Source organism: Haplochromis burtoni, unplaced genomic scaffold, assembly GCF_018398535.1.
Source record: "Haplochromis burtoni strain Fernald_Lab_line unplaced genomic scaffold, NCSU_Asbu1 Contig_137, whole genome shotgun sequence".
In the NCBI taxonomy this organism is placed as follows: Eukaryota; Metazoa; Chordata; class Actinopteri; order Cichliformes; family Cichlidae; genus Haplochromis; species Haplochromis burtoni.
Genome location: NW_024582498.1, coordinates 1302912 through 1375000, shown reverse-complemented (window position 1 = coordinate 1375000; position 72089 = coordinate 1302912). Strand labels below are relative to the sequence as shown.

Here is a 72089-nt window from a genome sequence, read left to right as displayed (position 1 = left end):
TTTATTACCTCTTGATGAGCAGGCCTGTGGTGCCATTAATCAAACGCCGCATGGCAGACATATCCTTTTAAGCATGGGCTCATTCTCAGCTTCATCTTCTATCTCTTAGAAACACCAATCTCCACTTTGCACTGCAAAAATGCAAAATATTTTCTACATTAAATTACTTCACAAGTGAATATATTACTATGAGAGGCTGCAAAGCTAAGCATGGTAATCAATGCCTTGGCACATCAACAAGCAATTTTTCTTTTTATTTTCCTTACTTCTCTTGAAAGCCATTTAACTGCACAACTGAAAGTCCCACAATTCTGCTCAGCATAATAGAAGACGTTATTATTTGAAAAGACATCCTTCTATACTTCAGTATGCTAAAGATGAATGCTTTCTTTTTCTAAAGGGAAGGAAGGCATAAAAGCAGAATGGAATTTCTCTGAATGTGTTGTCATTGCCTCACCGGAACCCAGCCAGAAAGGTCAACCTGTCTAAGATGCACATTTTCCCAGTGAAGTATGGCCATCTTACATCCCATGCAAAACACCTTTTTTTAACATGCAAGCACCACCCTTCATTGATCAAATGATCATTCTTATAAATCTGATTGACATTTATGACCAAAAGCAGTATTTCTTTCCCCTTTTTTTTCTCCCATTGTCCCCATGTTGTATACATAACATGGACTCTGAACAGCAACATCTCTGTTGCCACAGCTCTCTTTAATATCTTGTCGACCTCAATATAGTGGTATCTCACTCCCATCTCATTAAGGAACCTCATTCTTCTCTTATATAACTATGAAATATTTCATCTTTCTTTCTCTGTTGTAAGATTCTTAGCTGTGGGACATGAAACGTGTCATTAATATATTTTGTGTGTGGAAAAACTATTTCAGTGACATGGATGATCAGGGACAGTTGGACAACAGAGAGTGTTGGATAATTCTGTTTCCAGTCATTAATGACACAACAGTTTAGTTGTTTTGTTTTTTTAATATGCAGACTAGTTGCTGTATAATGCTATCATGTTGGGGTTGGGGGTAATAATTTTCTATTTGGTCCCTCGCTCAACGCTTTTATGGTGCCGTTATGAAGCCAGTGGCAGACTGGAGATATATGATAAATTTTCCAAATCAGTGTCCTCAAATCTGATGCAGAAAAGGGTGATTATTTTTTAGCCCCAAGGAGGAACAATCAACAGTAGAGTAGTGAAGCTGGTTGCTACTGACAGTCTCCTCCAAAATTAATCCGGCAGGAGAACTTTGGTAAAGACAGCAAGCTATCTTAAGCGTCTGAGCTATATGTGGCGTGTGTGGGTGTAGAAAAGCTTCTTTTTTTATCATTGGCATCAAATAATTAATTAAGTGTTGCATTTGATTTGCATCTGTTTGATACATTGCATTAAATCATGTAGGTGTAGTTAGTGGAAGTGGTTAGATACCGCACAGCCCCATCACCTATCACTTCTCTGCAAAATCACCTGATTTAAGAGGAAAGACCTGAGTCACAAGCAATGCAAAAGAGCAAAGCATTATAAAAGAAGAAAACCTGATGTGAGGTACTCGTGACAGGGAAGCTGCTGCAACAGATGCTGGCTGTCCATATAATTTCATAAAACATGTGGGACATGTAACACTGCTGAGTTGCCAGGAGCCATCACTTTTTCCATTGTTGTTGTTTGTGGGATTTCACCACTGTCTTAAAATGCTTTTATTCTCTTGTTTTCCACAAAGCCAAACTAAACTGCACTTAAGCAGTCCGTGAGGGTAGAGGCACACTGTCAAAATGAATAGTCATGGAACAGTCACTCAGACATTGACTCATGACCTGCGTGCCATTCCTGACTTTTCTCATTTAGTCTAACTCAGTAGGATACTAAGCTGTTTAAATGCCTCTCAATCAGGGTGTTGTAGTTCATATAAATGACTAGACTAACACATCCTTCAAGTCACCGCAACACTGAACAATGAACATCAACCAACTGGGTGAAAATTGAATGTTGTGTTCTTATGTTTTATGCAATTCTGGCACCATGGCTTAGGTTTACAAATCAAACTACAAAACATCTGGAACAATGCACTTAGGATATATAAGACCAAAATGATGTTTGGCCATTAAGCACAGGGTCACATGTGGCAGAAATCAAAAACATGGCAAATTAACACAAACACCTCAAACCAACTGTCAGCCCGTGGAAGAGTGATGAGTTGGGCTTATTTCGAAGCCACAGAAGCTGGGCACATTGAAGTAAGTCAAACTGCATACTAAATTATTCTAGTCAAATGTGAGGCCATGTGTCGACAGCTAAAGTTTTGCCCAAAATGAGTCACGCAACAGGGTAAGCACACCAGAAATTCAACCAGAGTGGGTGAAAAAGAAAAGAATAGGGTCCAAGACCTTAATGCATAATTAAAATGCCTGCAAATATCAATGAAATAGAGTGTCTCTAAATTTCTCTACAATAATGTGAGCAACCCGATATCACGGCAAAACGTGTAATAGAACGCCGTTCTGCTGTGTCCATTTCACACCTTGACACTTCGAAACGTGAAATGGACAGAAGGTGCAGTAAGCTGCAGTAACAGCAGAGGGAGATATTTTATTTCAAGCCAACATTAAAAATATCACGGGAAAACATTTAAACACACATTATTAACGCATTTGCATGTATATACATATTAGCTTAATCATTTCTGGCTATTAAGGACCCTGGAATGTACTTCATACGTTTCTTTGCTAAGTACTGACTTTGTGGCTTTAAATAAATATATTTTCTCTCCTTGCTGGTAAGGCAACTTCTGCATGCAGTAATGCAATTTCTGCATGTGTGTCCATGTCACATTTCAGAGAGGCAAAGCATAAAATGGACCGGCGCATATTACACATTTTGCCATGATATCCAGTAGTTTACAATTGCAGTCTACGCTGGCAATAACACAACAGTTATGTGTTAATGCGATCATATGACATTTTTTGGTAGTTTTGTAATGCAGCACTTTATACTAAATTAAGTAATCACGTTAAATTTATAATTACATCATTACTTGTGTTACAAAGGTTCTTCTATCTGTGCAATGGACAGATAAATAACTCTTTCAGTGCTACAGTCAGCTGGGCCAGTCTTTAAATTTTAAGGAGTGGAGATATGGGCATTACTTTTATTTTCATGGAACAAAAAGGAGCATTGAACATGCTGTTAAAGCGCACACTGTGCCCAGAAACAGAAACAACTATCCAATGCGGCTAACAGGACAGCATTTCTTTGCAAGTATCTGCAAAGTCAGCATGCTAGTACTAATCCAGTAGGGAATGTTAAAAGGTGAGTGTCAGCGGACATGACCCCAGAACCCAGAGGCTGATCAACAGGTAAGAAAAGCAGTCAGTCTTAGTCAGTCTACACCTGCCTCTACAGTAGAATTGCAGTGATGGTTTCAGTTTTGCTATTGGCTATGTCCTCATTAGGATATAGGTTTCAGTCAATGTGTGTGACTGTGTGGGAACAGTTACTGTGTCAATTTTTGTCTAAGGTCATGTAATATAATGCAAACAACTAATTAAGTAACACATGGCTCTGCTTTTCAAAAGAAATGTCTAATACATTACTTTTTTTAAGAAATCACCCCAGCAGTGTTTGCAATATCCTTGTGTGTCAATTACTTTCACCTGCTTTGTCCTGATCAGGTGTTCGTATCAGGGGATTTAGCATTCGCCATAGCATTCACCACCTAGTTATTTCAGTTGCTTGTTTTTCCACTTCTCAAGAAATATTTTAGTAATATGCACCTTTTCTCCTCTTTGGACACAATTTTTTAGACCAACTAATTCTGACTCAATGTTAAGGAAAATAAATGTTTTTCATGAGTCTTCCTGTAATTTTAAAAATATTTCCTGTGCACATATTTTGTGCACAGAAAAAATGGTTCTATGTATATAATAATAAAAGAGAGCCACTAAGAGTAGATGTCATTCAAGTAAGGAAAGTACTTGTGGATAGATGCGCTACAAAAGAAGCAATATTTATGAAAAAGAAAATGGCGATTTTTTTGGTTTAGGGCAATTTTTGGGGGGTGGTTGGGTGGGTTTGTTTGTTTCTTTCTTTCTTTCTTTGTTTGCATTGTAGTGTTTTCTTCCTTAACACCTCTGTGTGTGTTTGGAAGATGCAACTTTAAAAGCAGCCAGCGAGCACTGTGGAGTTTAAGAGTTGTGAAAGTGTGGCATGATGGATGCTTGTGCCCAGCGTTGTGGAAAAAGTGATTCCACTTCACACCTAATGGACTGGCAGCCCATCCCCTACACTGCTAGTGATTCCAAAGTAAAAGCCCAGTCATTTTGTAAAGCTGACAACAGTCCTTCCATCTAATTAAAACTTTATGATCTAGCTCCACCAGTACAATAAGACAAATACCCCTATATACTGCATACTGTGTGAATAAAATGCTGAAATCTGAATAAATCTGAAGAGTTGCAAGAAAAACAGCACTAAAAGAATTATTGAATGTTCCCATAGCTACTCATTTTTGTGATCATGCATCACAATGTTCAACTCTTGATATATTTAAAATGCTTAAAAATACTTCTGACCTTTTCTGGTGTTCGCTCTGTGTCGCATCAGCAACACCGCCTCATTCTATAGCTCGTCTCAGCGCAGTGTGCTTCACACAAGTCCACAAAACCACATGGACACAGAGAGAGAAACAAATAGAGCCATAGACAATGAGGCCAAACATCATGCTGCTTCTCACCTTTCTTAAAACTACCCTACCCTGGGTATTTAGGCATCACAAACACAGAATAGTGCAGTGGGCAAACAGGGAGGCTGCCCTGGTCTGACCTCACTAGTAATGGGATGACTTTGATATTCCCTGGGCACACGACACAAGGTACTCAGATTAAAAGCCTTTTATTCACCGTGACCTTTCGCTCAACATCTTTCCTCAGAGAAATCGTCCCTCCTTCTACGGCCATCACAGTGACAGGCCATCCCCACCAAAACAAAAGGCCAAGTGGTAGGGTGACACAAAGTCAATATGGGAGACTTGTTGATGTTTGAACACGTCACAGAATATCCTCTGGGTTTTCTTGTTTCTTTATAAAACTAACAGGGTGAAGAATGCAAACTTAGATGATTGATGTTGATTAATCACCACTTTTCAGAGCCTTGTGCGTTTCCACCAAAAAATATAGATTAATTACATTAATTAATGTCTGCATTGTAAATGTTTTATTTATCACTTTCTTCTACTAAAAATTTAAATTAGTCATTTAATTCTTGGTTGGATGGATATCATGCAACATTATTGTTTTATAATCCAGTGTGCTATTATTGAAACATATACCGAATTAGTTTCCTGCTTTGCTCCAATCATCATTATTATCACCTTCTTCGTGTGGGTGTGACAGCTCACCTTCAATATGTCATGACTGTGCATGAACATGGATTTGATGGTTTCTTCAATCACACATTTTTATGTATTTTTGTGTAACTACAACTCTCATGAAATCTCACAGCTTACCTATGACCAGTGTTGGGACTAACGCGTTATTAAGTAACGCGTTAAAGTAACGCGTTACAGTAACTACGTTATTATTGTGGTAACGAGCACGGTAACTAGTTATTATGCCAAAATCAGGAACGCGTTAGTCGTTACTGGGATTTAGATAGGGTCGTTACTCGTTACTTCGTGTGGTGCTATCGCGGAGCTTCCACAGATTCAGTAACATTAGCAAGTGGTGGAGGCCAGCAGGTGGATGAAGGAAAAGGGACGCAGAAGGAAAAGAGACCCGAGGCGGCCGCCGGTCCAAGTGTGAACTGAACTTCAGGTAAGAAGTTATGACCTGCAGTCTCTCTGGGTCAGATATGAACCAAGTTTAGGTGGAGTTTATTTTCGTTATTCTGACTTTTTCCGTACTGCGTGCTAGCTAGCATGACGGAGTTTCTATACAGCTGGGTGGTGCTATGAAGTTAATGATGTTGAACTTTATTTTGTTCATAAGTTATTAGAGTTGCCAACCGTCCCGTCTGGTATTCAGAGAAAATATTACGCGTTTCTTATTGAGGTGAAAAGGAACAGTTTGTCCCGTAATTCAGCTACAATGAAAAAGGCACAAAGCTGGAGTTATTCTGCCTCTTCTTCTTTCATCCTCTCCCCTCCCTCTCCCGTTTCTACTTCAATCATGAAAACTGATCAATGATCAGCTGATCGGCTCTCTTGTTTGTTTATCGCTCACTTTGCGCCAGAAAGAGGAAACCAGCGGATGTCGCGCTAAACAACAGCAGCACGTTTAAGCTTGATCAGCTGTTGTTAGAATTTATTTAATATTAATTTCTAGTATCAGCTGATGTTTGCTGGAGCCACAGCTGTAAAGCTGCTGGTCATGATATGGTTTGGTTATCTGGTGAGAGGGAAACATGAAGATGAAACCAGGAGATGTCCTTACTGGATCATCAGAGCTGAACAGGTGATGGAGAAACAGGTTTACCTTTTAGGTGACATGAATGAGTTGAAGGGAAGTTATGAACTGTTTCTGAGAGACAAATAACCCCAGGATCCTTTTTTAGGTAGCTGACAGCTGGTAACTGTGCAGGGGCGGGTCTAGCAAAGTGTTGCCAGGGGGGCAGGTAGGGCATTAACAGGGAAGGGGGGCACAAAGAAATACTTTTCTTTCTTATTCTCATTTAAAATGTCTAGCTTTTAAAAAATAATTATCTGAATCTTACAACAAACGATTGATAGATTGATGCATATATACCATCAGAACAGTGTACATCACTGTCACAACAGTGTTTATTTTCATTCAAAGGCTTTATGATTTTTCCTATAATGGTGGGCCGGTCTCTAGTCAAAATGCCCGGGCCAATTTTCTGTCCCAGTCCAGCCCTGTATGCAGCTCATCTGCAGTCTGGTGTTACCTACATCTTCCTATTCAGAAGGCAGAATTTCCGAGTTCTGAGTACAATCGAAAGCACCACGACTGCAGTTTTTGTGTTGGATGTAAAAGGCGCACATGACTCTGTGACGTAGGCTAGAATCATGGCAGCAGTCAATGACGGTCCAGGCGTGGGATTTCTCTCGTGGAAATATGCACATTATCTTTTCCTTTCTATTGGTAGGTGGCACAGTGCACTTGTGGCAAGTAAGCAAGCTAGAAGACTGGCAAAGTTATGGAAGCAACACATTAACAAGAGAATTCTGAGTAAAACCAAAGTTACTTTCCCTAGTAACTAGTTACTTTGAAAGTAACGAGTAACTTGAAGTAACTGAGTTACTTTTGAGAGAAGTAACTAGTAATGTAACTAAGTTACTATTTTAAAGTAACTTACCCAACACTGCCTATGACAAACATGTTAGAGAGGTATAGTAGCTTAATGCTGCCACAAAATAACAGTGGACACTTTCACGTTGATCGTTGTTATTAGTGTGCGGAGCTGTGACTAAATAAAGTGCGCCGTCTAGCTTTTTAGAATGAAGAAAGATGTCACTTCGGCAGTGTGGCTCAATAATGCCTTTTTAATCGTTTATTTTAGCCCTGTGGCACAGAGAAGTAAGCTGAATCAGAACACAGAGTACTTCCAGGATTAATTCAGTGTTCAAAAACATATGCCCGCTTTGTTTTAAAATTAATACGAAATGCTTCCATTCAGTTGGTTTAAATTTTAGTGGAGCTTCACAGATTTGGAGCTGTGCTGATTATATCTTGTAGTCTTATGCACAAAAAAAAAAAAAAGAAAAAAGTGCTTGACTGAGTTCATTACACAACCATATAGCGGACAGAGTGGGATGTAGCATATTCATGCATATGATGGCTTTTAGGTTTGCCCTTGTGCATAAATAATTGTCAGGAGATACAGAGGGATGGTAAAAAAAAAAAAAAGAAGTATAATACAAAGTATATTATATAAAATATAGACACATTTACTAAGAATTATCACTTGATATCAAGAACTGGTGAACAATATTATAGCTGGCATGGTCATCCAATTCTGAAGTTAAAATCTTACATAGAGTCATACAGACCATCCTAGATAAACTCTCCAGATAAGGAAAGACAATATGGGTAGTCCGCTCTTGGGGCTACAATAGAGCCAAAACACTGATTACCATCAGTAGATGAAGGTCATGATAGTCCTAAAGGTTTTTTCCAGCTTTAACAGATAGTGAGACGTCATCAAACAGAAGGATTGATCTAAAAAAAAAGAAAGAAAAGAAAACACTGACAACAGGAGTCAATAGCATACGCTGAATGCTGTATTTCTGTATTGCATTCATGGCTACATTACAGCAAAAAAAAAAAAACCAACATTGGTACCATAACAAGGTCAGCCAGTATCTTTCAATTAAAAAACAAAGAGAAGAAAAGAAAAAATGTATCAATGATATCACTGCAAGATTACTTGAAAATGTTGACTTTAGTAAGCACATGGCCATTTCACAGATTTTTATCCTCCTGGCTTTTGTTCATTGCATGGAGCCTTCACTGTGAGAGGTCATTTTCATTTTATAAAGTAATCTCCATAACACTGGCATTACAATTTGTTCCAAGCAACATATGGTGAAGGGCCTCTGCAGGACTTAAATGCTAAATATCAGTCTGTAAAAAGAAGGACGGAAATGCACTCGAGCAGTTACACATAAAACCATGTTCTCTTTCACTCCTGTGTAGCACACACATAAACACACACACTTCATCTCTCCTTGGTGTGCAGATATAATCATAATAATTCGATTTGAAACCACATTAACATGTATGTTGTTCCCCAAAATTCATTACGGCTGTGATTTTGGCTCAGGGCACTGTTAGTCATTGTCCAATTGGTCCGTGCCACCCGCTACTAACTTTATCTCTCAGTCCAGCTTTCCATCCACTGTAGCCAAGTTCTCTCTCCCCCCCACCCACAAAAACTGTCTTTTTTTTTTTTTTTTTTTGCACAAGGCCCCCTCATTCATTCTAATTAAGCCAACTGAAACTAAATAGCAGAAGCTTTGTTTACAAGGGGATAGCTGCACTCAGCATTCTGTGCACGGAGGCACTTGTCTTTACAGCCAGCCAGAGGTTTATCTAGAGCTACACTTACTGCTTACACTAATTTACATTTGTGTTTTCCTTTCCACTTATTTCCATATCTGCCACGGTGGGGCTAGGTTGCCTTCACAGAGGAAATTTATCAGTCACATTTAAGCTATAACTAACACAGGCTGCTTCAGCACTACAAAAACATGAGCTTACACTCAGTTTCTTTTAAGAAATTGAATGGTGATGCAATAACATCATCACCATCAAGGAAAACAGCAATGCTGGATGAGGTCAAATAATAATTTTGGTCTTAAAAAAAATAAGCAAAACAACATTGTGGGTGAAAGAAAAAGAAAAGCATCTGACAACTTCAAAGAAAACATCCTGAAAATATCCTTGAGGACCTTAAATAGCTGATGAAGGGTAAAATACCCAACACCATGGAAATGCACACCACTTTGATCAAGTAGAAGGATGCTTATGGATTGTGAAAACATAGAATATTTCAGTGTTCAAAATCTTATTTTATCTAATTGTATCTCCGAATTTAATGTGAGAAACCTTAAGAGTTCAATTTTGCCAAAGCTCAATTGCACCTGTCAGTCAAATCTATCTATATACATATATGTCTATCTTTCTATCTATGTATCTATTGATCTATCTATCTTTAGGGCTACATAACCAATTAGGCAAGTGCCTGGTACAGAAACACCAGCATATGAGCTACAAGGATATTAACACACATGCTTTATGATCACAAATTTGCAGACATGTAAGAAACATCAGGGAGCTTCATGTAAGAAGCATGGAAGATGTTTTGCCATACATCCCACTGAACATCTTTAATTAGCATTAATAAGCAACGTTTTGTAAAGCAGAGTCTAACCAATCGTCTCGTTACTGACAGCTACCTATCCAGTTTCACACCTGCATTATAGATCATTTATAATCACCCACTAACTAACATTAATCTCTAACATTGATCTGTTTGGACTGAACATCCAAATTCCACACAGAAAGATCTTTACCACTGCATGCTCGATCAGAACCACTCGTGTCGAGCCATCTGCATGACTCACTAGACTACACTATGTAATCTGTTCTTGTACCGCTATATATTTAGATGCTTATTTTTTTATATTTTGCCTTTATGACTTTACCGTTTTATGTGCAAACACTCGTCCATCATTCCCGAGTCAAAACAACTCAGGCGTGTTTGGTTATATCGAGATCCACTAGATATATAAAACAAACCTGTAACTGTGAACTCTGTAACGCTTACCTAGTTCAGCCCATTTGAAAGTGGTAAACAAAATGTTCTGTGATAGACCAGCATTAGCAGAAGCGAGCAACCTGATGAAAATTTTAATCTGTTGTGGCAGTCAGCAGAGAGACAAACTAAAAGAGAAACAAAACCCAATACCTGTAGAGGATTTAGGCAAAACCAATTACACATCAGCTGGATCACCAGGCAAGAGCAGAAAATGTTCAGCACCTAAAATGTTACTGCAAGAGCCTTTTTTGTGAATCATGGAAAACAAAGGTAGAGTCGATAGAAAAGACACCATTCTGTTCTTTATTCCTTTTCAAAGAGCTGTTGCAAAAGGAAAGATTGGTTTCTAGTAAAAGTAACATTACATTAGGCTACAGGTTAACTGTGGCTGAATATGAGTAATAATGAAGAAAATACACATATGTTTCAAGACTCAGCGTTCAATCAATAAGTAAACGCAACAGTCCTGGCTTTGCTCTGTCACATGAGGACATCTGTCAGAGCTACTTTTGCAGCAGTTTAAAATGCATTGCTCCAGGCACTACTTCTGGGTATGCAATTTCAAGAAGAATTCAGCTGGCGACAACCAGGCAATTTTAGATGAGGAGACCACTAAGGGTTTGTCGGGGTAAAAGTTTTCTCCAGCAGAGGGAACTGTTGTGGACCATCCTGTTAAAACTGTTGAACCTTGATGATCTCCAGGGGCAGCACTTTGCAGCTGTTCTTAGCACATCTGAGGATACAACTGTGGAACTTTGAGGACACACTGGTATGGAGAGGCTGTGGGTTACTTCTCCTAGCAGGTCTGAAAAATAACAAGTTGGATGAATGGCTGGATTGACATGACCTACCATCTGCAGACTAGGTTTCCCTTCACCTATCAGGAAAATACATTCACACACTAGCGGCACCTGGACTGAGATGTGCTATATGTTAGGAAGTAGAACAGTATGTCTTTTAAAATTTAGAGAAATGTATGAGCTTACAGGGTCTGCATCTATATTGGCTTTTATTTTGCACTATTTCAATCCGAGCACTGTTAGAAGAAAATAATAATGCTCACAACATTCACTTTTCTTATATGTCGACCTGTTTGTGTGTAAATGCAACAAATTACAAATGTAAGTTACGCTGCTTATTGTTAGAAGCACCTCACCTATTAAATACTATGTTTTAAGAGAATGTATGCCTTGAAAAAAATCTTTTTCTTTTTAATTACAGGAGTAATATGATACTAGCCGGGATATTTCTATTAAATGTCACATTTCCAATAACTGTTTGCATGTAGGTGAGCAAGATGAGCAAAGACTGAAGGAAGGGAAAGTGTTGCTGTACACCTCTGAGGTGTTTTATCCAAACATCAGCTCAGAGGTGTCTGCATTTTGAAGGAATACAATTTGCTTCTAGCAGACTGTACTGCCTTTAAGTTAGAGGATTACCCCGGACCAGGCAGTAGATACTCAGTGAGGTGTGGGCAAGTACACGGGCGCCTGTGAGAGAGTGATGTGTGGGTGAGAGATGAGGTGAGAGGCTGAGCCTGTACACAGGCTTGAAAAGTGTAAACAACCTTGTGTGCAGCACAGCGCCTCAGGGTGTGAAAGTCTGACGGAGAGCCGCCTTACTCTGGGCAGCTCCAGTTGCCTCTGTTGTAGCTTCCTGAATTCAACATGGCTATAAGGCTTCATGTCAGCCTTTTACACTGAATTTCTCTTTTGCTTTGTTATTGATTTCATTTAAGTGTTTCTCTGCAAATTTGTTTGGTACTTTGATTCCAGTGAAGGCTCATCGTCTTCTTCTTTTGACAGGCCATGCAATCTGTGCATTCAGAGAAAAATACAAATTGTTGCACCATCTGGTGGTGGCCAGCAGTAATCCATTCATCAGGGTAATTAAATGGAATGGTATGTTTCCCCGCAGCCACTCATTATGTGGTGTTAAAGGAATATTTAACAGTATAATGACATCTATACTGGGATAGTTTATCTTTTTAATTTCATCATAGTCGATGGTCACCTCTACACAATTGGGTTTATTGAGTACTAAGGTGGTGCTCGGGGACATACGACTGAACAAGACCATGAAATTAGAGTCACCGGTAAACTCCTACTGCACCAGTTTCTCCCATTCTTACTTACTTTTTTGAGTAGATTGTGAATGTTACATTTTTCAGCTTATTAAATGCTTTATATATTAATAATGTAAATGTAAATGAAGCCCAAAAACATAATGGAGATCCAAACATACATTTACATTACATTACATTACAATATGGGTTATTATTCATAATGCCGTATTATATATATTGCATATTTATTATTAATGTTGTTTCCTTCTTTCTTCTGTGTATGAGGTTGATTTTGTTTTCTAATTTAATGATATCATTCCTTTGCGTCCGTTTTCCTCGCAGCAAATACACACTGGCACAGCTCCCATGATTACCTTTCTATTTCCAGTCTTTTCCTTTCTCTCCCTGTGCTTTTACCATCTATTAAATGCACTCTAAGCAGTTCTTACAAAACAGATGGCAGCGGATCAGAGGTAATGTTTTCTGTTTGTCTACTGCTTAGCACATTTGTGTCATTAATATATTTTACTTTTTTTTTAAAATATAAATGTAAAGGTTCTATTAATATACAGAGAATGTGGTCTAAACACGATATACTAGTTAATAATCCTAAAAGTAATGTGCTCCCATACTGTGTGCTAATTTTCTATATTTCAGCTTGCACGGTGATCTTAATTAACTTTTTTTTAACAATAGGAAAGGCTAAAAGTTAAGGCTAAAACCAATATATTTAACAACTACTGTCTGCAGTACATTACTTATTATACTCATCTGAGCTGACTGAACAAGAAATTGTTTTTCTAATGGTCTATTGCTGAACACTAATGTGTTACCGACTCTGCTGCCCTTGAGAGCCTAGCAACACGCTATGATGTATATCGTTGGGAAGCAACTCCTTGGCAACAATGGCTTTTCTTTCCTTCTACTTCTTGAAATATATCCTCAGAGCCCACAGCTCCATACAAGACTGACATCTGTCTCTTTATTTACATATAAACACACGGAGTGCATGATGTTGTCAAGAGAAAAGAAAAATCTTTCTCTCTTACACATTCACACCTTAATTCTATAGAAAAGAGCTGACAACTGTTTTTACCCCGAGGCTATTGTTGCGAGCTTTATGCATGGATAACACATTTCACCAGGCACAGTTTTGCAGAAAGAACAGGCACGCACACAGACGGATACATCACGAAATGTATCCTGTGCAAGGCCAAATGGTTTCATGGTCACATTTGGAGATGAATGCTGTCCATAAACATGGATTGTGTGCCTTGGCTGCAGTCCTGAAAATACTGATTGAACTTGTGTATTAAAAGGAAGAGTTGGAGCCTAAAGAATGACTACAGCAGAAAAACATTTTTTTCATTTATATTCCCCAACAAAAAGGGTTATATATGACTCACAAGGTCATTAGAGTGTGTTTTGAATTCAGTCATTCATGAGTCAAACTTTTTTCTGAGTCAGAATAATAAAATCTGAAAAACTGACTACTCGATACTGGTGGTGAAAATGCATTAACCCAGGCATGTCTTACACAACTTTATGAATGTATCTCATTGCACTTTAGAGCTAAACATTGAACTTTTATTTACAGTATGTTACAGCTGCAAATACTTTGTAAGTGACAAACTTAGCTGTACTACTACACTTTTTTTGTTTAGCCATAAAGCTAAATTCTAACAGGGATACTGTTGAACACATACGAAACAAGAAGAGAGTGCAAACCTTAATCTCTGGCCAGTATCTACTTTTAATGGAATACTATTGTATTTTGCATAAATTCATTTTATTTTCTTTGTTTTTAAACATACTTTATGAAGTTTGGAGTGCAGTAAAAACAAGTGCAAAGTCCAGGTTTTTAATATTTGCCCAGTTGAAATCCATTTTGATATACTTGACAAAATTTTGACTACAATTTTGTTTTTAAATATGGATTCATTTGCTGTCCCTTGACAGTACAGGTGAATAAATTTGGCAATACACATTTTGGGGTCAACTTACAAGAAATGCAGATGTAAAATGTAAAAGTGAGATCAGAGGTCAAATATGACATGACATTTGGGTGCAAATTACAATGTAATATTTAATATTCCCATGTACCAGTATCATTTCCTACGTGTTGCCAGTACAAACAGAGGCAGTAGAATTTCAATCATAGTTTTAAAGATAAAACACATGAAAGTTTGACCTTATTTGACCTTGAACAGCTGACATGTTGAAGAAGATGTCAGCGGTTTAAAGTGGTGTGATATTTAGAATCCCTATATAGCTTTCCCTATATGGCCTAAATATAAATAATTCATGTCAATACATGCAATGGCAGCAAACATAGTTTTAATAAATAGCTTCATTATTATCACTTCAGATCAATCTATTGACCTTGAACGAAAGATTACATTTCAAATGTACGATGATATCTTACACAGTACTTTCTATATGTTGACAATACACACTAAACTTGTAGCAATCACAGTTATATGGCTCTTTTTTTTTAAATTTCAACCAATAAATCATTAAGTTCACCTTTAAGGCCTTGGTGGATGCATCATGTTTACAGACACTCACACAAACGCTACCAAAAAGACAACCTCCTTGGTGGATGTATTCATTTCAAGTAATGGAGACGTTTGTAAGTTAAGTGAAAAACTAATATCATACAAGGTTTAACGTTTCTGTAATATGCCAAAACCATATAGAGTATGTCCATATGGGTTGATAAGTAACCGCAAGTGTGTATCTAATGTATCTATTAGTATAAACTCTCTGCACCATACTCATATGGATTTGCTGTCTAATCAAAAACACAGCAGTCAAGAGAAGCTCTCACTTGACCGCAAGCAAGAGAATGCCAAAGTAGTTGTCACAGAAAAAAAAAATCAGTCAAATAAATCTTCATTTTTATGGTGGGCAAATATGGCTTAAAAACACTGTACTCTTTGTTGTTCCTTTGCATTTTTCATTTGTGCTATGAATACATTTGAGACGGTGCGGTAAATCTGGTTCTTTATTCCACATCAATGCTCTACAAAGTGTGCTATATTACTGCTCTCTGATATTGCTTATCCTGGGAGATCTGTCGTGTCCTGGGAGTTTGCTGTTTCCAAGGTCTACCAGCTAGCGTAACATAAAGGCCTAAGAAACACAGCAGAAAACACAGGGAAATTTTTTCAAATGGAGTTTATTAAGATAATTTTGACAAAACATATATTTCTCTGAGACAACACAGAAGTACACGGCATGAGTTGAATACTGTCTCAACAAATGGACTCATTTTAAACAGTAAAAGGCTGCCAACTCCAGAACAAAAATAACACTGCATCTTATACTTGATAAAATAAAAGCAGACGTTTTGACACATTGTTACAATTTCCGACTGTTTGGTAGGAATACAGGTAAGAATCCAATCGCATAAATGTAGCTGTAGTTCCTATTGTAACGACACACCCGCGCACACACACAGACCACGCATACTGTGTATATGCGCACATATTTCATTAACTGTGTAGAGCATCTGTGGAAGTGAGAGCTTTTGTGAGAGGTAACGAAGGGATCTGCAGGGTTAACACTGAATTAACTGACAACCTGTCTGATTCTACTGTCAGTGCTTAGACAGTTACTGGGGCTGGTTTAACGCAGGTGCAGGATAGTTATTATAGAAAAAAAGTCTCATGCTGCAAACGCTTCCACAAATCTAATGAAAAAAAAGTTTGTAATAATAGCTGCGTTTTGACTATTTTTGGTGCGAATGTATCCTGGTAACTGTCAGTGCTGAATATTTAACTGTGATGCTACTGTTTAGTGAGACATCCTGTCTTCAGAATCCAGAATGCACTTCCCCCTCACACCCAGTGAAGATAGTACAATGAATACAACACAATGTCAGGATGTCAAGTTTGCAGAGATATCTTGTGTTTTTGGACAGCACGGGACCCTTAGGGTGAGGGCAAAAGTGTAACAGGGCTAAAATCAATAAACCATATGTACTGTGACGTGATGTGACACGCACTGTCTGTGATTACAGAATAAAAACCTATATGAGATTCAAAAACAATTGCTATACAGAATCAATGTGCATTTTATACGTGCCATGATTATGAATTGTCCCAGTAAATTAAATACATAAAAGAACAAGTCAGGTTAAAAAATCATTCAATGTAAGATTATCATACAAAACTTACAAAAAAAAGGATAAAAATGACATATAGACATTACATACAGGTTTACCTCATTATATTGCACAAATACTCAAGTGACAGTTTGTACTGGCCCTCTTTGTCTACAAAAAATATACAAAGAAAATCAGGCATGCACTGGAAAATGTACATGCAGACACACTGAGTAAGAGAGAAAATGTGGTTCTGCTACATTGCTCACATACAAAGAAAAGACATTTTACAATGTTGGTGGTTTGGAACATTTTTAAGATCATAATTAAAGGTGAACAAATTCTTATAGCAAACCAGAAGGAGAAGGAGGATAAGCATTTCTCATTTGAATTTAAATAATTCCTAGGTCTACACACACACACACACAGACATATATATATATATATATATATATATATATACACTGTGTATCCTCTGAGAAACTAGGCACGCTTCATGTTTCAAAGCTTGAAGAACAACCCTTAGCACTATAACATGTAGTAATCTTCTCTTTTCAGCTGCACTGCTGTAGATTTGCTGATGAGCTTGTACTGCTGCATAACATAACCCAACTTCTAAACTAAATAAAATGCTTTGGTAAAAAGAGGAGATCATGCTTGATCTAATGACTGCAAGGTGCACAGGTCCTGTGATTAAAAAACAAGCCCAAATCATAACCCGTCCACCACCATGCTTGACAGTTGTTAGGAGGTATTTCTGCTGATATACTCAGTTTAGTTTTTCCAAAGTCTTGTGGTTTGCTCAGATGTAAGAAAAGCAAACGTTATACCTCTCGCCCAGTTCTTTTTAGTAAAGAGGCTTTCTCGTGACATGCTATTTTAGTTCAGTCTTCTTCTAGTTGTATCTTCATGAATTGTAACATGCTAAGTGAGGCCTGAAGAGTTACCGATGTTTAGTTTTTGTGCGATCTCTCTCACTTTGCTGTGAATTTACTGGAAAACAGTGGCATTTTAAAACAAAGCTGATTGCTGACCAAATCGCCAGAACTACTGCTTTTACAGAGGTGGTCACACTTACTGATGGTCAGTTAATCAAGTGCATTTGACTAGCAGCAATCTGGCTGCTACTTCCGCTCTTAATTCCTGAGTAAACAGTAAGGGTGTACTTTTTATATATACATCATATATATGTGTGTGTGAGAGAGTGTTTGTCATCATAAAGTTTGACATATCACAGTTTTACTACTTGTGTTGATGCAATGTACTGTAAATGCTAAATTACCGGTATTTATTTGCTTACCTACCCTAGAGTTGATGTGCGATGGCAATATTTTAGAGGTAAAAGAGTGGCAATAAAATACTAAACTCATTTACATTTGTACATTAAAATAAAAAAGTGGGTTCACGGATCAACCGTCACTTTACAGTTGTAGACCCCCCCCCCCTTAACATCCTCATCATGCAAATATGCAGCATAAGTCTAACATTAGCCAGGCAGTGGCTGATGCAGCCTATTAAATGTGGAAAGCAGAAGTTAATATTGATAACCACAAACTAATTTCTTGCAAATGACAGCTTCCATATCTTTACACAGGTCATGTGACAAATGAAAAAAAAAAGATTTTAATTTTTATAATAGTATGCATGGAGCTGAATTCAAATTTTAATACATAAACATACATTCAGAATATGGTCGTACAGTACAGTTGCAATTGATACTGCAGAGTCACAATGGGCTGTGTTCAGAGCTGATTTAAGTAGGCCGTTAAAGTTAAAAAGTTAAAGGTCAAAGGATAAGTGGGGGGAGCTGTTTTCAGGGGCAAATTTACATACACGTGGGCACATTCGTGCACAGCCATCTCATTTAAAGCAAACATTTGCCTTAAACTGGATTCTTTTTTTTTTCACATTAAAAAAACAAAACATTTAATGTATTACATTAGCACTTATATTTATTATTTTAAAAAATTATCACCTTTTCATTGAGCCTGTACTTCCCACCTAAAGCAAGGTCATGGCATGGGTAACAATAGCTGTTTTTTTTCTTTAATGCAAAATCTCTGATGCATTCGTGATCCACAGCATCAGTTTAATGACAAAAGTCCTTTCACACCCTGTGCACTCATCTCCAATCAAAAAATAGTGCAGAAAATTACTGCCTACATTTTGAATCAAATGACACTGAATATAAGAAGGTCAGCTGGTCTTCATGTCAAGTATTCAAATGTAAGTACAATATACTGTTAACACTATAAACAGTGCACTTAATTCTACTGGGTGATGATTACACTACCCTGAAAACACCAAAATGTAATTTAAAATGTTGTTGTGAAAAAAGTACAGCAAATTGTCAGGCCGTGGTGATTGATGACTCTCATTAGAACGGATATTGTAGTGTTTTAGAACTAACGCCTAATTACAGCCATACTATTCAGTTCTGAATACAGCCATACGTCTCTACATGTGACACTTTGGACAACTAAAGGTACTGACGTCTTAATGATTCAGTATTAATTGCAACCTGTGAGCCATAAATGATAACTTTGATTGTACTTCTTGAGCAATTAGTAAATATATCTTCCAAAACACATTAGTACAGCAGCTTTGATTCATCTATTAATAGCAGGAAAATGGCACCATAACTTTGTTTCATAGGCTACATATGACCGAAACAGTCATTTTAAGATTCACCTAAAGTGACACAGAATTTATAAAAAAAGAAAGAAAGAAAGAAAATGAAATTCACTACAGATATCTAAGTTTAAACTTAGGTCTAGACTAAATAATAAGAGGTAGCTGTTAATCATTAACCTTAAACTTTATTTAAGAAAAATAGCCACTGAAATAAGCATTTTGTTGACTTGTCTGAGATCCAAACACGTTGATCTTTTCAGTCCGCAAAATGCTGCTGACTAGACTGACCTAGCAAACAGCCCCTCATATTTTTGTAGCTTGATGTGAGCGCACAACAGCTTTTCATCTGTTTAAAGTATGTCTTTTGACTGGTTTTGTCTCCTGTCTGACTATTATTGTGCTGCCATCACACAAGCACATATTCATTGGAAGGAATGCAGTGAATTTCCTGTTAGCTCTTGTGGGGATATGGTTTGTTTTTCCTGTTGCTGCAAGCCAATTTATTTTTTTTCTTTTGCCCTCTTTAACTTCCTGTCTTAGAGCTTGACTTTACAGAGAAGTAGCAGAGGTGAACGTCAGAAGCCATTGATTAAACTTTGGTTACCATCGCTTAGCCCTCCCCACCGCCAATTACAAGCTCCCAGATCACATCCGTTTCAGAGGTGTTATGCCAAAGATATGTGTTGTGCTTTTTAAAGGAGAATCTAAAGAAGTAGGAATGTAACAAATGCTTTTCAGGCACCGATTTAAAAAAAAAAAGAAGAAGCACAAAACCCGTATAGGTAAATTTGAAGGAGGATGGTGGCCCTGCTGGGTGAAAATACCACATTCTCAAGCCATGCTGCTGGTAGGTGTGCTCTGGGTGCTTCCAATGCTAGCATTGGCACTGCTGTTCTCAGAGGGGGATGGGTTGGTAGAAACAGGTTGTCGCTTTGCTCCTGAGCAAGGACATCCTGTGGAAAGGAAAAACAAGTCAATAAGAACCTGCTAAAAATAAAAAAGAATTATTAAAAAATAAGAGTCCTTACCAGGAATATTGACTACAGTTGAATTCATCTCCAGTCCAGTTGGGTACCCTGAATTAAGGAGAATTGGACAATTTCAAATTCAGACATACGTCAATTCAGATCTATTCTGGAGTCCAAACATTCTGTCCTCACTCATCAATTTACCTGTTTTGATTTTGATAAACCACAGCGCTCCAACAAGTAATACCCCAATCAGGAACCCTCCAAAGGCAATACCCAGAACTCCAGACAGGCCGTTAATGCATGGTTGGGCTGAAAAGCAGACATGCAAAAACAATGTATGCAAGCTTAAATTTAAAAAAAAAAAAAGAAAGAAAAAGATTTACTACAACTGCTACAACTACAATTACGTTCAATCGAACACGATTTAAAAAATCTTTGGAAACCCAAAATCCTCCTTTTATATTGTAATGCAGCTTGAATATAATATATAATATAATAATAAAATATAATAATTTCTCCAAAGAACCACTGAAAAGTCCTATTTGTTGTGCTCCAGCAGGACTACACTGGACAATCAATCAAAAGCATGTGATATACAACAATTTATATGGTGGCATAAAATACATGTTCTTCTTACAAGCTATGGTGTGTCCTTTTAATAACATTGCATCTTCACATTGTAAAGGTTTGGTAGTACACAGACAGAATTGTTTCCTCTATACCAAATAAAATCAGCCATGCAATAGGTACATTATATAATGCACACAAGTAGAATATGTAGATTAGATTATCTCTATTACAACACAAACACAGATTCTATCTATTCACTCTAACCAAAACCAAAATCACATAGCCACATAGCAAGTGTTTTCTTTTCAGGAAGACCAATGTACTTGGTATTTTTTATGTAACTGAACTGAACTCTGCACACAGAGATTTTTTGACCACTTTAACTGATTTTCCATCTGAAAATATGTTCTTAATTTGGGTTTGTCCTAAATCTGCACTGTGAATCACGATGACTACAATGTAATCTTCTTGGTTCAATAAAGAATTCACCCCAACTAACCCATGTGTGTCCTTAGAGAGCATCTCTATTATATGTTCTAGTAAGCTGCTGTTCGTACATTTATGTGTGATGCTTAAAAGTTACTATTCCATATCCTCTGTAATAGAAAAAAACTAGTTAAAGTTTATGAACTCCCTGAAATGAGAGGCTAGTTCTGCAATGTACACAGTTATAATTTACATCTCTATGAAACCACCAAATTTCAAACCCATAATCTGACAGACATTCAATACACTGGACATTTTTCCATGACTTGCCAATAGTTCATGCCTCAACATAAAGTACTATATTAACAATAATAATCGTGCCATCTATATCCAAAACAGCCTCTGTGTTTCAAAATTAAGTGCTACTTAACCTTAATGCACGCCAGAGTTGCTCCACATTGGACTTAATGATAATTGCCATAATTCTTTCCATCCACTCCTGAAGCTGGCAGACTATCTATGCATCTACTAAAACACCTTCTGGAAATCAATAGAGCTTACATACAGTGCTGTTTATCACCTCCCAAAACTACAGCCAATGTTTTGGGTGAGTCAGAATTTTTTTTAAAGAAAATTGAATTTGTCCTGTTCCAATGTAGCCATACGAACATACGATTAATAACCAACTTTGCAATTTCTAAAGTTTTCTGAGCATGCCATGAGCTGGCTTCCACTACACAAGAGACTTTTTGGCTAACAAAATATATTAGATAACCTATAACCTTGAACCAGTAGTTATAAAAATAAAATACTTTCCCTCAAAGCAGCTCTGAATGAATATGTACCGGGGCACATCAGACGTCCAGCATACTTGGAAAATGAAAATCTTTCTGTACACTACCACAATGGATTTTTAAACTTAAAAAAAAATCAATTAAATTTAAATGTGATTGAAGAGAAGAATTTCGGCTTTAATTCAAAGGGGTTTAACAAAAGTATTGCATTGACTGTGTGAATCCATCCATTCTCTTATGCTTATCAGGGTTGCACAAGCCTATCCCTGCAACCAGAAGGCAAAAGGCACACAGAAAGACCCCAGCCAGATGGTGAAGTCCAGCTCGGGACATTCTTGTGGTGAGGCAAAAAGTGCTAACCTCGTATTAAAGCCATTCTGTACATTTTTGCTCACTCTCTGGTCTCACCTGGCCTGCTTGTCAGTTAATTGTCCAATGAATTAAAAATGAATGAATTACAATACAGACGGTTTACAATAAGGTGCAAACTACTGGTTGCACTCAAGGTTAGACTTTGCCAGAAAACATCAAAAAGACCCTGCAGAGTTCTGGGGGGGGGGATTCGTTGGACAGACGAAGCTAAGATTAACTTGTACAAAACTGATGGGAAGAGAAATTTATGGAGAAGGCGAGAGAGAGAGCTCATGATCTGAACCGCATCATCTGTCAAAAACTGTGGAGGCCGTGCTATTGCATCTACAGCCGTCAGTGGAACTGGGTCTGCTGATAGCAGTTCTAAATTCTGAATTGTGTCGTGCTGTACTCAGATTCACTCAAGCCCCGCAAAACTGATCAGATGGCACTTCACAGTGCAAATGGATGATGACCTAAAACACAAAGTGAAAGCAAGAGTTTCACCGAGCAAAGAAACGGAACATTCTTCAACCCAGCAGAGCGTGGTCTTTAGTTATTAAATACCAAACTGAAGGCAGACCGACAAACACGGAGCAACTGAAGGTGGCTGCAGTAAAGCCTAATGGATCATCTCAAGGGTGGAAATATCTTGAGTGTTTGATTTAAAATCCACTGTGGTAGTTTATAGAGGCAAAATGACAAAAAATATCATTACCCACAAATCAACCAGACTGTACATATTGTAACAGCCTAGCAATTTTTTTCTCTAGTTTTAGTGGGCTGGCAAAGCTAGAAATTAACAACCTTGAGAAAGACATCTTTTCAAAAAGGCTGCACAGCAGATCACTGACAGTTCTTCCCTTCTCTCAAACATCACAGTAAACTCTAACCCTCATTTGAAGATGGGAAAATAAACAGATGTTCTTAAATGTATTAAAATTTCCAATGACAAACAATGTTAAAAACTTATTGCTTAGATCTAAACTTTGATTTGTTCAGTATCCATCTGACTGGCCTGAATTAACTGTCAAATTGTTTACAGAATTTGCACCAAAATCAATATCTGGGAATGTAGTGAAGCTTTTCAAGGCTGCAAATAAACAACCTTGTCCCAAACCATGTGAGCTGTTAGAAGTCCCCACAAGAGCAGAGGCAGTATGTTTTGTGTTATCTATCAAGAAAACCACTGCGTAAATACCGGCTTTCCCTCCTTCCCCTCTACTGCTGCCTGTAGAGATTTTCCCACAAGTATCCAGAGCAGTAGGAGGAAACTAATCATCACCTTTCCATGAGTTTCTCACCTGCCTTCTGCTGCCTTCTGCCTCTGGGTTGAACATGCTAAGCACTAATGCACAAAACATAAAACCTCATCAGAACATAACCAGAAAGCAGGAGCTTGCTTTGCAAAAATGTAATCCTACTTAACACAGTATGGTCATTTGACTAATATCTGTGTGAAGCTGAATCGTGTCTGCATAAAGTCGTCATAAGGCCAAGACACATTTAACTCTAAATTAATGCAGAAATTCTCAGTGGGTGTGTGTGTGTTTATGTGTGTCATTTCACATATAATGTGAACCAGAGCACTGACACAGTGACATCTTGTGGGCATTTGGGCTGACTGCATTCCAGGCAGTCAACCCAGTTTGTTGATTTCACAGCGAAGGACATTCCTAAATGAGTGAAAAACATCACAGCAACCTAAGTAGGTTTTCCCTGGAGACGTTTTTTTCTATTATCAATTGGTGTGCTAGTTTGTATAAGTGAGACTTTGACAGCGAAGCTGAATAAACAAGAGGAGGAAGCAGAAGCTTCAGTGCAGGTGGAGAGGAGGAGAGAGACAGCATGCCTGCGCTCAGACTCCCTGTAGCCCTCTGTATGAAAACTACCAAACAGGAAAGATTGCTGAATGGAGTTCATAGTCCTGCCCAGTGAAGGCTTGCAGCAGACTGCAGTCTGCTAGTGCTGCTAGTATACAATAACCCTTGTATGTCTGACACTGGCTAATGAAGTGAACAGACGTACCAAACAAGTGTGTTACTTTCAAGTTAGATCTCTCAATTTACCCTGGTCTCCAAAAAAAATACACATTTCTTTAAACATATAAGTCAAAGAAATGCAGAGAGAATCAAGGAAGGACACAGGGAAGCATGGATGAGTAGTTTAGGCAGCTTCCCCTGCAATACTGACACAAAAACCTTTATCTTTCTTCTCTAAAAGGACAGGAAGCATAAAGGCAGCTTAAGGCATGAACAAACAAATTACAAGTTTTACAAAGACACTTCATGTGTCCTTCCATTTAATCACCTTCTGCTTCCTTGTGTCTTCTTGTTTAGAAATTGATTCATCTGAAATTTCCTAGAAATTAATCATAACGTGTGGCGACGGTACTTTCTTTCAAGAAAGACATCTTTTCTTGTTTGAGTCAACTGTGTTGATTGGTCTGACAATAGCACAAAGCTCAGTGCCTATGTTAGGACAGCAGCGCAGTCAAACCCCTTGGAAACACAAAGGACTTCACCCCCCTCCCCCGAGGGTCATTATTTTTGATTGTGGCCACAAGGTCAGTCTGCAGACCTTCCTAAAGGACGAGGGCCTGCCCCACAACCCCTTACGTGCCTCACTGCATATCCACTGTTATGACAACAGCCTGTGCAGCATTTGTTTTGCACTGAAAGCAATAATAGGAATGAAAATTATTGCAGCAAGCAACAACACTCTGACCAAGCACCAGACTAGCAATTAAGTCCTGAAGGCATAAAAGGTAATTTAAAAGTTTTGGTGTTTCTGCTTAGAGTTTGGAGAGTTTATTCTTAGAGAGTTAAATATAAAACATTCATCTGTCAAAAATTAATTTTAAACTCAAGGGGACATTGGGACTTTTTTTTTGCAACTTTATTTTTTATTAATTTAACGAAATAAAAAAAAATAATTCATCCACATGTTGGAGTTTAAACTGAACTCACTTGGGGTTTTTGGGCATGGTTGGGTAAATTCCAAATTCCTGCTGGCTTTTCCTCCATATGCACATTGCTAGGGAAGAAGCAGAAACACAGCTCACCCAAAAGTGTCCATAGGTTTGTCATACAGGCAGATTTTCTGAATTCAGAGCGACTGAGTTAAACACATTAAAACTGTAAAGTGTTGTGTTGATGTGAAACATTAAAAGTGGTTGATAAATCCTTACCTCAGTATAACAAAAGCTGACATCACATTCCATGTCCCATGTGGTGGATGAAAGCTCCTGAAGCTGCTCTATGGAGAAGGCGAATCGAGCTCTGTTAGGACAAGAATTTGAGGGGCAGTCCACTGGAAAGAAGGGCAAGTTTTTCTCTGCAAGGCACGAGCCTTTGGATCGCAAAATACATTTGGTCACCTTCCAAGTCAAGACTAGACTCCCTAAAGTGTTTCCAGAAATCTGCAGAGAACAGAAAATAATTCAAAACAAAGATGATAAGTTCAATGTGCATTAGAGGATGAAGGACAATCTGATATGTTAAACAGTAAGCCTTTTTGTTGCATTGTAAAATATTTATATTTAGATAGAAAAAAATCCTATTTAATTCAGTTTGCGGACTGCAGTTAACTAAAAGCAGTAACTGTGTGATGGGTGTCATCCCTGTAATAATTTAAAAAAGACCACAAAGACAAAAACATTGTCTATCACTTATTTAAGCAGTGAATAAATGCAGTTAAAAAGGTAAAGAGAGTTTTACCTCTGCAAAAATTCTCTTGTCGGTCTGGATTTTGGTGTTAAAGTCTATGGGCATCTGATAGTCTGCAGAGGTGTACAGCATTATCACCATGGGGATTTGAGTGGGGGAATTTGTCGCAACAGGATTGCCTGGTGCCGGAACGCTTGGTGCAACTGAGCGAGAAATTAAATTAAAATAGGTCAACAAATTTTTTTTGCATGAAACAACTGTATCACTGTTGATGTTCTTGGATTCTTTCTGAAAAACAAGAGTAGCTCTGTTACTGAGAACTTAAATGACCATTCAAATTACAGCATAGTAAAAAAAATATATATATATATATACACATATACATATATACATATATATATATATACACCAAATGCAAGAATGTTAATATTTAATTTGTTATTGCTGTCATTATCCTACTGATACAGTACAGTCTCTGGGTTTGGTAACATGTATTTTTTGGGGAGGTTATTGTATTTTGCAATACTCAGTCTACTCTATTTTTGCTAAAGCTTCCAACATAAAACAAGAAGAATGCTTTCATTTTATTGTCTTACCTGTTGGGCTCTCGTTTTTCTTTAGAACCAGTGAAATCCTCGATTCTTTTAATTCCAATTCAGTATAGCTGGCAAAAGTAGGGACTTTAAAATGGTACAAAGCCATCCTTTGCACATCTGATGCAGTATCACTAGTCAGTGTCAACGCAGGGGGTATTTTGTGCGAGGCTGAGGCATGATTCAGCGTTATTTCATTGTTAGACTGAAGAAAATGAGGACAGGTTAAGATAAATCAGTAACAATGTAGAGGTAGACATGATAACTTAAATACCTGAAGTCTTTTTGATCTTAATAAATAATATCTCACACATGGTGCATGCCATAAATACTTCTTGAAGTTTGAGACTTTAATATGTATGCTTACAGCAAACGAAGTGTGTTGTGGATTGATGAAGGTCCACATGGTGCCCTGAGGACCCCTCATGAACACGCGGGTCTGCTTCTTTGCACGCACGTGCAGGGATACATTGCTGCAATAAAAAATGAAATGTCACAAGAAAGATTTTGCCAGTAAATATAGCTAAAAAAAAAAACATTTTATATTAAGGTTTACCGAATGCTGGAATTCTCTGCGATGTTTATAATATGAAGCTCAGTTTCAGGACTTGAGGCCTGCTGCTGTGGGAAGCAAAATTTGATTGGATTTGATTGAATCTTCATGAAATGCTTCTCCAGGAGATCTTCAATTTCAAGTGTACAGATTGGAGAGCCTGGCTTGGTTCCTGTAAAACCATAAAACAATTACTTTCTATCATCGGTCGTCCAATGGTTCAAGAAAGACACTGATGAGCTAATCTCTAACCAAGGACTAACCTGCTTTGGGAGGAACATTAACACCTATCATTTACTGCTGTTAAACATACTCCAGCAGCAGTTTTGAAGATACACACAGGTGGTTCAAAGGTGTAACTTGCTACAGTGCTCCAAAAGTTTTAGAACACTATGGCTGAATTGTGGGTTGAAATACGTTTCCCACAGCTCCTGACACCGCATCATCACACTAATGGGAAAGCGGTGTGTGCCAAGAATACTTAATGTGTGTTTGGAACCAAAACACATGGGAAAAAATGGCTCATTCTATAGGACAGGGTTGCTTTTCCCCACACTTTTATTAAATGCTACAAATTATTGCAATCTGTGACCAAGTCAAATTCAAGCTGGCTGCCATTGCTCCATTTGCACAGAGGATTGGAGCAGTCTTCTTCTAATTACTTAAAATCTTGTCTGTAGCTCTTCTAACTATAATTCAAAAGTAGCTTCATTATCATTGCTTAACACTTGTCTTCTGCAAAAGCAATAGCATGACATGAATTTGAAATCACATTTCAAATTTGACATTGACGAATCCCGAAGGACATGCACACATTTTCTACTCTTGCTACTCGGCGAGCCCCCGTCTCAGCAACATATTGTTGTGTGTCATTGCACAGACTTTTCAAACACCTACAACAAGGCCTACGCAAATGCACCTAACACCCCAATGCAGGCAAGGCCAAATGATACAACAAAATAGAAATGTAAAATGTTCCACTGCTTGAGTAATTATCATGCCCTTGTGAAGCATGACTCAGTTACAACATTAGCTAAAACTAAGCAGGCTGAAAACATCCTTTTGCTTACAATTTAAATACAGCATTTTCAATGAGAGAAAGCACTGCTTGAAAGGGAAGCTGAGTTCCCTCGTACTGTAACACATTACATGTTGGAAATCACAGAGAAGGACATTGAATCATGAAGACAGATTCAAACATAAATCCTTAAAAATACTCAAAATTATAATAGGAATGGAGCACAAGCAGCCGTCGCTATTTCAGCCCCACCACTGTTCACTTCTTTTTAAATCCATCTAAGAGCTCTGTGTTGGCTCAGACTGCCTTAAGGAGGCTTTGCTAGGAAATAATTGTGCTTGCACTGAGCATCCTGCTGCTACTGCTGATGGCAGTAACATCCCATAATATTCCTAATGTCCAGCTTTTAGTCATCCGTGAATGTTCACTTTGAATCTGTGTTGTTTTGTGCTTCCATCTTCAGCATCAATGGTCACTTCTCAATTGCTTCTCTTTCCAAATGTTCTGCCATATGTAATGACATCTTGTCAGCACTAAAAAAATATGTTGATTAGTCCTCAACACTTTAGCCAAGCTCAAGATTTTCTCAAACTACTTAAGATTTTAACATGTTGTGCTTATTGCATACAGCTTTATAGAAAAAACAAAATAAAATGTTTTAAAAAATCTGTCGCAGCTGTTTGTTTTGCTTTTAATTCCTCTGGCTTGTCCACCTACAAATGTGTATGAAAAGCATTGGAAATCAGTGCACAGATGACATTCAGTAATAGAAATCTTGCCTATGAAAATGTTCGACTCAAAACAGCTTTTTGGTGCACACATTGCTTTTTGCAGTTATTTCATCAGAAAGTGTTTTTATGCATACTTCAGATAAAAGAAGGTTAGTGATGAATGCTCTCTATAGAGCACCAGAAACAGCACCGCATCCAGCCTTGATTACTATAATGCAGACTCTCTCCTGAGTTATGTAAGCTGGAGCTGCATGATGTGCTGACTGTAATTACTTTGTTCTCTTCAGCATCCAAACATGCTGTTTTAGACCAAACACAGATGCAGATAGCATATCCTAAATACAAAAAACCCACACAGTTTCAAAGTTCATTCAAAACACAATTTTAGAGACAGATAAGAAACCTTTTTGCTGTTCTTCTGTGATCTGATGTATCTATATAACATATATATATATATATATATATATATATATATATATATATATATATATATATACACACACACACATATATATATAAACAAAATATATACACACACACACACACACATATCTATATGGGAGAGAGAGAGAGATCTTCATCTTTATTTCATAATGTGTGTATGGCACATTTCCATGCCTTGCAAGTAAATGGATGGTTTAGAAGATGATTGTAATAAAAATTAACCCAAAATCACCTTTACACAAATGTCTCTCACCCTGTGTTCCTGTTGATGTGATATGATCCGCATTACTAAGAGTAGTGAATGAAGTCACACCCCCAAACGTCTCTGTTGCCCATTTGATCAGCTCCTCCTCTTCGGAGGGTAAACCTTGTATCAAATGGAAATTTCTCTGAAAACTCTGTTCCTTGGCATTGTGTAGTGTAATTGTGGAGTTTTGGTTTGTCTGGAGAGAAAAGACAAAAAACAAATTCATTACCTTCATTTAATGCAATTTTCAGAAAGCACAGAGCAAAATCAGGTCCTAAAAGGCATGTCCACTACCCGTTGCTATGATTACACAGAACTGTATGAGTCAGCTTTGCATGTATTTTTATTTACCTCTTGTCTGCTTAGAATTGGTTAGATCAAACATATTTGGCCATCAATCTCATTATACTTTTTCTTACCCTCCACACCCAACTTTCCCCCTATTCTCCTAGCAGGGCCCTGTTAAAAAGAAATGTTTATTATGGTTAAGTGTCCACGAGCCCAGTTGCACAACCCTGTTGGAGCCAAGGTCTTTCCTTTGCTTCCTGTGTGGGGCCAGGAAATGGGACCTTTTTTAGCTTTGTGCGTCACCACGGTCGGCTGGAATCTGGCTCCATACAAGGTATAAATATATACATCCATCCCAACGACTAGACACTGCTGTTTCCTCGTCTGGGCCAATGGGAAATAATGGAGTTTATATTATGTTTTGCATGAATAAGAAAGTAGGGGAAGGCTTTAGGAATAGGGATTGCTAAGATTGTTAAGAGTAGGCTTTTATAACCTTGATATGTAAAAATGTGCTCAATAAATAACAATTAAAAAAAGAAACCATGGGCTCCAGGTTTATTTTGGGCTCAATCTTTAATGAATTTCTATCTAGGCTGAGTTGTTCTTCTCTACTTGAGTGCTCCAAGAGCTGAAGAAGAAAAAAAGTACTGCACCTCTTCAGTGCATTCAGTGCCACACAATGAATGGAGAACAGCTAATTTTGAAGAAATAGGTTATAATCAGATTTTTTTGCATCCAAGTCTGTGATTGGCTGGCTTTGTGGCACAAATATAACGGTGCACAGAAAGAGTTGAACGCGCATGGGCAGAAATGTCGAGAGCGCAAGCAGCACATTGCAAGCAAGCGCTAATGCAAAAACTGAGCGACAGGGGCTGCTATTGTGTGTGTGTGTGTGGATAATAGCAAACACTGAAATACATTTTTGCACGCAGCAATGAATTTTGTTCACTCAAATTTAGCTTTTCTTTGCTCGAAATAAATTTCTCCTCAAAATGCAACACTTGCACCTGCAAACTTTTTTTTACGTGCGCTCAAATTGTTTTTACTTGCGCTCAGAATAGTGGCACAAAAATAACGCCATACACATGATTCACATTATACCGTGATATGGATTTTAGCCCTAATTGAAATAACATTTTCTTTTATTTGGCCAGTGATGTCATTGGATTGGTATAAACCTATTTCTTCAAAATTAGCTGTTCTCCATTCATTGTGTGGCACTGAATGCACTGAAGAGGTGCAGTACTTTTTTTCTTCTTCAGCTCTTGGAGCACTCAAGTAGAGAAGAACAACTCAGCCTAGATAGAAATTCATTAAAGATAGAGCCCAAAATAAACCTGGAGCCCATGGTTTCTTTTTTTAATTGTTATTTATTGAGCACATTTTTACATATCAAGGTTATAAAACTTTTTTTTACATGCGCTCAGAATAGTGGCACAAAAATAACGCCATACATGTGCAGTAACGATATATATCGCGATATATTATTTTCTTCTGTATAACGTATTTTACACAATATAAGGCACACTTAAAATCCTTTAATTTTCTCAAAAATCGACAGTGTCCCTTATCTATGAATTCTGGTTGTGCTTATTGACTTCGAACCAATTTTACGTAGCACACAGCGCGCAGTAATCTGTACGACTTAGTACGACTTTGGTAAGCTATGAAGGCGCACTGCTTGATGGATTGTTGGAGCATTACGGCTACTGTAGTCAGGAGCCTCGCGGAGTAATCTGGGTCCAAAACGTCAGCTTCAGGTCCCAAAGTCAAACGAACACTGTGGCATCACTGAGAGTTAAAAACTGTCTAAATTCTTTCATCTTTAATAAAATGATCGGCGTTGCTGCTTTACCAGGTGTAACAATTAAGTTTAACATCCAGGGATCCATGAAAACAGAATTTATTAAATTCAACAAAGTTAAAAGTTAGCAGGAAGTTAGCTCACTAGTTTCTACCTAAACATGGTATAGCATGTTCTGACTGAGAGATTTCTGACAAAATTTTAATGTACAGCTCTGCTATCACTTCCAACATAAATGAAGACAGCAGTGACTTTTGTAGGGTTACTGCAGTTGGACTAGCTGGTATATAATGATGTCCTATGTGATCGCTAGCGACACAGCTATGTTAGCATAACATTAGCACAGTGAAGCTGAATGACGAACTTTTTTCCACTCGATAAAAGTTAAGGTGAGGGTTTCTGGTGGTTAGGGACAAATGCAATTGCATGGAAGGGTGTTGTAAACGGACCAAACTTGAGTCAGGAGAACAACTGAGATAATCCATCCACAATACGAGGTTAGTCATTAATATACTGCAACAACATGGGAATAGAGCAGCTGTGAGAGAATTCAGCATTAATGAATTAATGGTACAGATGTGGAGGAAGCGCAGTTTTTGGCTTTCCCCATATTCCAAAAGTGCTTAATCTCTTTGCTATTACTGTGACACGGCATAATTTGCAGATGATGTTGTTTGCAGCCGCTGCAATGTTTTCGACCAAAACAGGTACAGCTTGATGACACCATCAATATGCGCTATCGCGGTAGAGCGGTATAGTCAAAATCTCTACCTTTGGCCAAATTTATATCATTTCTACTGTATACCGTTTATACTGCCCACCCCTAATTTCAATTTCACATTAACTTTTTGCCTTGCTTTGAATATTTCAGTTAGCTGTATCTGAAGTTTTACAATTGAAGTTTTAAATGAACACTCTAAAATTAACAGCTCTTATGCGTTTTGGGCGGTCATCAGTGTTTCTTTCACTGTTCAGCACATTACTACAACTACCATGCCAATTGGTCCTTCAACTAGAGGTGAACACATTCAACAGATGTTTAGCATAACATAGCATCTGACCAAAATAAGCTTTTGCGTCACAAGGAAAGGGGGGGGGGGGTTGGTGAAAGCCGAGGAAGCCTGAGGGAGTCATCAGTCTTTCTAAATATTTGATTGACGTGCGATCAAAAATAGTGTGAAGGGAAACGACAGAAATAAAAGAAGGCAAGTTAGTCACGACAGACAGGGAAGGCCTCAAAGGCAGGATGGAAAGAAAAAAGGAAATAACAATGGCAATCATTTTAATGACTACAGCGGAATTTAACTCACATTAGTATCAGTAATATCAGTTTGTTATTGCAAATTCTTCCAGTAATGATCAAGGAACCTTCCTTTTGAAATAAATGAGCCTTTCTGTTTGCTGAGGATTACAGGAATTTCTTCTTCTACTACCCATCAGTTACTCCATGCAATAATTGTATAGTGTCATGTCAGAAGCTGGGCATTCCTCCATAAAATGTTATCAGTTTGTATAAGTATTTTAATTATGTTAAGTTTGTTACAAATTGTTTGAAATCTGGTGGAGAGAAAAAAAAAGAAGCTTTTTCAACTAACAAGCTGTCACGTAAGAGCGTTAAAAAATGCTGCAAGACGTTACAGATAAAACGCTGCTGTCGCCACATGTATTCGGGTCAGCTATGGAAGGTCAACAAGAGCTGTGACACTGAGCCAAGCTGTCAAGCTGGTGACGTACTTTCTCAGATGCTGACCAGATGCTGATTCTCTTACAATGCAATCTGCAGTAAAGCGCTATTATCCCCCAGTGATATGGCTCATCCCACAAAAACATCCTGCAGTCACAGGCAATGTTGTCTAGGCTCTCGACAGGACACGATACAGGATGTGCTATCACACTGCTGTCAGCATATCAGTAATTGGTGACATTCCTCCAAACATTTCATTGTTTTTCAAGCGTATCATGGCTTCTTAAATCTGACAAATACAAAACACTAACTTCACGAAAAGGACAGTGAGATTTTGCTTTTTTCTTTCTTCCTTTTTTTTGTTTTTTTGTTTTTAAATCCAATGTTAATTGTTCTCAAGACAAAAACAGTGACACAATCCAGGCGAAAAAATGTTTTAAACTAGATTGGCAAAGTTTGTGGAAAGAAATAAAGACGATTAAATGTTCAGTGTAATTCTACCTCCCGAGGATGTTTCAAATCTAAATTCAGTTTACTCTAAGGTAGGAAAAACACCTCCATCCTTCCTTTAGGAGCACAAAGTGCTACAATCATTGTGTAGTTGTACAGTGCTGCACTGTGACTTTAAAAAACAAATACTTTCTATACCCCTCAACAGCATCAGATGCCTAATGGTTTTAATATTGATTTAATCACAGTTATTACAATTTCTCATGAGGATAAGGGTCCTTATGTACAGATACTGCAACATTTTTCATTTAGCAATGAGGAGCTTCATCAATAACATATTTAGAAATAATAGCCTAGTTAGAGGCAATCTCATTTATTTGCCCATCTCAGTGCTATTTAAATCCTGGTTTATGTTTTTAATTACCACTGTAGCATTTTGCCCTGACATTATCACTTAAGCACACAATGGAATAAAAGTTTCAAGTTCTTCCTGGGTTCAGTCCACAAACATAATCTAAGAACAGTGTATAAAAGTCAGAATCTCCGGTTTCATTGGAACATTAATTTTATGGCCAGTGCCATCAGCATCAGCCTTCCTCGATACTCTCTAAAACTTCTCTTACGATTTTATAGTGTGGAGGGTAAAAGACACAAAATACAAAACTGCTTGCTCTTTTGTAACATTTCACTACAGAGGGGCCACTGGGGAATCAACACTGCAAAATCAACATAGTTTACTGTCTCTCCAAACAGACTCACAGAGCTGCACAGCTGTGTCAGCTTGACTGTGTGTGAAAACAGCTGGCGATAGACAAGCACATCTGGAGACATGTGAAAATCATGCATTACGGATAAAACTAACTACTTGTAGTGGCATCCCCACAACCTGATCTTTTTTTATGATTAGTTAGTGACTCTTTAACAACCTTATGTTACAGCTGAGGCAGTATGTGTAATCAGGGTTAAATAAAAGTGGGCCAAAGGTGGCATTTTATTTCCAGGTTCAGTCCCAAATGTGCATTCAAAAGAAAAGCAAAAAACTGCATGTGCGCACGGTAGTACAGAAAAACAAAGATGCATTACTTACATACAAGTGAACCTCGCTGTTGAGATAGCATAAACCATAAGCTGTTTCTGCAGATGTGAGGATAAGGTGCATTGGCTTTGCATCGGTCAAGTCAATTTGAAATATGACATTTTCCTGAAAAGAAAAAAAACACAAATTATTACAAGAATAAAAATAGAAAATCACACAATGCAGCTGTTATTTTAAAGATCTACTCATATAAGTTCAGACTGAAGTTTTAAACGCAGCGTCTATTTTTACAGTGGAAAGTCTGCTTTACATATGAAAGCTAACAACTTTCCAAATAGTTTGCAGGTTCAGAAAGTGTTGCAGGCAAATGATGTCTGAAGGTGGTATGCATCTCCAGGTGGAAGATTGGGACTGATACGAAAGACAAAGCAATCAAGTGTTATAAATATTCAGTCACAATGTTTAGCCATATGGGAACTACTGCACTGTCTATTAGAAGTTTTCTGGAAAGCCTTCCACGTTGTGTATGTGCCACGTAATACAGAAATAAAATCAAAACATTAAAATGTTTGAAAAGCACTTCAAGCAATGCTTCTGGCTCGCATTGTATAATTTTTGATTGTGTTATCATAAAGCAGAATGAAAAAAGAAAGGAAAACAGAATACATAGCAGCTATGCTACATCATTTTTGGGGGGATGAATTAATGTAGACAATGAAAAATATCCTGTAATGAAATGACAAGAATTAACCTTTAGCACGGGCAAAATTGAAACGTAACATTTTCCTGAAATTCAAACATTATTACACTGGCTTAAGATGAAAAACATCACAAATGCGATTTAAGCATTTTCTAACCTGTGACATGAAGAATGAAAAGTTCTGAAACTTCAGAGAGCAAATAAAAAGACCAACATTATTATGGTCATTTTGCACTGAATCACAATTCAACAGTATGTTGTATGTATTCAAACTTTGAAGGTCTTGGGTAGAGCTGCTCACCAATTTGCAACCTTCCCTATCTGTCATTAAATTAATAGGCCTCAAGTTGACAGAGGAGGGAGATATTTTACTTGCAGCACACAAAAATAGTTCCAACCCCAATTTAATACCGCACAACTTTGATTTAATTTCCATGCTGGAGGAAATCTCAGCAGGGGGGACGTGACTATTCCTTATTTTCGCAACCATGAGATGTCAACACGTGGATCGCTCCAGACACACGTGCAACCACTCATTTGAAGAGAGTCAAAAACAGGCAAGAAGAAAACAGTCTTCAAATGCCTGCTTTTGAGCTGACGCTGATATTTATGAGGTAATGTAGCTTGGTTCTATTATTACATTTCTATGCAATGCAAGGGAGGAGACATAAAAAACATGTAAAGCTATAAAATTAATTATTTACCAGATGTGCAATTAGATGCATTTGTGTAATGTATACTCTGTGTCTTGGTTGTATTTAAACTATCCCTAAAGGTGTAGTCAGAATTACTTATGTACAGTCTTATTATTAATTTATCTACTTCGTTTCATTCACAACCTGCTGCCTTAACAATGGCTAACCTTGGTGGTTGTTATGAGGCATATTACATATAAAACACCATTAACATAATTCAACACATAATGTAATATCCAATTAACTATATTTTAACCACAGTAACATAATGGTGATGTGATTTGCTAATCACCACCCCAGTCACACTATGAATCAGCCTTAATTACTATGCTTCGCATATGCGTTTGGCAAAGCTGGTGCTGCAGAGATTTATGGATGTAAGTGGTGGTGAGTAAACCTTTTGAATGTGGAATAATAAGTCTGGGTTTAAAGACTTTTTATTTTTTCGACAGACTTAATTCCAATGAATCCCAGGTCTTTTTACTTCCGCAAGAGACCCAAGATAATTAGGTTTAGAAAAGTGAAAGAGTCATGGATTTGTAATCAGCTCAATTTTATGACTCAGTGCATTAGAAATGAACAACAGCTTTAAAAAAGAAGAAGAAGAAGAAGGGGGGGAAAACTTGGAAGTATTGCTCCAATGTGAGGCTTTTATGGGAGGTTAACATTCACAACTTTTTCTTGACACCAAATGCTTTATCCTGTTATATTGTGTGTATTTGAAGGCATATTGTTTTCAGACAGAACCTTTAAGTGAGACAATGAGCTTGCTGGGGAAACAGTAAGACGCCCTCATATCAAATTCATTTACTTGATACCTGATGTTGCCAGAGTGTGATCCAAGAGAATTGTGATGAGCTCAGGTTGAAGCTATGGAAATTTTCAGGCGCATACAGAGCAGAGCAAATTAAGTCTAAGGAGACCATGGACAAATTGCCTATAAACCAAACACAGATGAATTTCAAAGACAGCCTTGCACGCTGAGTGCTATGGACAGAAGGATCACTGATATACACACACAGTGAGACACAAGCTTTAACCGGTGTCTAGTACATGCAGGCTTGTGCTTAATGACTTCTGCATCTTATAAATGGTTTCAGTCCCCAGTTTGAAAGGAAAAATGTCTAAAAGGGGTGACTGCAGTCCCAGGTGAAGATACAGTGGAATTTATCTGAATAGATCAGTGGTTAGGACTACTTATAAAAGAAACATGTTCGCTACAGGCAGAGGGTTTGGCATGAAAATAATAACTTACCACAAGAACCTGGAACACAGTGTCTAAAGCTGTTAGATATCCAAGTACTCAAATGCTGCTCTGCCCATCATAATAGCATCACACTCACTTTGAATGTAAAGATAGACCCAGTTCTACAAGTTGGGGAATTTAAAATTCCTGTGATAGCCCACAGGAAACTCAGATATCAGTGAATAAGACAGGGGCTATAAGATCAAATCACAGACAAAAAAAATCCTGCAAAGGGTGTTGAAAAATAATTGGCTAACATATTAGCATACCGTATAATGCTAGTTGTCTGCAACAGTGCAGAAGGTGGGCATAAAATATGAGCTACTGCTGTATATGATTTCCATGTGTCAGTCTCTATAAATGCATAACATGTGCAATACTGTGTGAATGTGGCAAGGTGAGCCACAGGAAATCACATTTTTGATTCCATCTTCTGTGCACGGTATATATTATTAAATTTAAAAAAAAAGAAAAAGAATACAGCTAGATTGCCCTGAAGACAGACTAACCTTGGAGAGGTCTGAGGTTCTTTTGTAACATTTAGTTTGTGCCTCACTTGTTGTGTTGCATGTGCGTAGAGCAAATGAATGAACGACATTTCCTCCTGACTTCATTGTGCTTCATACAGAGATAACTCTCGGCGGTGTTTTCCTTAAATACCCCTTTCTAATGAGCTTTCTGTCTAACTTCCCTGCATCCTTTTGTGACTTTCTTTCTTTCCTTTTGAACTCTGACCCTGATCACTCACCTTTGCTGCTTTTGTTCCTGTGCTTTCAAGATACAATTGTTTTCCTTTTCAGGTTTTTTTTTTTCTTTTCTTCAGAGCATTTTTTGAAGGGCCTTTGCTGATGCAGTTTCCAGTTATTCTTTTGACTCTCTCCTTTGGCTTGAATTGGCTCTCTTGGTCTCGTCTCGGCCTTGTGCCAAGAGCCTGACTATCCAAGCCTCTGTGTGACATCAATGAGTCCTGTACAAGCGGCTCCTCCCAGTGAATTCTCTCTGACTGTGTACCCCCTTGATGCTCCCTCTATAATTCTCTGTGGGGTCAAACTGTGACAGTCAACTGTTCCTGGCAGGTTGTAAATCAGTATGAAAATAAAGGAATGGGGAAGAAGGTGATAAGACAATTTGGAGGACAAAGAAAAGAGGATCCAAGAGCAAACCTCCCTTTTGACTGGACAGTCTGGCATAAGATGAATATGTTCCCCTTTCTTTTTGTTTACAAGAACAGCTTTTTTTTATATAAACAGACAGCCAAAAGCAGATAAGGGGTATGTGTTAAGAGGTCACATGTCCACTTTTTTCTTGCTTTTTGATATGATAAAACGTCCACTCGTGGTCCCATCAAGAGACCAGGATATGCCAATTATGCACAGTGTTGAGTGGATCACACAGATCGCAGACCAAATTCCTTTTGTGAACTCTCACCAGTCTCAAACAGAGTTCACCTTTTTTTTAAATCAGAGAGCTTGCGCCATTCTTTCCACAAACTACACTTAGAACTTTTCGCAATTAACTTTTCTTCCTCTCCCACAGAACATAATGTGCCTAATTTTACTCTTCGGGCCTAATAAAAAGACCGAGAACCATTTCCTTTCTAATATGCTTTAAATCTGTTTTGTCATCAAACTGCATTTTCTTCTGATTTACAGTCCATTAAAGGAGACTAAAGACCTGACGACATTTGCAGCAGTAGCTGTGTCTTTGAGACAAAGACAATGATGTGCTTGCACAATGTTAGCAGCATTACTCGAAGCAAAGAAAGGCACAAAACCATATGTGAGGTAACCAAGCTTCATTCTTAAGGACGCTTGTGTTAATGATTCTTTGTATATCATAACATTTTCCAGTGGAAATCAAATTGAATCAGTTTAGCTTGCTGGTAAACGTTTCTGCTAAAGGATGACAGGATTCTCAATGGCTTTCCTGGGAGAGGTTAAAGGAAAGGACCTTGAGGCTTTTATTAATTCTGGAGCTGATGGATGGGCAGGCAGGGATTGTATTTCACCATCCTGTGACAATGTCTTAGCGAGGCTGCACACATCTGCTTTTCCATTCTCATAATCTCTGCCAGATGACGGCGAAAAACCAATACCGTGAAAAATAAAACGGGATGATCAATAAGTAGCATTTGCTTAACAGAAGTTGTGCAAAAATACTACATAGTCTAAGTGAAAACAAACAGCAGAAGCAAGCAAACAAACAAAGGACACTGATAAAGAAATGACTAATGCGAGCTGACCGACAATGTTGGACAGTGAAAAATGGAGTCTGGCCGTACAATAACAACATATAGATTACAACTTTTCTAGAATTACTTTTCACTGACATTCCCTGAAGCAAAAAGTTTGAAAATCAAAACATCCCAATACCCTATCAGCAATTACTGCATATGTTTGTTTAGCTGGAAAATGAATTCTTTAAACACAGACCAAAATTGAACAATCTGGCTTTTAAAAGGGGTTGAAAAAAGCTGCGTTTCTGTCACATCTGGCATCTGTTAATGGTTAGCTAGTTATCAGGCTGATAAAGTTGGGAAAGGAGTGTGTTTATGTTTTGTAATGTGGGAAGATGTTTAAAAGCTTATTTATTCAGAGTCAGGGAAAGTCTGCGCACAATGTTGACCAAATACGGTAAAATGTGCATTTTTTTTAAAAACATACCAGATACACTATTATCTTTAGCCTTAAGTGTCTCTCATAAAATGCCAGGTTCCACACATTGATCCCCCATAGGACTTTTTTAGCCTACAGTTTTGTTTTCATGCCTGACACACATCAGCAGTAAGATCCCAGATCACATGACAGATTTTCCAACCTACAAAAGCTGTTCCTTATCAAGACTTTACGTAAGACAGGTAGCAGTGCATCTTTGCTAACTCAAGGTGTATAGGATAAAGGTCTAATCATCTCTTAGTTTACTCAGAAATGGATCACTGTATTTCAAACTGTGGAAATAAACGTTTGCCTGTTTGTTTTTCGACTACAAGCGGAATTTGTGGATTATGTTCAACTGCACTAAGACACGCGTACGGCCCGACTACCAGCTAGTGCTTCCGCGGTAATACAAGGTCTTTACATCTCTGCGTTACAACGACATTATGAGTTGTCACAGAAGGAAAGCCGCAGGTTTGACAACTAAACAATAACATCCATCCATTTTAAGGCAAGGCACTGTGAACACATATGCACATTACCCAAATTCTAAAGGAGCTCAGCCATCATTAATTCATACAATTACACCTGTTCTTTTTCTAATTTGAATACTAAAATATATCCTTCATCCTTTCCCATCCAGCTGAAAATGTGCCTTTAAAAGGAATAAGACTCTTTTGAAGCTGCACTTATTTACCTCACCACAGCATAATGTCTGATACAGGAAAGCACACAGTCTGTTTTACATTTTTTTTAAAAAGGAATACTTTAACATATTTCCTTCATAATTAAGTCATTATGTATTTTTCTTTTTATTCACAGGTCATTAATTTACATAAAGAAGAGGAGTGTTTAATGGTCTATGCAGTGCTTTTAACACTGTTATTCATTAATTTGAACACATTAAACTGAATAAAATCATATCTGTCAAACTATATCAAGTGTGTAAATTATATGCTCCATCCTATGCCAGTTTTATTTCTTGCAAAATTAATGACCTCACTCTGTGTGGGACGGTGTCAAACGATGTGTTCGAACACTGAGGTGTTTTTTTGGATGCTTCACTTGGTTAGAAGAACATGCTCAAATGTAGCAGTGATATTTTTAGAAATGAATAAGGAACATTCATCGTTCGCGCTGGCCTCTGAAAGCCCCCGTCACAACATCGAAAAGCCCAAAAATTTATAGACAAGAAGTAAAAACTGCATAATTACTGTGACATAATCAGTAAAGTGCTGAACTCTGAGAATTAATTTTTGTCAAGGTACTGAGAAATAACTGCACTGCCATCATTATAAGCTTTGTAAATCTTGCTGAAGCCTATTGATTAGAAACTAAAGGTCAACTGCTAACAATGAGGGCTTCCTCCCTAAAACTAGCTCTGCCGTTACACAATCTTCCATTTACTTCAAGGCCAAAAATTGCAACAAGCTGTCTGATATTTTGCTAGTTACACCAAGGTTTAGAGATGGTGCAAGAAAGGGAAAGGAGGGTGTTAGCTGGTGCTTTTGATGAGTGTAGTTCTGCATATTGTGGAGATTGGTTGAACTGGTGATTACTCACATACTGTATAAAAGGGGTTTTGATTTTGTGCAAGTTTTAGTTCAAGTATTTATTTTGAATTTTGGACTGTTGATTGCAAAAGTTCTTGTGGTGTTTTGTTTCTATCTACGATTGAATTTAGCTGTTAGCTCTAATACTGCTGAAATCATACGTCATAGAAAATATCATGCAAAAAAACTGATATATTTAAAGTTAAATGTGCATAATCACAGTGCATGCTTCTTTTTACTGGGTATGGTCAGTTTTTAAAACTGACTCAGCTTTAATACTGTCCCACATTGCATAACATCTGATAACTCTATAAATAAGTAAATGAGCATCATTAAACTCAGTGTAATGATAGTTCAGTGGAATGAAACATTTCATTTTAGGAATGCTGTGAACTGTGAGGTGAACATAGGTGCAGAGCTTTCTCCTTTTCAGCATGACAGCACCTGACATACTATTCCATCAGCTAAGAAGTATGATGAATGAGCAGACGATAACGTATCCCTGTCGTACAGGGGAATTTGGGATTAAATGACAACTAAGCCGTGCTTGACAGATGGCAGCAGTTTGATTGTGAAACATTTGAACTTTCTACATTGTGATGTTTACCTAAAGTTTTATTTGAATTTTACCACTACTTTTCAGGTTATTACTTCTTTCCATAAAAATAATTTAGTTCAGACGTGCTCGGTGTACAACACTCTCAGTCAAACTGGATTTTTTTTTAACTTGATGACAATTTTTACAGATTATTATATCTAACTTAGATAGACTCAAATAACTTTGACATGCTTACCGGGTTATTAAAGTTCAGTTTAAAGATGTGGACCTCTGCCTTGTCCTCTCTGACAAAACTGGTCCAACAGCCAATCTCATTCACGATCCACGGACTGCCTTTCTCACCTTTTGAAGTCACCGGGGTGCATGTCTGACTTGTGGCTGAAAGAAATGAAGTAAGAATAGTTAAATATGAACAGCAGCACGTTTTTAAGTTGCAGTAAATAATTTATTGCTTACAACCAGAGATGGGCAGCAACGCGTTACTTGTAACTATTGCAAAAACGGTAATTAGATTACCGTTACTTCCCGTAGGAACGCTGCGTTACTAAAACCATGATTTTTTGCGAGAATGTCTCATGACAGTGACATAAGCAAGTGCGACATTTGTGACAACAGCTGTGTGCAGATCAACAATGGATCATATATCGAGGGGAGAGAGTATGAGCGTGCAGCGTTTAAAGCGTGGAAGTACTGACCTTACTTTGAGTTTGATTCCATAAAAAGTGACAAAAACATTAGTGTCTGTTGTGCATGGGAAGAAAACTTCTTGTTACAGGGGGGAAAAAAACCCTAAACTTCCAAGCAAGCACCGAGTAGCTACGACGTAACAGGAAATTCACAGAGAAACTCGCGGATTCTTCAACTGACCGCGGCACACCTGCACCAGCGTAAACCTCCGCCTACCCCACTCCTGCTTTACAGGTGAAAATAGAGCAAAAGGACCGCTAGTCTTTGATTTTATTTATTTTCTGCTGTGTTTTACTTGCATCTATTTGAAAGAGTGAGTGTAAACACAAAAAAAAATTTGCTTGATGCATGAAGTTAAAAGATTAAAACTAATAAAACAAGTTTTAAAAAGAGACTTTTCCATTTGATTACATTTTGTATGATGGATTATGTAGAAAAAGTAGAATTGGGCTGAAAGATCTATCGCTTTATCACCTCTTCAGGTTGTAAATCGTGTTTTTAAAAAGTAACTAAGTAACTAAGTAATTAATTACTTTTGAAAATAAGTAATCAGTAAAGTAACGGGATTACTTTTTTGGGGAAGTAATCAGTAATTAGTTACTGATTACTTTTTTCAAGTAATTTGACCAACACTGCTCACAACCTTAATATGAAACTCCCTGTATTCTCTAGTCTCATATCTTATTGCAAGAATTTGAATCCATCTGTAACAATCCTGTCATATTTTGACATAACAGGAGAAAAACCAAAAGAAAACCTTCATGTGTGAAAGCCAAAATGTTATTATTTAAAAGAAAGATAAACCCAGCAATGTTACAGATTTCTTGTCAGAACAGGGCTAAATTTGTTATTAATCATTTTGAAAGCTTTCCCCTGGTCGCAGAGAATGGATGTTAAATGTGTGGGTAGGACTACATTGTTTAAAAACAGATCCGCTGGTTCACGTTTATCAGACGTGTCAGGACACGGGGCTGCGGTCATTCATCACCATGCTCACTTTGCTCCCTGCTAGAAGACTGCTGTTTAACCTGAGGATCCAAGTCTTGGGAGGCTGAATTAATCCAGCCAAGGGTGTATGATCACTGGTGAGGGTGGGTATAAATGCCTGGTATTTGACCTGGACTGTGTATGCGTGTCTGTGTGCCAGAGATCTATTGTGCTAGACTAGAATGAATATGTGTGCACGCATGCTTATTCTAACCTGTATAAAGTTGCCAGGGACAAAATATTCTCCAACAAACTTCCTCTTTCCTCAAGAAAAAAGGTCAGAGGCTTTTTCCAGCTCAATTAGAGATCGCTTTCCTTGCCCATCGCTCACCGTTCGCTGACTATAGATGACAGAGTTTAAGTGGGTTATTCTAGAAGTTTTCTGGCACTAGTCACAGCCACATCATGGCTGACACAGTCACTAGTTTGGATTTACTCCTTACAGAGTCTTCCTTAGCCCACCTGCACATGGAATGAGCTTTCATTAAATCAGTCAGAACTGATCTACACTCAAAAATAAGATAAGCATATCCATTGTGTGATGAATATACGCAACATATGCCGAAACATCCACTATTCATGCCTCAATCACCCTCAAAGCAGCTGGCACCGAAGCACATAAGTGAGCGAGCGTGGTATCATGACAGAAGCGACGAATTTACTAAGCAAATGCTGCATAACACTGCGCTCCACTGGCTTTTATGATGCATTTGGTCTGTTTACCTAGCAGGCCACAATTCATCACAGAGGAGATCTGGAGTGAGGCAAGTGAGACAGAGACAGGAGAATAGGGTGGAAGGGGTTAATGGATACATTACGAGGATTGGAAAGCTAACCGGATGTGCCTTATTTAGAAGTGGCACTAATCAGCGGCCTTGTTTGAGGCAATGTCATCACTGCTGGTGGGCGAGAGTGGCCAGAGATTGTGATAAAAATGGGACAGAAATGGATGAATGCAACAAACAACGGCAAGATAGTGGGAGCAAGAGCATGTTACATAATCAGCTCTTTGTCTCCTTTAATGGGCTGGTTTTTTGTGTTTTTTCTTTTTTTTTGGGGGGGGGGGGGGGGTATTCAATTGGTAAATTCACATGTTTTTTTTCTCCTCACATTACCTGTGACCTAAGATATCCCTGATGAAAATAGGCTGCTTTTAATTTAAACTCAGTTACATCATTGTTATCGCATCACTTTTGTGCACTGTGGAAGTGATGCATCTTTTTATGTTCCACGTGGTGTTTTTTTCCCTCTTAGATTGTGGAACAAGTCGTCTCATTATTCCATGAAGTTAGGAACATATTTGGCACAAATTGAGGGACTTGGGAGGCCTGTATCATTTGTAAATCGTCATCTTCACTGTTCCTCAGTCTGCTCAGCATCAAACTAAAAGTTTTCCTGAAAATCCAGATGGGGAGCCATCCATACTTTGCGTTCTCTTTTTTTTCCCCTCTGCCTCTCACCCCAGAGGTCAAGGCTGGCTTCCTGTTATTCTGCTCTTCTGTGTTAATGTTTGTTGCTCAATAACCACAACCCTAAAGTTATTTCTCTCTTGTTCTGCTGTCATAGAGTCAACGGCCCATGACTGTTGCTCAAGAGCTCTGGGTATAAATCACACTGACCACACAAGAATGTGCGTGTATGTTTGCGTGCTTGTGCATGCTTGTGTCACCAGCCTCCTTTTTTTACGAGTCACCATCGGATATGAAGAACATTCATTTTGCCCTCTTGCCCCCGGAAATGCCAATGGCCTCGCTAAGCGGTCTGCTGGTAAATGAGGTATAGAAGAACTATTTCATTCGCTGTCCTCTTTATCTACTTATATCAGTCGCCTCCATTTTCCATTCCATGAGAAGACGTGTTTATGGATGCTGCTGATTTTCTATTTAGATGTTAGGTATCAGGGGTAGATATAAATAGAAAACATAATTGAAGACAGAAAATACCCCCGATTCATGAAATAAGATTTGATCTTAAAGCCTTCTTTAATCTTTATTCCTTTCCTTTTCAGTAGTTGTATATGTCATGTCTGTTATTTTATAGACCTAAACAGGCTACTTAGAAATCCATCTCTTATGAAAACAGACGTGAAGACAGTTTTATTCAACGGGAGACCGATGAAACCCAATCGTAGCAAACCGATCGAAAGCTTATAAAATAAAACCAAGTCTGTAGTCAAAATCAATAATTGTCAATTTGCTGTTTGTAAAACAGACTTTGGACAAGGTTCATATTTGCGGATTAAGCCGATATCTGTGACTGATGAAAACCATACTGCATGACACACTTGTCTGAGGGGGGGGGGTCCATCTGGTCCCTTTGCGTGTCCAGGTTCTATCTGCTCTGGCTTTCTTAACCTTCAGGGCATTCTACCAGAGGATGGGAGACGGACTCAGAAAATGACAGACATCCGTTTTCCACATGTTCAATTGTGCATGGGACCATTAATCCAGCATCAACACTGTGCCCATTTTTGGAAATCTGAGGATCAGCTTGACATCAACTATGTTCTGCTTCATAGCTCTACTTTATTTATTTATTTGTTAGCAATTATGCATACAAATATTGAACTCAATGAGTAGAGTGCAGTCTATCAGATTTGAAGTACTGTGTGAAAGTCCTGACCCACCCCTCATTTTTTTGTATTCCAAGGAGACAGATTTGAGGTCTTCAGCAGTAGTTCTCAAGGGTTTTTTTGTAGGCCTTTCAAACTTTATTTTCTTTTTGGACACTGGCTGCTTCTAACTCACTTTCATCCTTGTACTTTACCATTTCAATAGGAATGATTATTTTGTTTTTTTAAGTATTTTTTTGTTAAGCTACTTAACACCCATCTATGAATTGTTCAAACTTCAAAAAGGGACAATCTTGAGGGATGAACCAGCGTTGTGGTCACACATAACAGACAACTTATCAAAGAACCAACTTTAAATTGTATTTTTAGGCCCTTTGTTAGTATCAGCGTGTTGCAAAAACACTTCTTTAGTTACAAAAATTGACAGAGACAACACAACTTTACACAGGACCTGCATCTGGGCCCTTAGTTGATCCATTTACTGTTCACTGGAGCCTCATCAGAAATGGTGTCAGTGGAAGGCTGACTGTCAAGCAGCCATTCTTGAAGAAGTGAAATGGTCAGAAAAGGCTGATGAATGCCAAATTACACAAGAACTGGACTGAAAATCAGTGGCAACAGTTCTTATAGAGTGATGAATTGATATTTTAAAATTCTGGTTCAAATCATCATCCATATGTATGGAGGAGGTCAGGAAAGAGGTACAACAGTGAGTGTCTCTGAAACACAGTGAAGGTGCTGTCATTGTTTGGTGCTTCATTCTGCCAGTGGTGTTGGGCATCTTGTTAAAACTGACTGAATTACAAACACAGAAAAATGACGCTAGATTGACCATGCAATACCAGCTGGAAACCACACGACTGACAATGTATGCATTTTTCATCATGGCCTGAAAAACACACTAGCAATGCAGCAAAATGATACCTGAATAGAACAGCACACAATGGAACAGTATCAGTCGTGCACTGATCTCCCCAGAGCCCTGACCTCAACATTATTTAAGCAGTGTGGGATCATCTTGACGGAGAACAGAATAAAAGGCAGCCAACATTCAAAGAAGACCTCTGAGTGTCCTTCAAGAAGCCTGCAGAAGTACCCCTGAAGACAGAAGAAATGGCAATAAGGCTTGACTTTATTCAGTTCAGATTTTCTTGAAAAATAAAAGCTGTCTTAGAAAATATAGATTTCCAAGCTTATTAGAATTGTACTAACTATGTTTTTGCCTTATATACTGTATTCCCATTTAAGTCTGCACAAGTTTCAATACATTGCTGCACCTATTTCCCATGTTCCTGTAAAAATATAAAGTAATGTGTGGCTCAAGACCTTTGCACAGCGCTGTAGCTACTAGCTAATCCCTAAGCAGGTAACAATATCAAATGCACATGTTTTGACAAAACCCACCTTCTCATCTCACCACAAACACATACACACCATAAAACACATATACAAATAGTTCCCTATTCCATCCCCAGGCTACCCCTGCAGTGTAAAACACTGCATAGATATCAAGACGAGATAATACAGGGATAAAAATATCTGATTAATGTGAACAACACTGGTACTCAAGTGCTCATTCAATAAATGGCCATACTTTATTATGCTTAGCTCAGCAAGCTACATTTTATTTTGTCACGCTTGTTTTACACTTAGTTTCAGTTAGCAGTGAGGTCAGGTCGGGTTCTTTATGTAAAAATGTTATCATGCTAATGCTAGCATTTTACGAAAGTATCACCTGACTGAGTCAGAAAGTAAGCCTCACAAAACAGAGCACAGATTTGTCTGGTCTAGACCTCAGGATGAGAAATGTGTGACATCTTATTTTTTTATGTATTAATTACATTATGCTAATTTTAATATTTTTAGACTGCAGCTTGACTGACCAGCAACACCCCACTAAACACATTATCCACGTGTGCACCAAAGTGTTCTTCCACATTGTTTCCAGATTTAAATTAAAACACTTTGGAAAAATGTAATTAATACGAGATGCCAACCTGAACCTCTCAAATGAAGTATCACTGTCCAGGAGGGAGCCACATAATTATGAAGAGTGCAGTGTAGCTGAACTGAGGCCAGAGGCTGTGCTTGGAGACTTGGAGGTGATTTATCATTATTAAGATCAAAGGTACCCTACACATTGCTGATATCCTAACTTGATACGTGTTCAAACTCAAATCTGTTCCTTTTACATTTGTGTAAAATTTGTTGTAACACGTTCATGGGAAGCAAATCTTCTCTACAAAAATTTAAAACATATACTGTCTAGTCAACACACAATATGCTACCAGCGTCAAGTAAGTGTTTGTGAATCCACAAAAGAACAAGCTGAGTGTTCCCAAGGTTATCAAGTTATTACAAATGCTAGGAAATAGTATAATACGGGCACCTGTGCACTGGCGCTAGCATTTGATAGGCTGAATGGGGATATGTGGAACTCTGTGCTTTCGGTACTACCAGTACTATAACGTAACACCTCTCTATAATGTATTTGACCTTTTTTTATAAGAATATGTTAGGTAATCATTACTTATGTGCACACAGTGCATTTCAGTATAACTCTCTTGCTCACATCACAGATCCTAGAAATTATTCACTATGGCTCCAGACTGTCTATAACTGCCAGGAGAAGGAGAAGCACATATATGCAAAAAGTAAAGTTCACTTTTCAGTCAGCTTCTCATTTTGAATATATTCTAGGGTGTCAGCATGTCATTGGTCAGCAAAAATAAAAAGGACTAAAGCTGACTCCGGTAATGGGAGCAATAACATTAAAGAAGACTAGAAGCCTGTGAACAGCAAATACAACATCTCTTTTATGGGAAAGCACCCTTGATGTAATGAACCCCAGAGAAATCGTGCTTGGTATATTCAAACAGTTTTGGTTTTGCAGAGACTGATGTTGCACATAGTCAGCACACACAAATAATTATTTAGTTGCATTATTCGCCACAAACATGCGCGATTTGGGTAGTTTTACGTGATGTTTTAAGGCGTTCTTAAAGATCTCAAAAGCCCAGGACTGTTTGTGCGTTTCGTTAACTTGAAGCAACCCCACCGTGCAGAATGCTGACAGCCACCAGCGAGTCCTTGAATTTAAAAAGTTCCATCACACCCTAACTAAATGCTGATTTTGATTCAAAGCACTGAGTACTTGCTGTTCAATAACTTGCTGCCTTTTCATTCACCTCAGGAAAGCAAGCAGGCAGGCTTGATTTCATGCCCGATCTTTCACGCACACCCTCATTGTGAGTCTCTGTGGAAAAATGGAGCTACTTGCCTGGAGTGTATGCAAAACGAAGGCTTGCAAAACTTGCAGTAGGATGGTTTAAAAGCGAGAGAGAAAGAGAAAGAAAGGAAGGAGAGAGGAAAGGGAGAAAAAAAAACAGGAGGGGGAAACCCTGACAGCAAACAACATCAAGACCAGCTGTCTCCCATGGTCCCTTGGGGTCAAGTAAACTGTTTGTGTCCAGGGTCGGGCGACAGAGTCGTGACGGGGAATGTGGAGGGAGGGTCAGCAGTCCTACCCTAGTTAGTCAGAGAGGGAAAGGGGAGCTTCAAGGCTAGCTCAAGTTTCTCTCTTGATTCCACACACACACACACACACACACACACACACACACACACACACACACACACACCTATTGTCCTGGCGCTTCCGCGACTGCAGATTGAGGCCTGACCATCCACAGGAAGGTAAACAAGCTCTTATCAGTGCTCTGCAGGGGCCTGCACTGTCCCCTGGCCTCTCACCCCTGCATACTACACAGTACACACTCCGTGCAACACACAAGCTTCCTGACCATCTCACCTCCCTCTTCTAAGTCTGATATTTTATCCAAAAAAGAAAAAAAAATGCTGATTAGTCTTGTTAGCTGGATAGCAAGTCCTCGAAGTCCTGCTTCCACTATTTGCTGGGGCAGGAATTACGGATGTGATAGCGGGTCTGGAGACAGCCTGTCTTCACACTAGCTCTGTTTACACCTCTGGGAGCCATTCGTCCGTCGTCTCATCATTGTCGTAAACCAGTGGCGATGTTCACCACACACACACACACAACCTTATACCCTGTCTGTTGCTAATATTTAGTCACTACTGCTGATTAGCTCAGTGACACACGTAAAAAGCATAATTTTTATGTCGATGCTCGCATTTTCTCTCGGTAATGTATTATACTGCAGATGGTTAACGGGTAAAGTGTTTCTTTTCTATCCACTTGTTTCGTTAGATTTCTCTCCTCTACACCAAAAGAGCACTGGCAAAACACAATTAATCATCTAAGTGTTAATTGGTGGATAGACAGACTAATTTAGCAAGTTTCATGCTAACTGCGTGCAACCAAAACAGGCTGAAGCGTTGAGAGATTCATTGCACAGTAGCTGCTCCTAATCATTCAAGATTGATGTAGCTTTGCACAACATATGCTTCGTGTAGAACCAATAGAGATTAGCCTGTTTTTCTTGACTGAGTTTTGCCAGTAAATATTAATACTTTCCAACATGAAGACTGCATATTAATGAAGGCTCTGATATTTTCTTAAGATATTCTAAGTGAGGGAGGGTCAAGGGTACGATTCATGATCTATGGATTGAGAGCCACCATAGTGCACTATACGGGACCGGAGAGGCTCTCAAACTGGGAGTGATATTCTGCAAACACAAAATGAATAGTGTCTTTTTATTTCCATGAAGAGATATTTAAATATATGTGGTCACACAAACGACTTCAGTGGGCCTCAAAGGGTTTTGAATCATCTCAAAAAGAGATCTATGAGACAGCTTCAAGTTTTGTGATTTCATTTCACTGTTTAACTAATGGAAGTGTCTGGACTCCGGCACTTGTTATTTGACAAGTGTAACTTTATTCCCTGCAGCAGGGAAAAGATTATTAAGTACCCCAAGTTTGACTGTTGGATTTGTTGTAGTAACACTGTATGAGCAGATTAAAATAATCTGTCAGATGTCTCAAAGCTTTCTCTTCGAGTCACATATTCTGCTTTCTGACATATCACAGAAATACAAGCAAATGAAATATCGAGCGTCCAAATCCAGCGAGGGCTCTCTCATCACATCAAACACACACACGCTAGGAAAAAACACACGCACAGCCAGACATCACAGAGAAATTTCAGCTCTTTAAATACAGATTGACTGGTTTGGCACCTGAATCAACAGGAAAACTACCCACCCAGTGCTTGAATCAAGAGGCCCTGCCATTTTAAAGCACTCGACTGCACATTGTGCACCATTAGAAATCAGTATATCGTGTACTGAGAAAGCCCATATTTCCTGTTTAGGAAAGCACCGTGTACAAGTAAATTGTACGCTAACATCTAAAATACATGTGAGCTAAAGATTCCACAGTTTATGTTTGCTGAAAGTTAATTCAAACCAAAAGGTTTCCGAGCAACAGCTCTATACTCGCGCTGTAACGTGACACAAAATATTTGAAAGCTTTTCAACTGAGCATATTTTTGTCAAGCTGTTCTGTCAAGAAATTTTGAACTCTGACCTGCAAAAGCATTAATTAAAGATACCCATCTAAGATTTTGCTAAGCAAGGACAGACCACATAACCCTACTGTGAGTTGGCACCTCTGACTTGAAGTCATAGGGTGAGTCAGATGACCCGCCAGTAGTTCATCCACTAAATCAAGTAATACTATGCAGGTGCATTTCCTGCTTTTGTGCAGACCAAGGGTGACTGTGGCAGACAGACCACAAGATAAGAATACATAACACCATGCCTTATCTTCACAGACAGCAGGCATGTTGACATGGGTACAAGTGGTCGCCATGCTGACTGGGCATTTATCTCGCCCAAGACTAATGAGGCATTCAGTGCTCATACAGCTCCATAATGAAAAACATTGGGCCAGAGGGCATGAGACCTTGCAGTCACATAATAATGATGTTCAGGACACGGCTAAGTGCCGGTATCTTAAATTTATATGATGATGCTGCACTCAGGTTTCAGTAGTGAAGGAAACTTGCAGAGCCATTAAGAAGAAGATGGTTTCATTTATATAATATAAGGGCGAGATACAGCACAGCTGCAGCATGAACCATGTTTCACATTTTTGGTTTGTTTGTGTTTTGAAACAGTGTGCAGTTTTTTCTTGTCCAGTGATACATTTAGCCCTGATATGAATTTCAAATAACGTCATTCAAATTTTTGACAACTGATTTTTGTTATTAGAGGTCAGCACATGGGTGCAGTGGTTTGGCCATGGATCTAAATAGTTGTCTTTATGTGTTAGCCTTGCAACAGGCTGGCAACCTGTCCAGGATGTACCCTGCCTCTCACTCTATGATAGCTGGTGCAGGCTCCAGGCCCCGCCCTTGCTGCAACCATAAATTGGATCAACAGAAAAAGGCGGATGGATTTTCATTAGGTTTTTGTATAATTTCTGTCAATAAAAATTGAAGACCTTATTGATTTCTTTTTTATCTAATTTCTCAATTTTTCATTTTTATATCTCCTAAGGATCTTTGTGTAAGGTTACCATGGCTACAAGAGTCATTCTCATCTGTGGCGAGGTTAATGCAGGAGGCTGAGATTCCATGTCCATCTCCTCTGCAGTGTTCCAAAAATACTTTTCTCAGTAAACATTATCATTTACAAATTCTGTTTAAGCAGAGCCGCTCTTCTCTGTCCATCCTGCTCATCCTGCTGTAGCATTATTGCCGCAGCTACTTGTTCTCTTTAATAATGAGCTGCTGCTATTCAGAAGATCATTGATTCACTTCTTTACTTTAAAAAAAGCTCTTTCTGGCTTTGCCTGGTAAAGAGAGCCAAATCTTTTGAAAGCACAGACAATACCTCTGTGAAATTAACATTAACACTGCATCACCTGTGTTTCATAAACTGTGTCAGATTAAACCTGGGACAGGAAACATGTTTTGGGCATCATTTGATGAAAAAAAAAATCCATAATAACCTTGGGGGCAACATATTGTAATTCAGGTGGTCTGAGATGGAAGTAAAAAAGCTTTAACCAATCACAGGTGTGTTCAGTCCATATTAGAGGTCTCATCTATAAAAGAGCGCTAAAGATCAATACTACAAGTACATGAGCACGAAAGCCAATAATGGCCGCACACAAAAAAAGTGAGATTTATAAAACACGTGAACACACGCCTGGATCGCATGTTCCTTTTATAAATCCGATCCCACCTGGAAATGTGTCCGTGTTTGTATCCTGCCTTCTAAATACCCATATTCAACCATACACTGGGAAACACTGAGCAGAATTTAAACCGAGACCTCATATAGCTTTTATCTTTTATCGACAGAAACACTAATAAAACAGATTTGGGGGGGGGTCAGTGGATATGTTTGCTAATGAAAAGTTGCACTATTTAATTCCAAAGACTCCAAACCGTAAAGTGTTCTTCGGTTCATCGTGAATACTTTAATTACGTTTTTATTTGTTAAATCGTTTTTATTTGAAGAAAAAAAAACCTCTAAAACATATCTTTATAGTTTTAATCTCGACATACTGAGTTTATCCAGCTTCCTCACACGCAGCCTTTTCGCTTTGATCATGAAAAAAATTACTTGTCAATATTTTTCATCCTGCTTTTTCTTTGATGAAATTAACACTAGTTTTCTCAAAGACAAAGTAGGAATGGGGAGATAACACAAAAAACTGTGGACTCCCTTGTTGAGATCGCACAGATACCATCGCGTGTACGCCACACTGCACGCCAAAGCCGTCCAGTCAAGTGCCGGGACATGGTGTTAGTGAGGCTTCCCCACAATGCTTTCTGTATTCAAACAGAGGAAAAGCGAGGCAGTCAGAAATGGATTGTTATTTGGGAGGGGCATAACACTGAAGGAGATTGAAATCAGTCTCAGGCAGCGACAAGCGGTCGCGTCTCCCTGCCACCCAGTCTGACTGCAGGCAGAGCTGGCTCACTGCAGTAAAACAGGGGAAGTTGACTGTTTTGACTCTCAAAGCCATTTTTAACATGACGTGTTTTTTTCTTTTTTTTCTACTTCAGCATGCTTTCTGAGAAGTCTCAGTCATCTCTTTCAATTTCTTATAATCTTTTTAAGTCCCTGACATCCCCTTTCTGTAAACGAACACATTCCTCTTTTGGTTTCAGAAGTTTTCTTCCCTCGTCTTTCTCTTTGATGTCATTATTTTGTGTAATTAATAGTTTTGCATTTTCACTTATCACTACTTGAAATTCCCCTCCTCTATATCTCTTAATGTTTATCCGTTTTGCATTTTTCTTATCTTTCTTTTTTTTAATCCACTATTTACTTCTCCCCCCAAAATCTTTCTTCTGAACCACTTATCTTCTCTTTGACAGTCACATAAATTTGATCCCCACTCCCTCACTGTCTCCATGAATCAGCCTTTATGAATTCTGTTATCTCTGTTTGTGTTTCTGTCTGTCCGCCTGTCTCTCTCTTTCCCTCTTTAAGATTAATTTTCAGACAGCTTGTCGTCCTTCTCCAGTGGTTCGCTAATCACTTTTGTACTTTTCCTTTAGCCCGTGGCGGGAGGCTCGGGGGTAAGCAAAAGTGCAGCAGGAGGTCTGGCAGTTAACATCACGATGTCTGTCTCCCACTGGGAAAGCTGTTGCAGCAGGGGGCATATTCAACACGATTTTCCTGCCAGGAAATGCCGGACTCACAGTGGATAAAAATCACTAAATACAAAGACTTCAGTCAGACGCAAAGATAACTGTTTATGCGTCCAACTGCCACGGTCGGCTTAAGTGGTAACGCTTATTGTGCTCGGTCTGGAAATAATAATCTGAAAATTGTCTTCAAAGGAGGTGGCATGCAGCTACCTCCCATATAATAAGCGGCTAGCCAGACGCAATCTGCAGCGACGCTTGGATAGCAAAACTACATACATGCTAAAATGTCTAGATCTAAAGGGCCAAACAGGGGCACTCCGCTGATTGTATACACAAAGATCCGTTCATTTGTAACAGCCTGAAAGCTAGTTGCATAATGTCCTCTGTATCCTGGAGGGGCTTTTTTCAAGTCAGGCAAATTAACCCCGATGACATCATGAGGGTTATCGCAGTTTGTGCTTAGAAAGTTAAGATTAATGAGAGAGTTATAAGAGAAAGTGGGGGCGTTTACGAAAGTAGACTTCTTAACAAGACAGGGAGGCACCAGTTGTGGTGCCAGGGAAACAAAGGCGTCTTCGGTCTTCAGTGTTTCAACTCTCCGTCACACTATTTTTGAACAGTGAGCCAGTGCAAATTTAACGTGACACAACATAAGCACTGGCTTACATCAGTAAAAGTCATCCTACTTACAGGCCGAGCAGTAAGCGAGACAAATGTTACCACATCCACACGGAGAAGGTGCCGCGTTACCTTCACATAATGCCTCAAAACAATGCAATTGCAAGAAAACCTGACACAGTAGCTGCACTTCACACTCGAAAGAGTCAAAAACTACACAAAAAAAGAGTCAAAAGGAAAACCTAAAGAGAGTTAGACAACTGAGGGGAAACTGCATGTTTATTAAACGTATCACAGTGTCTATATGAGCTTGACACAAGCAAATGCCACAGTTAAAACGGATTCAGACACATCGCAGCTTCAGAGGCGCTCAGAGATAAACCTGTAGCTTGGACCATGTAAGAACTTCAAAACAAACAGCAACATTTTGAACACAATTGACCTCACAGGGAGACAGTGTAGTGAAACTAAGACCAGCGTGATGTTGTCTGTTTCACTGGAGCCTGACAGAAGCTCGTCCAGAGAATATGGATGAGCTGCAAACAAGAAAGAGAGAGGCCTGACTGATCCCAACACAGAGAGAATTTTAATAATCATGCAGTAACATGAAAGAACGGATGATCGTTTCACTGGAAGACATAGGCAGAGGGTGACTTTACAGATAATCCAGAGCTAAAGAAAACACGGCCTCCGAACCAAATTTATCCGTGTTTGTCAAATTGCAGGGTAAGTACAAAAGTCATGTCTGCGTTTTTAAGAAAGGAAGCCAGCAAGCTAAGGAACTGGAGTCTGGTGGGCTTAACAAGATGACTGCAGTTTTACTGATTTACCCAGGGACTGCTGCGAGGCATCCACCTTATTATCATCTATAGAGTCTCTAAATTTGGCCGGATTAGTTAGATAGTGTCATTTTAATGAAAGACACTGTCTGTACTATTGTAATAGGAAGAATATTTCAGTCCTTTGGTCTCAGACAACCCAACAGTGAATTGATAAGCGTGCAGGAACATTAAGGAAAAAGCCCTAGCCTCCAAGTTTTTTTTACTGCTAACGCTTTAACGCTAATAATCTGTCCAAAGGTAAATGAACACATGACAGAAGACCAAGGGAAGCTCCAAGGAGCAATTAAGTTTCCAATTTCAGGAAATTAGGTGCACACGTTAAGTATATGACTCTTAGAATTAAGGGTACAAACATAATCCTCTGGGTTTTACTGGGTCATTTTGCAAGATTGTGCATCTGTAGTAGCTCAGAGTGCGTAATATACCAATAAGATCTATACATGAAGTATAAGGCTTGCTTTAACTTTGAGCTTAACAACTGTTTGAAATTCAAACCCTGCTTTAAACGTCACACGAGGATTTCATGAGTCTGATTTCAAGGAGCTGACAGGGGGTCAAACATATGGAAAGCTTAAATAAAGCTAAAGCAAGACTGACCTGAAGCAAAACACAATATGCCATTTCTTGCAGTTGGGTAAGGGCTTCATGGGATTTGTGGCAGGCTGCGGGCTATTTTTGATTTACTTTTTTCTGTTTACCTCTTCTTCTCAGTTGCTTCACATCGTGTCTTCTCCAACAGTGACTTGAAGTTTACTTGGATTCGATTAAACACGCAGACATCGAATCACAGTGGATGTTTCCAAATGTGTACGGAATATATACTCATATATCTATTTATGTATCTATCACCTGTCTGGAAATATGATTTTACGGCGCTGGGTACAGCATGTCACACCTGAGGATTGTGCTTGATTTACTTAAGAACGCATTATTAATCCCAGAAGACTATATAAGAGAAAATGGTTAAATAATATGACAGTACTGGGCTACATAATAAAGAAATAAACTTAAAGCAGAAACGATGTACAGAGAATCAGAGCGCTTTGTCGCCTGAAAATAGTGGCACAGCTCCCTCTGGGTCTTCTTCTAAAGCTGCTGCAGCAGATGCAAAGAAAAGGAGGGAAAAAAAGGAAAATTTGCAGAGCCTCATTCAAGAAAGAAAAAAATAATAGCAAATACAGAACTATGTGTCACAGAGGCAATTAGGACTGAGCAAAACAGCTCCTCACAGACTACACCAGCAGACAGCGAGACTGATCCCCTGCGGTGGATGCTACATAAGGTCAACTCTCCATAGGTCTGCCAGTTGGCCAAAAAATACCTCTGTATTTCTGCCACCAGCACCCCTGCTGAGAGGGTGTTTAGCACTTGTGGCAATATTGTGATTTGTCATACAGCAGGTCAGCACTGAAGCCAAATTCAGTGAATAGGCTTGTTTTTCTGGCGCATAACTTTAACAGTGATGTATGCTTGCCTCGGCTACTTTGCTTTATTTAAAGAGCAAGCTGAAAATGTCACTTTATTTTTTCTACTGTATGTTTATGGGGCTGGAGTGTGGAAAAGGTTATTTGGCACTTAAGTGTTTTGTTAGGTTTTCGTTTTTGTTTTTTTGTTTTTTGCATATGTAAGTATATGGCACTGAAAAATGCAAGCACCATTTAACTGACAGTTAATTTTAAAGCTGTATTAAATAACACCAGGGCGTGTTATGCGTTCTTTTATGACATTTCGAGTGAGGAAATGTGTGTTTTACATTTACAGTCAGCTATTAAATTGAGGCTCGTAGCTTTTAACACTTGACAATTCAGAACAACCAGACTGGGATAAAAGGTTTCCCTAAAGCTAATAATAAAAGACTGATAATTTCTTGTTTTTAAAAGTGAAACATTTTCATATTCAGATTAGCATATCTCTTATTTGGAGGGGGGGAAAGATGACTGTAACAAAAAAATGTGCACTTTAATTCATTTTTACCTGCTAATGTTTTAACATGAAATATATAACATTTTTTTTAACCTTATTAAAAAAAACACCTAAACTGTGGCCACCTCAAATGCCATGCTGCTGTGGGGAAGTGTGACGCAAACACCCTGAAGCATCACTGGAGGTAAGAGAGCGAAGCTGGATTAAGGCCTATGGAGATAGGGGGGGTTTCTGATCCTTTTGCTACCTCGCAGGGATTACAGGTTTGAATTCGATATGAGCAGCCACATGCAGCCAAGGCAGGGAATGGCAGAGCGGACAACAGAGGAAGATCACATAAAATCTATGTAGCATCCGCATGCCGTCTTGTTACCTGAATCTGGACAATCTTTAAAGAAAATATTTTTTAGCACTAAAAAAAAAAAATGAAAAACTAGACAAACAAATGCTTTGGCTGACTTGGAACAACACTTGCTCCCTTGTTACCAGTATAATTCTTCATTTGATTTGTAAAATTCAACCATAATTCAAGAGTTTTGTTCTTTTTTGCATGTAATTTTTTCATCTTCAGACTGATTTCCATCTAAAAAGAAAATACATTATTGTCAGAGCACGAGACAGGAGACGATCTTGAACTTTAGGCCAGAAACAGTCCCTGGAGGGTTTTTTTAAAGCTAGTGTCTGCTGACTAGGATGATAATGTTTTCCTTTTTCCCAATTTAATAAAATCAAGCTGCAGAAAGAAAGAAAAAAAGAAAGAACGGAAACTAACTTCAGATCTGAACTGCTAAAATGCTCAATAACAGCAGGCAGACTTACCAAAGGCTGTAGTAGCGATGATGCACAGAAAAAGGGCAAACCGTGTCACGCAATCCTCCATCTCTGCTGCTGAAGTTTAAGGTGTTGGGAGAAAGCTGAATCTCAGTCTCTGGGGTGTGAAGACACTCGGGCGGAGGTTGAAGCGTGCTTGTCTGGTGGCAGAGCAGCAAAAGACTGTGACAGAGGAAGAGCAGAACAATTCCAGTCTTAAAAAGGTGGAAAGGTCAGAAAGTAAGAAGCTGGGGAAATGGTGAGGAGAGGAGGAGACGTGATGGCTGATAAGGCTCTGACTAACTGCCAATTTCCAGCATGTCCCTCTGAGAGTCAGCGTGCGATGTCAAACCAAGTGTCCACATGTGTGTAATGGACAGCTTATGCCACGAGTTTGGTCTCTGCTTTTAAGCAACCACGATTATGGTGATTATTATTTATTATTAACAGGATTATTGTAATGCTATTATTGGTGGAGACAGCTGCTTACATTTCTTCCTCATCGCATCATGTTTCTGCCCGTCTTCCTGGCACACAATGAGGGTCTGAACCTAGAGGTTATCTGGTGGTCACTATGCTTCTGGCCGACGGTTTCAGGAAGCACCACGGCACCGTTTTCTTTAAATAATACCACAATGCCAGCATCAGATAAGAAGGAGACTGCTCCTGTTATATGATTCATATAGAGTAAAAGGAAGAGCCTGTGTAAACTGTTTATGGAGTTCCAAATGGAAAACAAAATGTCTCGTTAATTCGTTATTTCCCGCAACATCTTGCCGTAAGAGAGAAAACGACTTACCCATGGACTAACGTGCTTTTTGAAATCCACAGATGTGCATATTAGTAAAGTAATAAGCGCGGATTTTATCAGGCACTGCGTTAATACAGAAAGTAGTTTGACTTTAACACACGCACGCCTCCCATTTCTGCCTCCCATAATTCCGTGTTTTCGCAATTCTAACATTTGGCATCTTCACAGCGTTATTTGACCAAAACATGCGCATTAAATTGTTTCTAAACGGACATGAAGCCGGATTTCTTTAGAATCTAGACACAGACATTTCCCAACAAACTTTCAGGAAATGAATCACAGATCACAGAGAGTTACAAAGATGAAGTAGAGAAAGTTATAAACAGCAAAACTTACTTTTTATGTAGGTGTCTATCTCGAACAAAGTAGGTTTATAATCCACGGGCGGGGATGTGGTGCTTTGAGCAATGTAACGATGCCTGGACTTTCCAAACTTTTTTGTGCTCTCTGGGCGGTGCGAATTTACTTCAGCAGCCCTCCCAGTCTAATAAGCACTCCCACCGTCATGCTATTGTCATTCCGTGGAGTTTTTGAGTAATAAGACTTTACTATTGAAACCAACTGTGACAACGCACGGGGCGAAATTATTGTATTTAAAACGTATCTAGTGCTGGGCATGCTTAGATAAGAAAGGAAAACATGCCTTATACATGTGTTGATGAATGATGATCATATTGTTGAAATAAAAGAAAAACTCCTATGACACATAGTAGCTGTACTTTCCAAAATGGGCTTGGACTTTCAGGAGAAGGATGAATAACATAGGCCAAGTTTTATAGCAAAGGATATGAACCTTCTGGAATCAGCTCCACAAGCCTTAGCTGTTTTATCTGGCACAAACACCGATCATCTACACTCACCTGCCGGTTAAAGCAAACATCTAGTCTAACAAACACATGGCAACAACCCAGCCCAGTTAAGTGTGCCCAGTGTGGTCAAGTTAACCCGCTGGAGTTCCAAGTGAGTGTCAGACTGGGGAAGAAAGAGGATTTAAGAGATTGTGAATATGGCAATATAGGTCTGAGAACTTCAGATGTACAACCATCTCAGCTTTACAGAAAAATCTCTGATGAAGAGAAAATATCTAGCTGCCTGGACAAAAATCCCTTGCTTTTGCCAGAGGTCAGAGGAGAGAAGCTAGCCTTCGTCGAGCTGATAGGAAGGCAATAACACCTTAAATAAGCACTCACTACAACTAAAGTGTGTAGAAGATTGTCTCTTAGTCAACACAGTACGTGTGCAGCCATTAAATCTGCAGCAACTCTGTGATGTTGTCATGTAAATATAGAGCAAAATCTCAGACTAATCATTCCAAAACTTTGCAGAATCATTAGCACAGAGAATTAAGACAGTTCTTAATGTAAAAGTGGGCCCAGCCCAATATTAGCAAACTGTACCTAATGGAGTGTCTGGTGAGTGTATATTAGAAGCATCCACTCATTCTGGTCACCAGTGCGTTGTTAGACCTTTTCTTAATATATTAGGTTTGTTGTGATGAAAAGCAAGATTGATCAGGCTCAGCGGTGTCATGAAAACCAGTGCAACAAAAGCATTTACCGTAATTACAAAACTGCTGCTGCGAGCAAATTTACTGAGCTGTGACTTAAGCAGAATACTAGTGCCTGCAGTCAGTGGTGAAACAGAGTATTCCCAGAGATACGGCTAGATATCTTTCTGTTCCACACTTGTCCAAATCAGAATCAGAATACTTTATTAATCCCGAAGGAAATGTGATGTGTTTGGAGAAGACCAAATGGCACATATGCCACACAACAGAGCACAGGTGTTACCAAATATATATCAACAACATTTGGTTTCTCATCTTTCAGTGAGACAAGAAGGTTCAGATGTCTGCTCATCTTATGCACATATATACAAAGTCCAAGCTGCCCAGAGCTGACGGCACACTAAATTGTTGCTCATTTTGAGTTATGCACGTTCATTTCTATTTCCAGTCACACGCCTATTCATGTACAGTATTGTCCCCAGACCGACACAGAATTGTGTAATATGGAAGTAAGTTTTTGTATGCCTCGGGGAAGCATAATCGGTGTCATTACAGTGCTATTATGGAAATTACACACCTATTATCAGGTAAAGGTCAGTGCTGTGTTTAATGGTCTATACTTAGGAAACCGATGCATAATTTAAAGATATTAGCAGGTCCATTTTAGTTAAAATTATTTACCAGGTGTCACTGAAGGTGCTTTTCCTATGTACACCATTTTCTACTAATATCCCCACAATGCAGTAAATGCCAATAATTACCATATTGCACAAAGGTCGTGCATTTTATGACTCCCGTTTGTGGTGGTGATGGTGTAAAGTAGCACATGGACACTATAGATTATTTAAAGTGTATTAAGATGGGATTGTTTTGGACTAGGATCCAAGAAGTCAGACACTAAGTTTGACAGCTATATAGTAAGCAAGGTCAGTGTCACCTGCAAGCAGTTACAACAAGACAGTTGTCAAGTTTCAGTATACAGAATACATTTTCACCAATGAGGGGGAAAATGCAATCTGTTGTCAGTTGAGTGCTCTTTATATCTAACAGTTAGGAGCAAATTCACAAGTGAAGTGCTACAGGGGAGGATGGCACAAGGAGACAGAAGTAAAAGACCAAAACATTTTAAAAAGGAGAGAAACCATATTCACAATTTAACAGAAAAATGGTATTTATGTATTAATTTGAAGTTCATCACTGGGCCACACCAGCTTCCCTCTGGTCCCTTCAGCAAAGCAGAGACTTAAGTGATACTTATAATCTCATTTAAATCATGATTTATTCACTAAATTTGTTCCCACACCACATTTTGTCACATTTTACATTAACTAATATGCAGTTTTTTTTCATGGCTGCCTTTTCAATGCCAGCAAAGTGGATATGAGACATCATTAAAGTTATTCTTGCATTCATAACCTGCAAACATGAAGATTGAGCAATGCAGAATTGAGACTAAAAAATACGGCTCAAAAACTCAAGGAAACATTTAAAAAATGTTCATTTATTTAATTGTACATACATAAATTAATTACTTATTTAACATTTCAAAAATATTTTGTTATTTGCAATTATGTGTAGGAACACCTTGTAATTTTTTTTTAAGAAAAAAAAAGTAGTGTGACATTTTTACGAGCTGCTTACTTTAAAAACCAAAACTGGGGAAAAAAAGTTTGATTTTTCTTTGAACTGTGTTTATATTTGGCTACATCAGCCTCACAAAGAAAGAGTGAGAGTTCTAAAGAGTAGACACAACATCCTTTTTGCACTGAACAGACTCGGAGGAGTCATCATCGCATCAAATCAACAATGCAACAAAAGCGTTCACAGTAATCACAAAAGTCCAGTAGCAAACACTTGCACAAGTGTTTTGTGGCTTTCTTTCATTTTCTCTCTCCCTAATGATTTACATGTGCAATATAGGAATGTAAAAGAAATATTTAACTGCCTAAGTCACTCTGAACTTACCTTCGTGTACACAGTTTAGTGGACACGTTTAATGAAGACAGCACATGTCTCTAAGTCTGGTTAGTATTCTGTGTATGGACTCTGTAAAATGACCACATTCCTTCAGGCTGAATGAACAAAGAAGTGCACATGGGATGTGACACGAAACAGAGACGACTGCGTGCTACTTGTGTCCATTGATGCTCAAACAACTGCAGTGCTCTCGTACTGAGGCGTATATCACACTTTGCATTTGCTTCAGGTATTTAAGTCCCTCTGAAGCTAAAGGACAGTAGCCCTCTGCTTCAATGGCATTCCTTTTTTATTGGAGCCAGCCCCCAACTCTCCACCCCCACCCATGCGTCCTTTTTCAATAACAGGAAACAATCGGCCGTCGTCTTTCATCACAAGTTGACGTTGGTTCCCGCACGGTGCCACTGGGTCTCTGTGGTGGTGCCAGCCAGCCCATGCTATGCAGTCCACAGAAAAGTAGAAGGAGAATGAGGACTATGAGCCAGCTTACTTATTTCCTTATCGTACTCCGAGGGGGGATCTGACACATGGCCTTCCACTGGTAATTTCACAGACTGATACCAGATGAACAGAAGTCTGTCCATTTTACAAAGCAATTGAACCTACACCCACAATCCCCTATGCTGTTTAATTGGCAAGACCTTCATTATAGAAAAGTCCCATTTGCAAAATCATATCTCACCTTTAAAAGTAATCCAAGGCTTTTGTTAGAGTGCGTTTATCTTTGAGTTACATGAGAGGCCCTGGTAACAGTCTGTGACAGTCTGAAAGCAGGCAGGTTATCTTCTAAGCAAGTTGACGCCCCCCCCCCTCCTCCTCCTTAACCCCCCCCCCCCCCCCCCCCCCAAAAAAAAACAAAACACTTTAGTCACCCCTTTGACATAAGTTACTGGTAGCTGGAATGACTCCCATGAGATCATGAGATACCCGATGTCTGGAATAAACAAAGCCCAACAAGCCTTTCCTTAGAATTTCTAGCTGACGTTAGATTCTGCTGTGCAAATAAGTGAACGCAGTTATACATCATGTGCACCTTTTTTTCAGATCGTCCTTTCTGCCTTGGCTGAAATCTCACACATGGACTGTTTCATTTGAAACTTGCCTTTTAACCAGGTTTTAAAGCAAATAAATTTGTGCATGCAAGGCCATTCACTTACTGTTTAAAAAACCTTCACAGGGGGGCACTGAAGAAAAAAATCTAATCCTACATAGGCTATGAAGAAATAAGTGCTCAGATCTTCCCTGCTTGTTGTTCGTTGTGCATGTTGGACTTGGAACATTGCATAAAATCTATTAGTGAAAAAAGAGTGTAAAGATGTGCAAATCATTTTTGACTTAGTAGTGAATTAGACTTCCAAGCAATGAAAGGTGAGGGAGGAAAAATGTTGTTGAGTTCAAAAAGGAGTGAAGAACTAAGTAAATGTCATGGTCCTGGGTCGGTGACCCAGCGCTTTCAGTTTGTTATCATTTTCATGATGATTATTGTTTGAGTTCTGTGTGTTATATTTGGTCTGCCTTTGAGTCTGTCTCTGTCTATGGTGTCACCCCATCTGTTTGTGAATCTGTCTGTTTAGTTCAATGTCTTGCCTGGTTCCATGTGTCTGAGTTTCCTGTTTTATTGTGAAGGTTTGTGTCGTATGTGAGTGTGCTCAGTTTACGTTTCCCCTGTCTCGTCAGCTGTGATTTCTCCCAGGTGTGTTCCCCTCCTGTCTCTCATCCCTTGATTACTGCCGTCTGTGTATTTAAGCCCTGTGTTTCTCTGTGTCAGTGTCGCGTCGTACCCTCAACTAGCTGTGTGTTCTGCTTCTATGTTCCTAGTGTTTGGTCTCCTGCTCCAGTTTAGTGTTTCTTTCCAGTGTTTCAGTCCTTGGTTCCTCTGTTCTGACTTTTGGTTTTCTTTTGGTGAGTTTAGTTTGTACGAGGTTTTTCCCAGCAATAAAGCTGCGCCTTAAGTTTCACTTCCGTGTCTGAGTTCTGCATTTTGGGTCCACCACTCCTGCTTGCCTGCCACACAGCGATTCATGACAGAACGACGCGACCAGTATGGATCCAGCAGACTCACTGAGGAAGCGCAGCTCAGCCTTTGACGGGACCCGGCTAGCGCTTGGAGGGCCTCCGTGCTGCCGTTCCTCACTAGCTGCTTACCCTTCGGTCCACTCACCTGCTTCTTCCCCCCGGATGCCCCGGTCTCACAGAAAACGCTCCCGCCGGTCCCGGAAGGATTACTATGAGACCGCGAGCAACCAGCTTACACCAGCTCAAGCTTTCTACAAGATGTTAGGGATCATTATAGTGCCACCCGACTCACCCAGCGTTTCCACTTCACAGCAGGAGCAGCCACAGCCGAGTCATTCCTTGTCACATTCTGCCAGCGCTGCTTCCTCTTCTACTTGGAAGCGGCGAACGTGCCGCCAGCACTCACGGCTCCGGCAGGAGCCTGGGACTCTTCTCGACCAACCGCCTAGGGTGAGTGACAAAGTCCCCCTACATTCGCCTTCTGTGTCGAGGGATAAACGTACCGTTTCCCCCAAGGCCGCTAACGTCAGCTTCATGAACTCTAGAACTTCTGTTCCTCCTGTTCCAGAAAATGACAGTATTCATTTTGAGAGCGATCGTTTCCGCTTTGGTTCAAAAGACTGTGCTTCTGATGCTCCTTCGGACCCAGGAGTTAAGACTGTTTCATCTGGAACTGTTTATTCTGGGGCTATGTCAGCTCAGTTAGCCGCCCGGCCCGAAGCTCAGTTAGCCGCCCGGCCCGAAGCTCTGTTAGCCGCCCGGCCCGAAGCTCTGTTAGCCGCCCGGCCCGAAGCTCTGTTAGCCGCCCGGCCCGAAGCTCAGTTAGCCGCCCGGCCCGAAGCTCAGTTAGCCGCCCGGCCCGAAGCTCAGTCGCCACCTCCACCACATTCAGCCTCGCTTCCCATAGCACAGTCACATCCACAGCCTGACTTACTACAAACCTTATTTCAATCCTTAGCCCAGTCAATAGCTCAGTTGGTAGAGGAATCATCAGCCTTATCGTCAGCTCGGTTTCCAACTTCACAACCATCATTTTCCCGACCTTTTCTTCAGTCGTCCTCAGCTCAGCCACCTATACAGCCATCATCTTCACCTACACCTCCGGTACAGCAAGCTATGTCTATCCAACCCTTACAGAACTGTTCCACAACCTGAATCCTAATCAGAGAGACAAACCAAACAATATTGTTATCAGTCCTCAAAAGCTGGCCAGTTCTGAGACTGAGATTCACTCCAGGGCCTCCCCAGAGGCTGGGTTTCAGCCCCCAGCAGACTCTGGACCCCTGGCGGTTAAGAAGCCAGCTGAGGACCGCACCCGGCCGTTGCTGCCTGAGCAGACTCAATGCTCTGTGCAGCTGCAGTCTGCCATGTGTTTGCCAGAGGCCCGTGTGCCTGGTTCTGTTCTGTCCCTGCCAGAGGCCTGTGTGCCTGCTGGTTCTGTTCTGTCCCTGCCAGGGGCCCGTGTGCCTGCTGGTTCTGTCCTGTCCCTGCCAGGGGCCCGTGTGCCTGCTGGTTCCGATCTGTGCCTGCCAGAGGCCCGTGTGCCTGCTGGTTCCGATCTGTGCCTGCCAGAGGTCCCCGCGCCTGCTGGTTTTGTCCTGTGTGTTCCAGGGGCCCCTGTGCCCACTGGTCCTGAGACTGTTTTCGCTGGAGGGCCCGAGGAGTCCGTCCAGCCTCCTGCTTCGCCAGCTGGGGGGACCGAGGAGCCCGTCCAGCCTCCTGCTTCGCCAGCTGGCGGGCCCGAGGAGCCCGTCCAGCCTCCTGCTTTGCCTGCTGGGGGGCCCGAGGAGCCCGTCCAGCCTCCTGCTTCGTCAGCTGGGGGGCCCGAGGAGCCCGTCCAGCCACCAGCTGCTCCACCAGCAGCCTCATCCACACCCGCAGCAGCAGCCGCATCCACAGTTTCATCCACACTGCCTGCTGCAGCGCCTCCGTCTCCGGCTTCCACGCCGCCGCCAGCTGCAGCCTCTGTGTCTCCACCCACGCCAGCTGCAGCCTCTGTGTCTCCACCCACGCCAGCTGCAGCCTCTGTGTCTCCACCCACGCCAGCTGCAGCCTCTGTGTCTCCACCCACGCCAGCTGCAGCCTCTGTGTCTCCACCCACGCCAGCTGCAGCCTCTGTGTCTCCACCCACGCCGTCTCCGGGTCCAGCTTCAGGTCCACCCACGCCGTCGCCGGGTCCAGCTTCAGGTCCACCCACGCCGTCGCCGGGTCCAGCTTCAGGTCCACCCACGCCGTCGCCGGGTCCAGCTTCAGGTCCACCCACGCCGTCGCCGGGTCCAGCCACTGCTACATCCTCGCCTGGTCCAGCCTCCGTGTCTTCATCCTCGCCTGGTCCAGCCTCCGTGTCTTCATCCTCGCCTGGTCCAGCCTCCGTGTCTTCATCCTCGCCTGGTCCAGCCTCCGCGTCTTCATCCTCGCCTGGTCCAGCCTCCGCGTCTTCATCCTCGCCTGGTCCAGCCCCCGCGTCTTCATCCTCGCCTGGTCCAGCCTCCGCGTCTTCATCCTCGCCTGGTCCAGCTCCCGCGTCTTCATCCTCGTCTGGTCCAGCTCCCGCATCACTTGCAGTGGCCTCCTCTTCAGCTTCAGCTGCTTTGCCTGGTCCAGCTTCAGCTGCTTTGCCTGGTCCAGCTTCAGCTTCCGCTTTGCCTGGTCCAGCTTCAGCTTCCGCTTTGCCTGGTCCAGCTTCAGCTTCCGCTTTGCCTGGTCCAGCTTCAGCTTCCGCTTTGCCTGGTCCAGCTTCAGCTTCCGCTTTGCCTGGTCCAGCTTCAGCTTCCGCCTTGCCTGGTCCAGCTTCAGCTTCCGCCTCGCCTGGGGCTGCAGGGGCCACGCAGCCTTCAGGTCCACTACTACCACCTCCACATCTTCGGTCATCTGCCAGGCCGCTTGTTGGGCATCTCCGCCACCGTGGACGCCCTCCTGAACGCTGCCACTGCCTTCCGCGTGGCCGGCCTCCGGACTTGTTTCCACGCCGCCGTTGCCGTCCGCACGGTCGGCCCCCAGAACTGTTTCCACGCCACTGCCTACTGCGTGGCCGGCATTCGGACCTGCCCCGCTGCCATTCGCATGGTCGGCCTCCTGAACTTGACCATCTGGGCCTTTTTGGACTCTGTCCCTCCGTCCTGGGCCCCCTCCGCCCGCCCTGGTCGGGTCCTTTTCTGTTTTGTTTTGGTCGGTTTTTGTGTTTCTGCTGGGCTGTCTGGAGCCAGCCCTTGAGGGGGGGGTACTGTCATGGTCCTGGGTCGGTGACCCAGCGCTTTCAGTTTGTTATCATTTTCATGATGATTATTGTTTGAGTTCTGTGTGTTATATTTGGTCTGCCTTTGAGTCTGTCTCTGTCTATGGTGTCACCCCATCTGTTTGTGAATCTGTCTGTTTAGTTCAATGTCTTGCCTGGTTCCATGTGTCTGAGTTTCCTGTTTTATTGTGAAGGTTTGTGTCGTATGTGAGTGTGCTCAGTTTACGTTTCCCCTGTCTCGTCAGCTGTGATTTCTCCCAGGTGTGTTCCCCTCCTGTCTCTCATCCCTTGATTACTGCCGTCTGTGTATTTAAGCCCTGTGTTTCTCTGTGTCAGTGTCGCGTCGTACCCTCAACTAGCTGTGTGTTCTGCTTCTATGTTCCTAGTGTTTGGTCTCCTGCTCCAGTTTAGTGTTTCTTTCCAGTGTTTCAGTCCTTGGTTCCTCTGTTCTGACTTTTGGTTTTCTTTTGGTGAGTTTAGTTTGTACGAGGTTTTTCCCAGCAATAAAGCTGCGCCTTAAGTTTCACTTCCGTGTCTGAGTTCTGCATTTTGGGTCCACCACTCCTGCTTGCCTGCCACACAGCGATTCATGACAGTAAAACTACAAAGAAGGTATTTGGTGTATCCTCTGGACGGAAGAAAGAAGGCAATGACACATGGTGGTGGAAAGAGGGAGTACAGGCAAGTATTTGAAGGAAGAGGCTGGCAAAGAAAAAGGGGAAGAAGTAGTAAAGGAGTACTTAAAGTCTAGTTGTATATTAAAGAGAGAGGTGGCAAAGCCTTATAGAACTTGCATCAATTGGCTAGGCAGAGAGTGTGTGCTGGAAAGGATGTGCAGCAAGTTAGGGCAATTAAGGACAGAGACGCAAATGTACTAATGTGTGAAGAGAGCGTGATGAGAAGGTGGATGGAGTCATTTAAGGAGCTAAAGAATGAAAAGGGAGAGAAGAGGACAGAAGGAGGACAGTGAAACTTTAGATGAAAATGGTAAATGTTAAATGGCCTGTATTTGTATAGCGCTTTACTTAGTCCCTAAGGACCCCAAAGTGCTTTACACTACATTCAGTCATCCACCCATTCACACACACATTCACACACTAGTGATGGAAAGCTACATTGTAGCCACAGCTGCCCTGGGGTGCACTGACAGAGGCGAGGTGACCCCTAAAAGGAAGCCAAAACAAGACTAAATCAATTAAACATCTACTGATCAAACTTGCAAATGTATCATCTGTAATATGTTACTTTGAATTTTATATTAACAACACTCCCTATGCCGCTTTGATAAAGCTGCGATATGGGCAACAAAACACTGGAAAACCTGTCTTTCACTCATAATTACAGAAAGAGTTTACCACTCAGTGACAGGCTATGTGAGCAAATACTTGAACAATTTAAAAATGATGCTTTTCAACATATAAATGCAAAGAATTTGGGGGTTATTTTCTATTCATACTGCATAGTGGGTGATGTATCTTCATACTGTAAATAACACATATCATTAAATAATCCAGAGAATCTAAAGCAGCCTTTAACTGCAAGGGGCAACACCAGAAAAAGAAAATGCACATCACAACACTAAAAACCACTGACAGTGAACATTCATCATCAGTTCAGCAAATGCAGCTCATGCAATAAAAAAAAATATACAAAAATGCCACAACTTTCATTGAGCCCGAGCTCATTAAAGATAGTCTCAGTCAAAGTGAAGAACTGTCTCTTGGTCCAACCAATCCAAGTAATGTACACCAAGCCTGTGGTTTGAGGAGGCAAGAGAATTTCCAGCTTGTTAAGAGCTGAACCTACACCCACATTAAATATATATATGTGTGTGTGTGTGTGTGTGTTTTTAAATAAATATGAAGTCATGTCAGCTTGGATGTCACCCGGATTAACAGGGTCCAGATGTTGAGGAATCAGGATGCCCTGATGAGAAGTGGGCTACTGGAACAAGAAGGCATCAGTGGGCAAGAGATGAAATTTTTATATATGAATGTTTTTGAAGAATCATGTGCAGAGAATGCCAAACTATAATCTGCACACTCATCAGAATTCTTCCATAGCAAAAGAGTCTAGGTGCAAATGTGGCCTGTCTGCAATGCAGGCCTGCCACAATAGCAAATGAAAAATGTAATGAATGGTCTCTTCTTTTATACATTAATTTTTTACACAACATCACACGGTGTTGTGTAAAAAAAAAAAAAGTCTGGAGCCAATCTTTATTTTGTTATATTCTTGCTTTCAAAGAACTAGATGTATAATTCTTGAAGTGTAACAACAAGATGATTCCCCAAATCCTATTAACTTAAGATTTGGCATATCTGCTGTGCAGTAGTCCTTAAAAAATCTTAAGGACACTGATGATCGACATCCAAAAGTCATGCCCTTAAAGGCCTGGGCCTTTAGCTGATCCATCTACTGTTTACCAAAGCCTCAAATCATCATCCATAAATTAAAGGTCAGGAGAGAGATACGGTGAGTGTCAACAACCCTCTGCAGAATGCGGTGGAGGCTTTATCGTGGGTTTCTGGTTGCATTCCAGCCAGTAGTTTAGTTGATCTTGTTAAAATTGATGGAAATATGAACGCATAAAAGTGCCATCAGAGTTTGAGCCCCTATGTAATACAATCTGATTGTCAAAAATTTCAATTTTCATCATACCAATGATAGCAAACACTCAGAAACAGCTCAGACTTTAACATTATTGAAGCAGTGTGGGATCAACAAAAGTAAGCCAACATCCAAAGAAGAGCTTTGAATGCCCTTCAAGAAGCCCAGACTACTTAAATAAACCAAAAGCACCTAATAACAGAGCAAGAAATAAAGGGGGACTCAAAACATTTGCTCTGTATTGTATATATTTTTTAGTAAATCAGAATAGGTTAGCTTGGTTGCAGATCCCAAACTTGCAGGGCTGTAGGTAAGTAGACACGCGCACACACTTAGGGTTGCTATCACCCCCGTCTCCCTCTCACCTCTCTCCCCCATTCAGAGACATGCGCCTCTGTCTTTCTTTCTCTGCTGTACGTGATAAATTCCACTGCGACCTCTGGTCATTCCCTTTGTTTTCTACCTTTATTAAGTAAGACCAGCATTCCTAGCATTCAGGCCGCATCCTCAATGGCTTCATGAAAGCGCATAGAGACGCCGTCTCCTGATTGACTTTCCAATGGACACATCCTGTGCACCTTTCAGAGGTCGTTTTCCTCTTCCTTGTCCCTGCAGCACACGGTCATGATCAGAGCTCTCCTTTGAGAGTAGTCCGGATACCTGCCGCAGTGTTTGCTTGGCCAGCTGGAAATGTGTGTTTGTGTGTGCGAGAGAGAGGAAGATGAGAGGCAAGTGAAGACCAGGTGGTCACCAAGGTCTTAAGGGAAAACTT

At 39.8% G+C, this 72089-nt stretch overlaps 1 protein-coding gene across 3 annotated transcripts; it reads right to left on the bottom strand.

Annotated features, from left to right (window-relative positions):
• Positions 1–15848: 15848 nt before the first annotated feature.
• On the bottom strand, positions 15849–60424 carry eng (endoglin). 3 transcript variants are annotated; one of them, XM_014336453.2, is made up of 14 exons: positions 60309–60424; positions 59171–59344; positions 42362–42504; positions 34771–34884; positions 29440–29650; positions 27018–27186; positions 26829–26934; positions 26465–26666; positions 25920–26071; positions 25391–25621; positions 25170–25236; positions 20261–20368; positions 20117–20164; positions 15849–20041 (listed from the first exon to the last, which is right to left on the bottom strand). In XM_014336453.2, exons 2-14 carry the CDS (start codon positions 59229–59231, stop codon positions 19920–19922), a joined length of 1734 nt encoding a protein of 577 aa, XP_014191939.1. In that variant the 5' UTR covers positions 59232–59344; positions 60309–60424; the 3' UTR covers positions 15849–19919. The 3 variants fall into 3 exon arrangements, with proteins under 3 accessions (XP_014191939.1, XP_014191941.1, XP_014191940.1); XM_014336455.2 differs by having other exon boundaries at positions 29461–29650; XM_014336454.2 differs by having other exon boundaries at positions 59171–59322.
• Positions 60425–72089: the final 11665 nt, after the last annotated feature.

Bases quoted from the DNA above. Each gene is read 5' to 3' on its own strand.
- eng (XM_014336453.2), bottom strand. From the start codon at position 59,231: ATGGAGGATTGCGTGACACGGTTTGCCCTTTTTCTGTGCATCATCGCT. The intron at 26,667-26,828 runs GTAAGCATACAT...CATTTTCTTCAG, and splicing joins CACAACACACTTCGTTTGCT to TCTAACAATGAAATAACGCT. The intron at 20,369-25,169 runs GTGAGTTCAGTT...TCTGCTTTTCAG, and splicing joins ACCATGCCCAAAAACCCCAA to CCCAACCATGCATTAACGGC.